At 46.0% G+C, this 72,089-nt stretch overlaps 2 pseudogenes; one reads left to right on the top strand and one right to left on the bottom strand.

Annotated features, from left to right (window-relative positions):
* Nucleotides 1-12,430: 12,430 nt before the first annotated feature.
* On the bottom strand, nucleotides 12,431-16,096 carry LOC119309961 (annotated as a pseudogene).
* Nucleotides 16,097-34,566: 18,470 nt separating this feature from the next.
* Nucleotides 34,567-47,499, top strand: LOC119350696 (annotated as a pseudogene).
* The last annotated feature ends 24,590 nt before the right edge of the window (nucleotides 47,500-72,089 follow it).

Raw genomic sequence — 72,089 nt, 5'->3', positions numbered from 1 at the left:
AGGCAGGAGTCGGTCTACTTGTCACGCACATGATGCCTATATACATGATCATGCCTATATAATATCATAATTATTCGCTTTTCTATCAATTGCTCGATAGTGATTTGTCCACCCACCGTAATACTTATGCTATCTTGAGAGAAGCCACTAGTGAAACCTATGGCCCCGGGTCTATCTTTTATCATATTAACTTTCAATCTACTTTTATTTGCATCTTTACTTTTTGCATCTATATTATAAAATACCAAAAATATATTTATCTTATCATATTATCTCTATCAGATATCACTTTCGCAAGTGGCCGTGAAGGGATTGACAACCTTTTTATCGCGTTGGTTGCGAGTTCTTTGTTTTTTTGTGTAGGTTCGTGGGACTTGTGAGTGCCTCCTACTGGATTGATACCTTGGTTCTAAAAAACTGAGGGAAATACTTACGCTACTGTGTTGCATCACCCTTTCCTCTTCAAGGAAAACCAACGCAAGCTCAAGACATAGCAATGACCTTTGGTGGCGAGCTTGGAAGCAATCTTCGCGGCACGACGCTCTAATTCCTCCTCGGATGTGGAAGGAGGATGGTTAACTTGATTATCTTGAGCGCCGTCTTGAGCTTGTTCTAGATCTTGAGCTTGCTCTTGATCTTGAACTTGCTCGAGAGGGAGAACTTTACCTTGGGCATCATTTGGTGGTTCACCACCATCTTGAGGTTGATCTTGCCCTTGGTCCTGTTCAAGAGGTTGAGGGCCTTCACTTTGTTCTTCGGAAGCGTGTGGGTCTTGGGTTGGTGATGGCTCCACTTGAGTGGAGCATTGTCCTTCTCCTTCAGCCACAAGGGGTTCCTCAATGGGTAGGATATGACCCACACCCATTCTTCTTATGGCTTGGGGAGGAATTTCATCACCTACATCACAAGTACCACTTTGCTCCACTTGGGAGCCGTTATTTTCATCAAACTCCACGTTACACGTCTCCTCAATGAGTCCGGTGGACTTGTTGAGGACACGGTAAGCATGAGAGTTTGTAGCATAACCAACAAATATGCCCTCATAAGCTCTAGCCTCAAATTTAGACAAATGAACACCTTTCTTGAGAATGAAACACTTACACCCGAACACCCGAAAGTACTTGAGGTTGGGCTTGTTACCGGTAAGTATTTTATAAGGAGTCTTGTTCAAGCCTTTGCGGAGATATAGCCGATTGGATGCATGGCATGCTGTGTTGATGGCTTCAGCCCAAAAGTTGTATGCAGACTTGAATTCCGCTATCATGGTCCTTGCTGCATCCATCAACGTCCGGTTCTTCCTCTCTGCGACACCATTTTGTTGAGGAGTATATGGAGCAGCATATTGATGCTTGATCCCCTCATCACTAAGAAACTCATCCAAGGTGTAGTTCTTGAACTCGGTGCCGTTGTCACTTCTTATTGTCAAGATCTTTGCATCATGTTGACGTTGAGCTTCATTTGCAAAGTCGATGAAGGTTTGTTGAGTCTCACTCTTCCTCTTGAAGAAAAATACCCAAGTGTATCTTGAATAATCATCCACAATCACCAAGCAATACTTTCTACCTCCAAGACTATCAAAGGATGGAGGCCCAAAGAGATCCATGTGAAGGAGCTCCAAGGGTCTCTTCGAATATATGATAGTCGTGGGAGGGTGAGCCTTTTCATGAAGCTTTCCTTCGATACAAGCACTGCAAGCACGATCTTTGGCAAAACTAACATTTGTTAGTCCACGAACATGGTCCCCGTTTAGAAGACTTTGCAAAGATCTCATATTGACGTGGGCTAGACGGCGATGTCAAAGCCATCCCACATCAACTTTAGCCATTAGGCATGTCGCGGTCTTAGTGGGTCGCTCCAAAAAGTTACTCACATAGAGACCATTCTCGACATGCCCAACAATGGCTACTTTAAGAGTCTTGATCCCCAGAGGGCCACAGTATCAATATCAAAGAAAGTGGAAAAACCCATGAGTGCAAGTTGACGAACGGAAAGTAGATTGTATGCAAGGGACTCGACAAGCATGACTTCCTCGATCGTTAGATCATGAGAAATGACAACCTTGCCAAGACCAATTACCTTAGAAGACGAGGCATCACCCCACTCGATGTTGGTGGGCATAGATGAGATCTTGTGCACGTCCACCACCAAGTCCTTGCTTCCGGTCATATGATTTGTTGCTCCACTATAGAGCAACCATGATCCCCCACCACAAGCAAACACCTACAAGAGATCAATGCTTGGTTTTAGGTACCCATTTAGTAATGGGTCCTTTGATGTTAGTAACTAGGGTCTTAGGAACCCAAATAAACCATTCAATGTACTCATAAGGAGAACCAACAAATTTAGCATAAACATGCCCATCACTACCACGGCACAACACATAAGAAGGGTTAAAGTCGTCAGCTTTGTTGGAAGAGGTGGCTTTGCCCTTTTTGACATCACCACTCTTCACATTGTTCTTCTTATCCTTAGGAGCACCCTCTCCCTCCTTCACAAAAGTTTGCTTAAGAGGGGGAGGTCGTTTGGGCTTGTCATTCTTCTTCTTATCCTTGGACTTGGGTGTGAACCCAACTCCCTCCTTGGCCACAACTTCCTTTTGATTGCTCAAAAGGTCGTTGAGGTTCTTCTCACCTTGTATGCATGTCACAAGGCCTCTCTCGAGTTGCTCCTTCAACTTGGCATTTTCCTCCACAAGATGCACATGCTCACAACACGGGTTAGTAGCATTTGCATTATCAATTAAGACCATGTGAGCAAAGGTGGCTTTCTCCTTGGTTAGCTTCACTTGGAGTTGAACATGAGACTCCTTGAGGCTAGCATTACCACCCTTCAAAGCCTTGTGAGCCTTGTCAAGTAGATAAAACTCCTCTTTGAGTCTAGCAAGGTCAACCCCAAGCTTATCCTTCTCGGAGATTAACACACGAGAGACAACAAGAGCATGATCAAGATCTTTATTTAATTTAGCATGGTCATCATTGTGTGACTCCTCAAAAGCCAAACGATGACCACACTCTTCCTCAAGAGCGTTAGAGAGATCTGATATCTCATCGGCATAGTCACGACTATGACCTTCCATCTTAGAGATGGTTTCTTCATGAGCCTCGATCATGTCATTGGCTTCACCAAGTTGTTCCAAGAGAGCAACAAAGTGCTTCTTGAATTTGCCCTTGAGTTTTCTCATAAAGGACTCAAATTCATTCATCTCTTCATCAGACCCCTCATTTTCATCAATGCAATCCGTCAAGGAGGGATTAGTAATGATGGTGGTTTTGATGTTGGGGGTTACCTTGTTAGTGGCTTTAGCCATGAGGCACTTGGCGGTGATGTTCTCGTTGGGGGAATCGAAGAGAGACACCCGGGGAGTTGTGGCAATGGCAACGGAGGCCATGGCCATTGCTTCTCCATCTTCATCATCATCGTCATCCTCATGGTATTCTTCTTGGAACACTAACCCTCGAGTAGGAGTCTTCTTGGTGAAGTTGTTCTTGTTTGGGAAGGACTTGGCTTTGTCTTTTTGAATGAGCTTGCCACCATTGTCTTCCCACTTCTCGTAAGGACAATCCAGAAAAAAGTGACTCACATTGCCACAATTGTAACAAGTTCTCACTCGTTGATTTCCCTTGAACCCACTAGAATTGGTCTTGTTGAAATTGGGCCTCGTGTTCTTCTTGCTCGAAAATTGCCTTGAAGAAAGGGCCATGTGCTCATGGTAATCATATTTTGTATCCTCGGGATTGCCCTCCTCATCTTCCTCTTCTTCCTCTTCTTCCACAATGCCCTTGGCCTTCAATGCAAGATTGGACTTCTTTGTTCTTTGAGAACGGAGCACCGCGTTGTCGGCGGTCTTGTCCAAGATGCTCATTGCTACGAAGTCATCCAACACTTCACTTGAGGTCATGGAGTGGAAGTCCGGTCTTTGACGGATGACGGACGACATGGCCTTGTTGTAGGGCATCATGGCCTTGAGGAACTTGAGCTTGATCCAATTATCATCCGTGTCCTTGCTCCCATGATCTCGGAGTGAGACCGCGAGTTTGGTTACTCTCCGAAAGAGCTCACGAGGTTCTTAATCTTCTTTGATTGCAAACTCATCAGCTTTGTCTTGCACCACTTCATAGTTGGAGCGTTGAATGCTTGCGCTTCCCCGATAGAGAGACACAACGCAATGCCATGCGTCTTCGGCCATGGCGTAGGGTCGAAGATGACGGAGATCTTCGGGGAGAATAGCATCTTGGATGATGAAGAGAGCATTCTCATTGAATTGATTATCCACGGCTTCTCTAGGGGTGAAGTTGCTTCAGTCATGTGGATAGAAACCTTCTTCAATGATTCTTCATAGGTTAGTATTCACATGATTTAAATGACGCTTTAAGCGATACACCCAAGAATCAAAATCCTCAATTTTCACAATCTTAGGAGGAGGACCGACATGATTTAAATGAGTAGACGGAATCGGTCCTCCGTAAGTTGGAGGTTCCACATGGGCATAGATGCCGGTGCCATTTCTACCACTAGTAGAAGGACCCTTTTCACTATTAGCTTCCCCCTTGTCGGAGTTAGCATCCGTCACCTTGTTGGTGGGATCACCCACTTTCATCGGCGAGGTAGATAGTTTAAATCCTTCTATGAATTTAGTAAACATGCTTTCAACCTCGGTCGTCATGGAGGTTTTCAATGTGTCCAAACCCACATTGAATTCCTCACGAGAGACCGCGTTTCCCCCATCGGCCGTAGACGAGGTAGGATTCACACCGGAGTGCTCCTCCACACCGTCTGTGGTGTCAACCATACTCTTCGGACGACAAAGTCCTTAATAAAGAGACGAGGTTCTGATACCAATTGAAAGGATAGATATAGTTGACTAGAGGGGGGGTGAATAGGCAACTAACACTTTTTATACTTTCCTTTACCAAATTAAACTTTGCATCAAAGTAGGTTGTCTAGATATGCAACTAGGTGAGCAACCTATATGATGCAACAACAACTAGCACATAAGCAAGCAAGGGATACAACACAAATAAGCTTGCACAAGTAAAGGCACCAGGTAACCAAGAGTGGAGCCGGTGGAGACGAGGATGTGTTACCGAAGTTCCTTCCTTTTGAGGGGAAGTACGTCTCCGTTAGAGCGGTGTGGAGGCACAATGCTCCCCAAGAAGCCACTAGGGCCACCGTAATCTCCTCATGCCCTCACACAGTGCGAGATGCCGTGATTCCACTATTGGTACCCTTGAAGGCGGCGACCGAACCTTTACAAACAAGGTTGGGGCAATCTCCACAACTTAATTGGAGGCTCCCAATGACACCACGAAGCTTTACCACAATGGACTATGGCTCCGTAGTGACCTCAACCGTCTAGGGTGCTCAAACACACAAGAGTAACAAGATCCGCTAGGGATTAGTGGGGGGAATCAAATTTCTCTTGGTGGAAGTGTAGATCTGGGCCTTCTCAACCACTCCCGAGCAAATCAATAAGTTTGATTGGCTAGGGAGAGAGATCGGGTGAAAATGGAGCTTGGAGCAACAATGGAGCTTTTTGGGGGAAGAGGTAGGTCAACTTTGGGGAAGAAGACCCCCTTATATAGTAGGAGGAACAAACCAACCGTTACCCCCCAAAGCTGCCCCGTAGAGAGTGGTACTACTGCTGGGGAGGGCGGTACTACCGCTGAGACCAGCGGTACTACCGCGCAAGAGGGGAGCGAAGAGCGAAGGGAGAACCTGGACCCAGAGCGGTACTACCGTGGTGGTAGGGGCGGTACTACCACTTAGGAGCGCTACTACCGCCTCTACAGCCGAAACTAGTACCGCAAAACTCGACACGAAAAATGAGCCCTCGAGTCGAGGCGGTAGGAGCACGGAGCCGCAGCGGTACTACGGCTGAGGGCCCCAAGCGGTACTACCGCTGAGGAGCGGTACTGCCGCTTGATGCACTTGAGCGGTACTACCGCTGTGGCCCGCGGTACTATCACTGGGACCAAGCGAAGCTCCAAAGAAGGGGAAGGAGCACACCATTGAAGCGGAATGGGTCAGAGGGTGTGACAAAGATGTGTATGTGTTGATTCCACCCTAGCCTTACCAAAACGGACCCCCTCTTGATAGTACGGTGACTCCTACGAAACTAGTCCACCAACATAGAAATGAAAGAGCTGCACCGTCTTGAATAACGCTCCGAGGGGAGGGAATCGTCTCGTGCCAAAGGATGAATTTCTGAAAACTCAACACACACAATTAGTCCGCAAAAGCATTGTCATCAATCACCAAAACTCCTTAGGGATAAATATGCCGTTACAAACGCCCCCACAACCATTGGATCCAAATTATATGGATGATAAAGGTTTTTTTAAAATCACTGTTTTTTTTTGCATTACATGGAAATATTCACTTTCGATCATGGCAAGTCTTGTAAAGTTACTATAGCAACCATAGTTGAAATTGCATGGCAATACAAACATTTGCCGCTCCCAAGGAACGCTCCCCATATATTGAAGTCATTTCCAAATTAACAGATTAAAAAGGAAAATATTGTGATAAAACCGGTTTAAAGGTACGAACTTGTATATTTTCAGAAAAGGGGGGAAATATTGCATTTTACAGATTTTATTTTAAATAGCTGAGCATTTATTTTTGAAAAAATATTTATAGCCATAAATTTAAATGTGTACATGCTCATAAATATACATGTTTTTTCTCAAAACAAAAATAGAATGTTTACCGCGTATTGAAAAAGATTTACCATATATATTTAAAATATTCAACATATTTCCTAAACTACTGATTGCGTATTATAAAAATGTTCGTTGTTTATTTTTTTTAAAAATTGCTTATTAAAAGAAATCATTTTGTAGTTAGAAACTGTGCGTTGCCTATTTATAAATGTATATTGCTTATTTAGAAATGTTCCCTAAATATATTAAAAGCAATCATCATATTTTCAAAAATGTTTGTCATGTATTTAAAACGTGTTCATCTCATATATGAAAAAGCAGTCATGGTGTATTTAAATCGATGTCATCACGTCGTGTATTTAAAAAAACTCCCACCAAATATTATGTATTCGAAAATTTCATTTACTTTCAGAAACCTTTATACATAAAAAAAAATTGTGCATACACCTGTAAACATCTATTCATATACAATTAATGGGAAAATGTTTAAATTATATGTAGCCACCATCCCTCTCAAATAAGGCTTTTGCCGCACTTTGTAAATAAAGCCCAAATGGTCAATCTGATACAAGGTGGAGAGTGAAAACGACAATTGAAAGAGTAACGAGAATGCCAGCAACTCAGCAGCGAGTGAGAAAATAGGAGTAACCACACCTAACAATAGGCCACCAAAACCACCGATGAGGAACGAAACCATGCCTCCTTTGCAAACCGCCAGGCTCCTTTACACCTCACAGATCAAGCTATTGCAGGAGAGTGCCGCCTACCCTCTTGTTACAGGAGACGCGGAGTGCCAATGATGCTAATAGATAGCTAGGATTCAGAGTGGTGACAACAGGGACAAATGGAAAAGATAGGAGACCAAAAGCGCCATCCCACACTAGAGTCGAAGAAGCTTCTAGCTAGGGTCAGAGCATGTCTGAATATGCCGAAAGGCCGAGTTTGAAAGGTTCCTGACCTCCGCGACGATGCCCCAAGAGGCTGACAACACAACAAACTTTTGCCATTGAGTCCAAAAATATGTACTAGGCCTTTCACCCGAAGCCCTAACACATAGAGGGGCCCCCACAAAGACACCCCCAAGAGGGAGGCAACATCCACAAGCATCACCGTCGCTAGCGCCGCGTGAAGCTTTCGCTCGAAACCTGACATGTGTCACCTTAGGTATGAGGGTCAAGGATCCAACCCGAGGGGAGCAACACTGCAGCCAACACAATCCCCCCTCTCCCCAGATTAAGACTAAGGAGCCAAGATCATCCGCTGCCCTCCCCTTGTTAACCACATAGCCAAGACAAGAGCAACCACCACAACAACTTTGCTGCTCGTAGAGCCAACCATACAACATCACCTTCCAGGGGCACCACTCTTGACATCCATACCCCGCACCCTCGCCTCGCAAACATATGACTTGGTCAGCACCTCCTTTCCCATCCCTTACACCTCAACAACCCTATCCTAGACACATTGGAGAGGTTCACATCCCCATGACAACACCCTAACACATGAGAGGCGATTCTGGAGGGGACCAAGTATCAGGGACACCGCAGCCCACCTAGCCACAACTCCCAACGCCCCGGGACCAACAAGCCACTGATGGTGAGGGTAAGGGGCGTTGCAGCCACCTCTCGTGGCTCCCAAACAGAGCCACCTAGCTGGGAAGGCACGTTGTCACACCCCAAGCTAGGCGGTGTCGTCGGGTCAAGGAGGGACACAACAGCCCCACTAGCCATGGATCCGATATGAGGAGGCTACCCTGTCACCTGAGGAAGGGCAGAGGCCGGTAGGGTGCTGGTGCGCGAGGAACACGAGATGTGCGGGTGGTGAGAGGATGCGATGAGAGGAGATCAACTACCCAAAGACTATCAGGTAGCATGCAAAGGACCAATATGTGGTATCCCTTGGGTAGCACTATTTTTTGGACAAATGAAAAATGTCTGGGGAAATGTCGTATCCGCACACGGACAATAGGCTGATATCCTTTGGAGAAGGTATCTCTTTCAAAGGTTAGCCATAAACTCCTCCGATGACAACAAGTGGAGCACATGTCGCCACATGAGAGTTTTGGTGGATTTATCCACTAGATCAGGAGGTTGCACACATTTTTTTTAATGAAAACAAGTTCCTAAATCTGATAATCTCTTGAACCAAGTGACAAAATTAAGTTTTCACAATTGCATTACTCACGTTGAGATCTTCAAGATAAGGTCACATGTTGATGGATTTGAACTTTGTTTAGACGTAACTCGTACTCCCATGATATGAAAATCTTATGCCTCCCGTGGAAACATACTTGTGCTTCCTGTCGCAATGTACGTTTGCTTCATCATGCAGCAAACCATCATGGGACACACACATCACATCTTGCATGTGACACACAACTCACCTTCTTGAACACATTGTGTATCACACCTTCATGCGTGTGATGTGTCGCACAACACGCCTACACTAGTGCGCTGCGTATTTTGCATGACACGCAACACACCTTCGCACGGGCAGCAGAAATTGGACTACATGAGAAAAATGAAAATGAAAAGGAAAAAACAGAAGGAGAAAAGATAACTAGAGAAAAGTAGAGGGGAAACATTTCCTGCTTTTCCGCGCCTTCCACGCATCGCTCATGAGTTAGGAGGGAATCCGTTAATTGGTTGCTCCTAAATTAGAAGTCACAAGTTACGGGTACCTTTTGCAATGGTTACCCAAAACTCATTTGGTAGCAACACAGATGAATTTTTACATGGCGGAGCTGCCCATGCTTCATCCACACGTCGACTAGTAATGTGCGCCCGCTCCAAAAAAGTGCCCCTTTTGGTAAAAGAGGGCGCACCTATTTTTTGCTTTGGGTATTTTGCAATAAAGGACGGCTATGAGATCCTCTTATGGGAGGACAAGTGGCTGGAAAATGCCACTCTTCGACAAGAGTATTCAGGGTCATTCGGCCTTATACTGCATTCTACGCGATGAAGATGCTCATGCGCATGTTCTCAACTCCTCCCTAGCAAATGTACCATTTAGGCAGGACTTGGTTGGCCTCCATCTACTGTCATGGCAACATCTTCTATGCTGGTTGGATGAGATTCACTTGACAAAAGGACATGAAGCATTTCACTAGAATCTAACTACAAGTGCATCCTTCACAGTCCATTCTATGTACCATGCATTTTTGCACTCAAATATTCAAGTGGACTATAATAATCAAATATGGAAATCAATGATCTCTACTACTAAAGGTGAGTTGGTCGTTGTACAGTTGCCTCCACCTCTGCCCATCCCCCATTTGTTTTTCTCTCATGTACATCACCCCTCCCACGTCCTACATTAACTCAATCAAATCAAATCGAAACCTCAGATAAATCAAAACTTTCCATGCGTTCCTCTACCCATGGGTAAATCAAATCTTGCAAAACCTCAACTGAACCAAACTTTTCTTGTGTTCCCTCACCCATACCCAAATGAAATTAAATCTTACCAGAATCTCAACTAAATCAAAAAAAATGATGTGTTTCCTTACCCCTACTCAAATCAAATTAAATCTTATCAAAATCTGGAATATGATGGGTGCAAGGTATATGTTAGATACAATTGATGTTGAACCACTATAATATGTATGACGTCGTTACAATGTACTGACAATTAGCTAGTACCACTAGAAGTTAAGATTTTCATGCGATATCATCATAGGATGTTGTTCTGACAAAGGACAACCACGCTTGCCACAACTGGCAAGGAAGTACGAAGTGTAGTTTTTGCACACTCGATGAGACAATCGAACAGCTCTCCTTTCAATGCCAGTTTGCGATTTCTATAAGGTTAGTCTTCCAAAATCCAATAGTGTCCAATTTGTATCAACCCACAAGTGTTGCCAATATATAAGTCACTGGCTCGATGAAATACCAAAAAAGTATTGTACACTTATAAGATGGAAAAATCTGCCTTACTATGATAGTTTTGGTTATTTTTTATGGCAAAACTTCTTCTCCCATGTTTATTATATACCATTATATGTATTGGCTTCGTACGTGGTCTATGCTTTAGTGTATGGAGTATCAACCGTTGTTTACAGTGGTGTGTATGCGGTTGAAACCGGTGGTAAACATAGGTGCAGGCGTACTTTTTGGATTGGTCCTTCACCATCCTCGATATTGGCATAGTTTCAGCCTCATATGACTTTATTGTAGCCACTATGTCCTTTCTATACTGTGTCAGACTGTCTATGTTGGCTGTGTGTAGAGGCCAGGTGTCAATCATTATGCTATGTGTCCGCTTGATGCCATATTTCAAGTTAATAAAAGTGCCATTTATCAAAAATATTAATTCAAAATCACTAGTTAGGGATACTCCTTGTAAAGGTTATTCCAAACTTTTTTGGTGGCCACAATTGATGTACCATGGATGAATTTCTCCATGGCGGCTCTGCAGTTCCTACAAGATCTATTGCACATATATATTACAGGAGTAGGATTTGGGGCCCAAAATTTTTGGGTAACTGTGCAGTCGAACACCTCACACATGCATGTTGATGTCCTTGGGTGTGTATGGATTGAATTTCCAAGCACAAGGGTGCCAATCATACCGATACTTACTATATATAAAAAAGGCATCTATGTAAATAGAATTAGTAGGCAACTAAAGATAATTCTGAATTACTAACAACCAATAGGGGTGGCCACTTCGAAGCATAATATCGATGCATGTCTTACTTTCAAATTTTAAACTTCACACTAGATATGTAACTTTTTTTTGAGAGACACTACATTTAAACTTGACATGTTTACATTTGCACTCAAGCAACATGTATAAATATCTCATCAATATATTTGTACCATATTGTCAACCAAACATAGGAATCATCAACGTGCAACCGGACCTGTGGACATTGCAAGCACCTTCTTAACATTATGTTCCGGTTGAAATGCAATGTTGTTCTTGTCCATATCAATAGACCGATCATCGAAGTAAGGATCATAACTCAAGTTCGGGTTGTCACTACCACCGCTAGTGTACGTGCCGTCATTTGTGTCCTCAACGGTGCTGCCCTCCTCAAGCTCGATGCACTCTTGCAGCTGCACCACCACATTGGTCATGGTGGGTCGATGTGTCGATGCATACTCAGTGCACTTTAGGGCAATTTCCACCACCTTCCAAACGCTGTTGACATCATAAATTCCACACATACTTGCATCAACCACACTTTCAATGTTGCCTTGCGCCATTCGTTGCCGTGCCCACTGGATGATGCTGATGGACACAACTTCCCGTAGTATGGCTGGCTTCCCTGTAACTACCTCCAAAAGAACGACACCAAAGCTGTATACATCACTCTTGGCCGTTGCCTGCATCGTCGCCTGGTACTCAGGATCGACATACCCGGGTGTGCCAACAAGTGTGGTAGTTGACACATGGTTATTGTCGCCTTCGAAGGCCTTGGACAAGCCAAAATCAGCAATCCTAGCCTCCATCTTTGCATTTAAGAGGATGTTGGTGGTCTTCACATCCCTGTGAACCAGAGGCGGGTTGCACCCCTTATGCAGATACTCTAGCCCTGCAAATTCCCGTACCAGCCAGTGCTCATGTTTCTAGAAACATAAAACATTCAATAACAACATACTCTACACTGAAGGGTGTACCTTGTGCAGATTCAAGTGCGATTCGGAGTCTTTGTCTCCAGGACAAACATCGTCCTTGAAGTTTGCTTCCTACAAATAGTTTGACCTTTTGTCAATTTGAAATGCTTAAAAGACACTTGAAAATGAAGTTATACCGCTATACAATTACATACCTTCAATATGGTCATGCAAGGTTCCTTCTGACATGTACTCATAGACAAGTGCCAAATACTCCCCATCCTTGCAGTAACCAATCATGGTGACAAGATTTTTTTGTGATGAATCCGTGTCAAAATGCGAGCCTGGAAAAATGTTCATAACTTATCAAATTTCACTCCGAAACTCCTTCACACAATATTCACAATGTAGTCATGAACCATGAATTGCAGTCAAACAATTTGTTTACCTCTGCGAGAAACTCCTTATCACCTTGATCAGAGGAGTGAGATCGCAGCTTCACCGCGACCTGAGTGCCGTCCTCCAGAAAACCGTCATAGACGTACCCAAACCCTCCCCGTCCGAGTACTCGCTCGAAGTTGTTTGTTATCATCTTGAGCTCCTCGTAAGTGAATTGGCGGCTCTCAAGTCGCAGCGAACCGTCCGCATACAAATCATCTCCCGACGCGTAGCTGGTCATCATCTCATTGCGTGGCCTCACAGAGTTGTTTATTGATCCTTCATAGGTGACAAATAGCACAACCAGAATTAGTAGTGCTGATTGACTAGGAAAAGGGCCAGACAGTTGTTGTGCTCTTGTCGATGCCTCACCTTGGCATTTTCGTCTTATAAAGCAAAAGAGTACTGCCACCACCATGACCACTATCAGAACTGCAGGGATGGCAATGTAAATTGCTAACTTGCTCTTCTCTTTAGTTGGCAGCTGACATGAATTCCCATTGGTGCAAATGTCTGGATTGTTGCCATATCTAACAGAAAATGAAACGAAGATGATTCATTTAATTTATGAACTATCATGATACATAGGATGGGAATTGAAATGGAAAACAAATACCTTAGATCGAGTGAGCCATCTTGGACCCTTACGAGGAGTCCAGAGGGGATTGATCCATTCAGCTGGTTGCGTGACAAATCTCTGTAGAAAAAAATATACTAGAACTATTCACATGACTCGAAGTAATTCATGGGAATGTTTATACTACAAAAATTGCCTGACTTACAAAACTGTCAGTGAAGTTAATTGCGAAAGAACATTTGGAATTGAGCCTACCAAGTTATTGTTTGATAGATTCCTGCAAGATATGAAACATGTTTTTATCATTGTTTTTGCATAAAACTTCAACGGATGTTAAAATATATTCATAATTCAACACATACAAGTATTGGAGGGCTTTGAGGTTGGCAAAAGATGATGATATATCACCATTCAGATCTCTGGAGGACAGGTCTCTGCATAGAGCAAACATCCAGTGGATTAGTTTCACTCCATAGTAAGAATGTCACCCTCTTGGCCACTTGACATTTCCAATTTTTTCACTGAATAAGATCCGTGCAGATATGAATTACTCACACTCTTATGATCCCTGGGGGCCTTGCAATGGCGTAGCTGCATGTCAAGCTGTCCCACACCATGACAGTCCCTGGACCGCACGGGTCGCCCATCCAGTTTTTACGCACCTGATACTTCACCTTGATCGCCATGATGGCAGACACTGCAGTCAGTAGCACTCAATTTTTCAATGGACTTTTGGAAATTAGATACTACTTTATGCATTAAGTGGCACTCAGCTTTAGTAAGATGTTTGCGCAGTTTTAGTTAGTAGCCTGTAGTTTGACAAACTTGAGAATTGAGATGGGGCTCGTTCAATGCTGATCTCAAGGTTTAGAAATGTGACTGCAGTTTAGAAAAACTCAAAGCTACTAAAGTGTGTGCTTGTCCAACTACGTATTTTATGTGTCTATAATGTACATACAGCACAGAGTGTGGTTTTGTGTAGCTGGAGCTACACGGTACCCCTTATCTTAGCCATCCATTTTGGCATCAAGATCCGTGCAGGCACATTTGTCATTTTTGTTTCTCTCAAACGAAACAACGTATAAACTTCACACTTTACAGGACAACAAAACATTCTAATTACTACGTGGGAAAAAACTTTCAGATTTTTTCATGCATTTAAAATGCTAAAAATTATTTTTTAATCAAAAAAATTCACATTTTGTATATTTATGTTGGTCCAAAAAATCTGAAAGTTTTTTCACATATTGAAGTTGTAAAGTTTGTTTGATCTGGAAAGTTTGAAGTCCATATGTTCTTTCATTTGAGAGAAACAAAAAAGAGAAATCTGCTTGTTGCAAGTTAGTTGAAGAGTACGGATCTCAAAGCAATGTTGAAGGGCTGAAGATAAGAGGTTCCATGTAGAACGAGCTACAAAGGAACTTTGTGTACAGCACACAACATACCGTCCTGGGAGTTTGTGCTGAGGTTGGTGGTGGGTATGACTGAGAACAACTCGAGAGCATTGATAATTGGCGGCAGCGTCGAGTTGGTGGTGGCGTTGAGGGAGACGATGTAGTAGCTCTTCCGGATGGCGAAGGTATTGTAGCTGGCCTGTCCGTACAGGTATGGTGGCCTCATGACATCTCGGTTCAACAACTTGCCATTGAGGTTGATGTAGAATTCGCGCACAGCGTTGCTTGGGAGGAGCTGCAACTCCGAGAAGTGCATGATGATGATGTACCCTGGGGATGGGTCGTTGGGTTGGGGCTGGGGCTCCCAGTCGAATTCTATGTTGTGTGAGGCGTTCCGCGGCCTAATGGCCGTCTGCATCACGGCCATCGGCGCCTCGAAGGGGCTGTCGGCTTCGTACTTGACCCTTCTCGTCGTTGATATCTCGGTCCACGATGAAGAGTTAACCCAAGGGAACCACATTCTATCGTGTGGATCATCAGGATACCTGATCGATATTTGTGGTTAGTAATGAACCAATTAAGGTTATTGTCATGTTAAAAACAGGGGTAAGCTTGTGATCTTTGATATACTGTCACACACAAAAAATTATGATCTTTAGCACACCTGATACCGGTGTTTTCGTCGCCGCCAAAGTTGAACCTGGTCAACAGCACGAGCCCTTGCGCCGCGGTCACCTGTGGGTACATTGTCTTTTTGAGCGGCCTGAGGTCCAGCCCGGAGATGAAGGGCGTCCCGGCACCGGTGTTGATCAGGCAGACCTGCACGTAGTCATCCGGCACCACGACAATGACCTCCACGAACTTCGCCGCGAATGGGCTGGAGATGTTCACAGTGTGCCAAAAGTTGACGCCGATGTGAAGGTCAAACATGGGCAGCCGATGGAGGCCATCGTAGTTGCCGTACATGAACCTGGCCCGGACGAGGTACTTGAGCCCGGGTACGATGGACCGGAGCGTGTAGCAGTTCCGCGTGCCAGCTGCGAAGCTGCGCAAGTTGTACCAGCTCTTGCCCATCAACGGAGTTACATACTCGGCCGAGATGTTGTGGCAGGTTCCGGCGTCGTCCGTGAAGCCGCCGTTGTCCGGGGCGATGGAGAGTTTGGTGGTGTTATCCGTGTAGCCCGTCTCCCCCTGCAGACCGCAGTCTATGCTTATGAATCCTGCAGTGCAGTGCACACCATGAGATGAATCGATCACCACGTAGTTAAAGATGACCCGATGGCACAATGATATGCTGTGGTGTATGAATTATCCATTGCCTTGTGATCTTTTGAGTTTTGAGGCAACATGAAACTTTGAGAATGCATGTATTATACCTTTACTGTCAGGCTGGGCACGAGCTTGCAGTACGCCTCCGGCTCCGAGGCTGAGGCAAAGAAGCAGCAGCCACGGCGTGGCCGCCATTGCTCGTGGCGTTAATTGCGCTAGTGCACACGCAAGAAGCAGCTAATGGAGCGTCGATCATAACATATGTTTGATATGGGCAGCTTCAACTCAATACCTTCTATTAAAAAAATTAGACAACTTGTGCAGGCTTAATCTAGATACTAAGCAAGAAAGTCAGATATGTCCGACTGTCACATCAACACCGACTTGATTAACCAAGTCGTCACACACACACAGACCGCCTTGCTTACTAAAACCCTTTTTCAGTTAACGTCCGGGGACACACCAGGAATCGGCGAGTCGCTCTACCGAGGAGGCCACGACTCGATCTGTTCAGAAGAAAAAATAATGTGGGTTGACATGGGTTTGCAGAGATTTTTACGCTCTTTGAGGCAAGACATGGGCTGGAGAGTTGACACTGCCTTCGAACCGGTCCACGGTGACTTTCTGTCGTGTGAGAGCGCACGAAGCCATGAACTGGTCGACTACAGCCAGTGGCCTCTCTTCTTTACTTTTCTCTTCTCTACTAGGTATGTGTCCGTGTGTTGCCATGGGAGTCGATTTTTTTTAGAGAAAGGCAGTTTCCCAACTTTATATAAACAAATCAACACGACAAGGTTTAGGATTCAGAAAAGATCAGGATCAAGTCAAAGAACCCTCATGTCCGGCAAAAGAAACAAAAAACCTAGTTGGTGTTCTCCTCGGGGATCCTCTGAGGAGACAGGGCGATGCAGAAGCACGGATCATGGCCACCATCATGATAACAACATCCACATTACCGGCCTTAGTGAGAGGGCTCCACTGCTGAAGAAACGCAACCATTTTAAACAAAATGTCAGCGGGCCGGGTAGGAAATAAATACTCAAACATAAATTTGTTGCGACTAGTCTACAGAGCCCACCCAAGAGCACAGAGAGCAATCCAAAATATTCTAGCAAACTGGAAGGAGAGGTTTCATAAGATATTAAGAAATTCATACATATTAGTCGAGTTCCACGACGATTGAACGCAGCTGCAGCCAAGTTTAGCTAGAACGCAATTGAATAGGATGTGCTCAGTGTTCTCGATCAGGCCACAAAAGGAGCAAAACGAATAAGCATGCAAATTACACTTAAGAATGTGTTCACTATCCAGGAGTTCACGCCTGATGGCCTGCCAGAGGAAGATTGTGATTTTAAGCGGGATCTGAGCTCGCCAGAAGCCCTTAAAACGAGGGGAGGGCCGCCCAAAGGGGAGCTTCAGGTACAGAGATTTCACAGAAAATATTTTAGTTAACGTATTTTTTTTTGCGGGTTAGTTAACGTCCAGGGACACACCAGGAAGTGGTGAGTCGCTCTACCCACGAGGCCACGACTCGATCCGTTCAGAAGAAAAAGGAATGTGGGTTGACATGGCTTTGCAGAGATAGGGTGTACGACGTGAGTCTGGCCAGTGATCTGGTAATCTAATGTTTGACCCCCTTTCCCCTAGGGTTTCGCCTAGGGTCCATCTATCCTCCGGCGGCGCAACTGCCGGAGTCCACGTAAAATCTCTCCGGCCGCTGGGCTTCTCTGGCCGTCGGTGAGATCTACCACTTTCCGTCGTGTGTGTGTGTGTGTGCATGGCGGATCCGCTGTCTCAGATGCAAGGAGGGAGGGAGGGAGCGACGATGGGGGCAGTAGTGAGTGCGGCGGCGGCCCGGCCAAGTGGATCGGGGCTGGCGAGAGGAGGGGCTGAGGAAGACATTAGCGGGAAGGGGAGGCAAGATCGGAGCTCGCAAGATGTGAGGAACCAGGCAGAGGATTTTGAGGAGGAATATGGCGATTATTATGGCTCCGATCCAGACTTGGAAGATCAATTCGCGGGGATGAAGCTGCATGGCCGGGAGGAGGAAGAGCTTGACTTCTCAGAGGAAGTGGATGATCTCATTAAGGACGTGCGCTGGCTGGCTCTCTTTTGGGTACACACCACAAAACCATTTAGTCATGCCGCACTGATGACACAGATGCGCAATGCTTGGGCAGCGGCACAAGGGGTCACCTTCAACGTAAAGGGCCCTAATCTGTTCCTAGTTCAGTGCCACTGTTTAGGCGATTGGAGGAAGATCATGGACGGGGGGCCGTGGCTATTCAGGAGGGCTCCGGTGGTGCTGCAAGAATACGATGGTTTCTCAGCTGTCAAGAGCTACCGTCTAAACAAGATACCGGTCTGGGCTAGAGTGAAGGGGCTGCCAGATGGCCTAACAAGGAGGAGAGAGTTGGCTGAAAAACTTGCTGCCAAGGTGGGTGATCCACCTTTCAATGTGATTATGAATGAGGGAAGGATAAATCCAGCTTCTACCCTGCGAGTTAGGGTGTATGTGGATGTTAACATCCCCCTGGTCCGCTTTGTGCCAATCACATTAAAGGAGTACAAGAGGTATAGTGTCTACTATGAGAAGCTCCCAGACTTTTGTTTTGCATGCGGAAGAATGGGCCACTTAGCGGATGAATGCGGTGACGGGGTGCATGATCCAAGGTCCTTCGAGTGGGGGGACTGGCTGCTTTGGGAGCCGGAGATTTCAGTTGCTCAAGGCGTAGGGGGGCGTGGGAGAGGTGATGGAGGAGGAAGAGGTAGAGGGAGGGATGCTGGTCGAGAGTACAAAGGAGGCAGAGGAGGAAGGGGTTCGGGAGGTGGAAGAGGAGGTGAGCATGCAGAGGAGGTTTTCGGGACAGATGCTCAGCGTACGGAGATGGATGGAGTGGATGATGATCATAGGGGAAAGTCTAGCGAGGACGGAGTTGAGAAGGGAGCCCGCAAACGGCTTGTGGCAGCGGATGGTACTGTCAATGTTAGGGGCCAGCTGGTCCCAAATTTAGCAGGTAGAGTGGCTGGTACGGTTTTGCGAATTGAAGGGGCGACTACAGCAAGCACCAACGAACCGTCAACTACACCGGAGAAAGTTCGAGTAGTTAAAAGGAGGAAACAGGAGGAGGGGATGGATGTGGATGGTATTGGTTTTGCATCTAAGGCGGCCTCCGGTGAGGAGGACCGACGGGCCCAATGAGGACTATGTGCTGGAACTGTCGAGGAATTGGCGACCCTGTGACAGTGCGTGAGCTCCACGATCTCGTGGAGGCTTGTGCGCCGACGGTGCTTTGCATAGTGGAGACACAAATTGCGAAGTACATGGTGGAAGGTCTGGCGGGTAGTTTAGGTTTTTCTAGTAGCTTTGGAGTAGCGAGTAGTGGTCGAAGTGGAGGTCTATGCTTGAACTGGAAGAATAATATAAATCTTGAAATAAAAACTTTTTCTCAGTGTCACATTGATTCAGTGGTTACGGAGACAGGGAAGGACCCGTGGCGCCTCTCTTGTTTCTATGGTGCGGCAAACCGAAGTATGAGATACAAAACCTGGGATACGATGAAGTTCTTAAGATGAGAAAGTACTTTGCCATGGGTGTGCCTAGGCGACTTCAATGAGATCTTGAGGCCTGAGGAACAATTTGGCCCAAATGAGAGGGATAGTGCACAGATTGCAGGGTTGAGAGAGGCTGTAGATGTTTGTGAGTTGGCAGATCTTGGCTATAAAGGACTAGACTGGACTTTTGAGAAAATAATTGTTGGGGGAGATTATTGCATGGTTCGTCTCGATCGGGCCCTTGCGACCCCGAGCTGGTCTTCTATGTTTCCTTTTGCCTCTCTTGAGCACTTAACAACAGCAAAATCAGACCATTTCCCTATCCTGTTGCTTAATGAATTGGAGTCAAATAACTTAAGGCAGGCTTTGAGGAAGCCTTTTAGATATGAATGCATGTGGGAGCAGGAAGAATCTTTCTCTGCAAGCGTACAGGAAGCTTGGCGGGTGGATCAGCCAGCAACTAACGTACATGAGCTTGCGGATAAACTTACGAACGTGGCTGCATCTCTTAAGAATTGGGGACGGACTACTTTTGGTTCGGTCCGAGGTGAGCTTCGCGAACTTCGACGGAGACTAGCTAAGTTCAGGGCTGCACCTGATCGGGTTGGACCGGCGGCAGAAGAGAAAAAGGTCCAGGACCGGATTGTGGAGTTATGTTACAGGGAAGAGATCATGATGCGGCAACGGTCTAGGATCCGCTGGCTTTCAGAAGGAGATAGTAATACCCAGTATTTCCAGAAAAAGGCGAGCGCGAGAAGAGCAAAAAATACAATCTCTAGCCTGACTAGAGGGGATGGTTCGGACACATCGGATCCTCATGAGATGGCTGGCATGGCCACCAGCTTCTATGAGCAATTATACACCTCCGAGGGAACCATTGGCATTGAGGAGGTGCTCTCACATATACCATCTCGAGTGGACGGGGCCATGAATGCCCATCTGAATGCTGTTTTTACGAAAGAAGAAGTTAAAGAGGCTTTGTTTCAAATGTTTCCCACAAAAGCTCCGGGACCGGATGGATTCCCAGCACACTTTTTCCAGTGGCATTGGGAGCTATGTGGTGATGAGATTACAGGCATGATCATTCGGGTGCTTAATGGAGAGGACTCACCGGAGGATATAAACCGCACGTTCATCATTCTTATTCCCAAGATAGCAAGTCCAAAACTTCTAGGACAATTTCGACCTATAAATCTTTGCAACGTGGTTTACAAAATCGCATCAAAAGTCTTAGCCAACAGGTTGAAGGTTATTCTCCCCGAGGTAATCTTCGAAGAGCAGTCGGCCTTAGTTCCTGGTCGCCTTATCACGGATAATTTTATAGCAGCCTATGAATGTTTGCACTACATGAAGTCTAGAAGGATAAAGGGTAACCGTTTTTGTGCGCTAAAGCTCGACATGATGAAGGCTTATGATCATTTAGAGTGGTCGTATTTAAAGGCGGTAATGCTCAAGTTGGGAATCAGCCCACGTTTTGTGGATACTGTTATGAGGTGCGTCTCATCTGTTTCTTTTTCGGTTCTGTTTAATGGAGGTATAATGGATGAATTCAGGCCATCGAGGGGACTTCGCCAAGGAGACCCTATCTCTCCATATCTGTTTCTCATTGCTGCAGAAGGACTATCTTGCTTGTTAATGGCAGCAAATACAGGAGTGCATGGTCTGGCAGTTGCACCTACGGCTCCATTAGTCAATCATTTGTTGTTCGCCGACGATAGTCTTCTATTTTTTGAGGCAACAAGGGCAAGTGCAGAGAAGGTCCAGAGCCTGTTGAAGATGTATTGTGATGCTTCTGGACAGCGCATTAGTACTGATAAATCATCCATTTATTTTAGTAAAATGGTCTAGGAGGGCCAACGCAACGAGATTAAACTCCTGCTTGATGTTCACAATGAGGCATTGACTGAGAAATATCTTGGGCTTCCTACTGATGTTGGCAAGGCGAAGGAGGGTTGCTTCAGGTATTTGAAGGACAGAATTTGGAAGCACATCCAAGGATGGATGGAAAAGTGTATTTCAGCAGGAGGCAAGGAAGTACTCATAAATTCGGTTGCTCAATCCATACCAACATATTCCATGGCATGTTTTAAGCTACCTCGTGGATTATGTGAACATATCAATGGTCTATTACGAAAGTTTTGGTGGGGCAGCAAGCAAGGTCAGAGGAAGCCAGCATGGGTTTCATGGAGGACTATGTGTAAGCCCAAGTTCATGGGGGGGGGGGGTTAGGCTTCAGAGATATCGAACTTTTCAACCTCGCTCTATTATCCAAGCAGGTGTGGCGTCTGCTCCAGGAACCAGACACACTTAGTGCGCGGATCTTAAAAGCCCGGTATTACCCTTTGGTGGACATTCTTGATGCAACCCTAGGACCACACCCGTCACAGGTGTGGCGCTCAATACTTGAGGGTAGAGACATTCTTGCTCTTGGACTGATTAAGAGGATTGGTTCTGGGTTAGGTACACGCATCTAGGAGGATAACTGGCTACCTCGTGATTACAAGTTGAGGCCTATCTGCCCTATATCGACAAACCCACCACAATTTGTCTCAGAACTCATTGATCCCGTAACGAGGATGTGGAGGAGGGAGCTGATAGAACAACACTTTCTTGCACCAGATGTCGATGTGATTCTTAATATACCTTTGAGTTCGCGGGTGCAACCAGATTTCTGGGCATGGCACTATGACAGAAAGGGTTTTTTCTCGGTCCGGTCGGCATACAGGATGATCAACGTTATAAAATTTCAAAGGGAAGATTGGCTGGAACACAGAGGAGGCCACTCGAATCTGGCTCAGGAGAAGAAGTCGTGGTCCTTGCTATGGAAGGTCAAAGTCCCCTCAAAAGTTAGAATTTTTGTGTGGAGGCTATCACATACGTCCTTGCCGACTGGTAGCACGAGACATGGGAGGAAGATGGCGGACTCGCAGCCTGCTCTTTGTGTGGTGCGGAGAATGATACATGGAGACACTCGCTTTTGGACTGCCGGATGGCAAGGTGTGTGTGGGCGCTGGGTGATGAGGAGACCGTGGAGCATGTGCTATCTAATAACTCTGATGATCCCAGACTGTGGCTCTTTTGGCTATTTGATACAGTGGAACAGAAGGAGTTGGCAAAAGTTTTGGTCACCATGTGGGCCATCTGGTGGGCAAGGAGGAGAGCGATCCATGAGGAAGAATTTCAAAGTCCCTTGCCCACTATGTGTTTTATCAACAGATACCTAGAGGACCTTGACATTGTCTCTGTGAGCAAACCTGCAGTTGGAAGGCCACCACAGCAGCGATCCCACAGGTGGAAGGCGCCAGAGGGGGAGGCAGTTAAAATCAATGTGGATGGTGCAATCTCGCGGAACGGCAAAAGGGGTGCGGTCTGGGCGATAAGCAGGGACAAGGAAGGGAGGTATTTGGGTTCTTCGACAGTCACTTTTGATGGTTTGGTTGATGTAGCGAATCTGGAAGCGCTTGCGTGCAGCGAGGCATTAGCTCTGGCAAAGGACCTCAACCTCTCACATGTGATCATAGGTTCTGATTGTATGCAAGTGGTCTCGGACATCAGGGAGAATGTGTTATCATCTTATGTTGTAGTTGTTAGTGAAATTAGAGAGTCTATAAAAGATTTTGTGAGTGCTAGTTTTAGATATGAGTGCAGGGAGGCCAATGCTGAAGCTCATGCCATTGCAAAGGCTGCTTCAGCTCTCCCTTCTGGTCGCCGCTTGTGGCTAGGGATCCTACCGAACATCACTTGTATTCCTTCTGTGTTATCTACTGAATAAAATCCCTAGTTCACCTAAAAAAAGGCTTAGCAGAGATTTTTATTCTCCTAGAGGCAAGACATGGGCTGGAGAGTTGACACTGCCTTTGAACTGGTCGACAACGACTTTCTTTGCACGCGAAAGCCACGAACTGATCGTCAGCCAGCCCATGTCTTCCTCTGGCACGGCATTAAAAGCTAGTCAAGACTTCAAAAATGTACACGGTCAAAATATTTGAAAAGACAAGAGCGAGACCTCAGCCCCTCGCCTTTTGCGTTAGGTCTGGAGGGTCACAGTTCTAGCAGTCTGTCATTCAGCTCCTACCGGTCCTGCACATTGGGACATCCATCTCGATCGGGACCGGGACATCCACGCTGTTTTGGCTGGATCGTTGGGCTGGGGACCTCCCCTTCGCGGCGAGGTTTCCTGACCTCTTCTCCATCGCCGTTGAGTCTAGGATTTCCGTCGAGGCGGCCCTTATTGGCTTAGGGCGTCTCGCGTTCCGACGGCCTTTTGGGCCCCTGGAAGTTGCCGCTTGGCATGATCTCCTTGATACCGTGGCTCTTCATGAGCCTGACCTGTCTCAGCCCCATGACCGGCTGTCTTGGCGCTTCGAGCCTTCAGGCCGCTTCTCTACGAATTCGCTGTACCGAGCCATTGCCTCCTCTCCTAGCCCGGCCGTCTTTGAGTATATTTGGACCATTCGTTTGCCGCTCAAGATCAGAATTTTCATGTGGCAATGGATCTGTGGCCGGCTTCCCTCTGGCGTGGAGGTGATTAAACGCCATGGTCCGCGTGACGGTATCTGCCCCTTATGTGGGATGGAAGAAACCTCGAATCACATCTTCTTCTCGTGCATGTCCGCCCAGTTCCTCTGGGGTTGCCTCCGCGAGGTGGTCGGTGGGGTTTGGTGTAACACCAACTTCCCTGACCTCCTTGCCGAGATTCAGGACTCCCCCATAACGGGCTGCCACATTAGGTGGCTGCTCATTGGGACGCTTGTGTGGACGCTCTGGACTGTGCGTAATAAGCTTGTCATTCAGCAGGTTCCTCTCCGACGCGCTACTGATGCTGTGTTTAAATTGTGTGGTTACTTGCAGCTTTGGCGGCCGCTTAGCCGTCACCAGGACCGAGACGCCCTCACCATCATCATCTCCGACCGTCGCGCGATGGCTCTACGCTTGGCACCACCGCTCCCTCCCCCACCGCCCGAGCCAGATTAGCTCCTTCTTGCTACTGCGGTTGGCCCGCCACCTTTTTTTGTTTTTTAGGGCTTGTTGAATTGTACCCTCAGGAGAACCTATTTGTACTCTATGTTCGTGTGACTGTGTGTGGGGGGGTGAACTTATGTGTACCGTTTGGGTGTGGTGGTTTGTTTTATTTATAAAGCGGGGCAAAAGCTTTTTTCGGTAAAAAAGCGTGCCAAACCAGGTGACACCACGTAGCAATCGACAACAACAACACACCCCCCTTAGCAATCCCGGAACCGTGAGAGAGCACTACTGGAATTTGCTTGTACGCCGGCTGCAAGACTCTTTGCCGAGAGCCAAATCTCGGGCACTCGGCAACCTTACGTATCCCGAGAGCTGCACTCGGCAACAGTGGGTTCACGGCAACTAGCCCATGTTGCTGTGAGAGGCTCCCGGCGAAGAGGCTACACCCGGCAAACACTATGTACGCGGAGAGCTACACACGGCAAAGACTAGCAACATGGCATGCTCGTTCGCACCTGACGGCGCCGTCAGTTTCTTTAGACTTTACCGAGAGCCGAATATCGACGCTCGGTAAAGACTTTTGATGACTTCTATTTTTCTTTTTATTTGGGTGTGATTTTTGGCCTCTATTTTTGTGTCTGATATTTAATATCTTTTATTGACTAAAGTGTCAAAATACCATGACTTTTCATGACTTATGTTTTGGGTTAGATTTTACCCAATCTCAACTTCTAATTAATTAAGCACTACTCTCTCCGTTCCTCTATGTAAGGTGTATTATTTATGCCACGGTGACCAAGGCAAAAGGTGCATCTTAACATTACAAACAATGTTGCTAAATAGAGTTTCCTATTTTTTTTGTACAAAAAATCAATTTTCATTTTCTAAGTGTCAAAACTGGGTGTTTTTTGTGAAGCAACTACAAAAATGAGGGTGCAAAATGGCACCACCATAATTATCACAGTAAGTAGACCATATTTTATGCACAATTCACAAGTTTTATGGATTTTCTAGTTTTCTAGCTATTTTCGCACATTTAAATGATTTTATGTCAATTTTCCAAAAGTAATTCAAAATTAAACTTTAAGTGTGTGATATCTCAGTCATAAAAATTAGCAAAAAATATTTCTAGATACACAATTAGTCATTATATGTGAGAACCACTTAGAGTTTTCTGAGATTCACCCCCTTGTGATGAATAGCCATGTTGACCATTTTGACCCCGTGTTGGAAAAAATGAAAGAAAAAGAATACAAGTTAAAAAAATGCAATCCTCTCGCATGGAGGCCTTTTATGTGTACTAGTTGCGAGAAAAAAATACAAAACCTTCAATATAATAAATTTGAAAGAAATCATTCACAAAACGGGCTATCGTGTATGAACATTCATGGCTTTCAAGTCAAAGGACCAAGGTGATGGTCATCTTCATTGCATAGTTTATTAAAATGTCCTCAAATTGGACAGACAGGTGCATATTGACATTAGAAACAATGTGCCAAATAGAGTTTCCTACTTTTTTGTACGAAAAACCAATTTTTATTTTCTAAGTGTCAAAAATGGGTGATTTTTGTGAAGCAAGTACAGAAATCAAGGTGCAAAATGGCACCACTCCAATTATCACAGTAAGTAGACCATATTTTGTGCACAATTCCCAAGTTTCATGAATTTTCTATTTTTCTAGCTACTTTCGCACATTTAAATGACTTTGTGTCAATATCCCTAAAGTACTTCAAAATTGAACTACAAGTGTGTGATAGCTCAGTCATAAAAATTAGCAAAAAATATTTTTAGATACACAAGTAATCATAATATGGGAGAACCACTTAGAGTTTTGTGAGATTCAACCCCTTGTGATGAATAGCCATGTCGACCATTTTGACCCGTGTTGGAAAAAATGAAAGAAAAAGAATACAAGTTTAAAAAATGCAATTCTTTCGCGTGGAGTCCTTTTGGTGTACTAGTTGTGAGGAAAAATACCAAACCTTCAATATAACTAATTTGAAAAAAAAATCCTTCACAAAACAGTCTATCGTATATGAACTTTCATGACTTTCAAGTAAGATGACCAAGGTGATGGCCATATCCACTGCATAATTTTTTATAATATGCCCAAATTGAACATACATCTGCATATTTCCGTTACAAATGTTGTTGTCAAATAGAGTTTCAAACTTTTCTATAAAAGAAAATTGTTTTACATTTTTTAAGTGTCAAAAAAGGTATTTTTTGTGAAGCAAGTACAAAAAACAAGGTGCAAAATGGTACCGCTCAAACTTTCACAGTAAGTTGACAATAAATTTAAAAGAAAGAAAAAGGAAAAACCATATATTTACCGAGTGTAACACTCGGTAAAGTATACTTGCCTGTGATTGGTTGGAAGCACAGCACGAGGATCAACTACACGGATTGATGACATGGCAGCGATCCAACACCGCCCGCTCCTGTGTACGATCCTCACCGCCCATTTACCCCACCTGCCTGCACAACCACCCAACACCCGGATCCGGCTTGCCTGCTTCCTCCCCATGCTCCCATCCGTGCTCCCACTTCATCCTACGTCTGTCTTTTTTCTTTTTTCCTTTCTAATCTAATCATCTCCCCCCTGATTTTAAGAGGGTGAGACCGGACCTTATTTTGTTCCAATCAAATCAAGCCACATACGTGGGAGCACGGATGGGAGCATGAAAGGGATCAGGCAAGTCTCGTCCCCCAACACCCCACCTCCCACACACAAACGCTGTCCACACCCACCCACGCGCAATCTCCCTTATCCTCTCACACGCGAGGCCAGCGGCGGCCGTGGCGGAGCGCGGCTAGGCGGCGACGCGGGCGAGGCCAGCGGCGGGTGCGACGGAGCGCGGCTGGGCGGTGACGCAGGCAAGGCCAGCGGCGGGCGCCGGCACGGCGAGCAGGGCCGGGCGGCCGCGGGACCCTCTTCCTCCATTCTGCTGTGAGACCTCCCCTCCTCTGCGCCCACGCTCGACGGCCTTGTCTACATCGTGGACAAGCTGTGGCCATGGAAGGGTAACGGAGCCCTCCACCTCCCCGGGCCCTTGTGCGCTGGGGGCGCGGATCTCGACCTCCCCGGCAGCGCGGAGCCAACCACCTCCCGGCGGCGCGTGCGCTGCAAGCGTCCTCCGTTTTATTTGTTAGATTAGTTTGCTACTACTATGAACCCTGTCAAATAAGTAGTTTTTTTAGAAGTTGAAATAGAGTTTGTTTTTTCGTGAATCAGTGAGTGATGATGGATATATACTGTAAATAGACTAGTTCTATCATGTAAAATCCGTTCGTTCATCATCGATTCGTATACTGGTTGTTTGTGATGTTTTGCTGCAGGAATAAAAGCAGAAACGAAGAAAAAATTGCTGCTGGGCATACTTTTACTGAGTGCAACTCTGAGTAAAACATATTGAACTGGAGCGGATGGCTCGCTTTACCGAGTGACACGCTTGGCAAACGAGGCACCTTTGCCGACAGTTGCTCACAACAAAGTCAGACTCCGCCTACACAGCTGGGCCCGCCTGTCAGGATAGCACCACGTGTTGACTTTTTACTGGACAACTTTGCCGAGATCCGCTCTCGGCAAAGCCCGCCTTGGCCTTTACGGTTGGGCCCACCTGTCAGGCTGCCGTTTCCGTCGGACGTCCGTGAGGCACTTTATTTTGCCGAGTTGCTCCATTTGGTTGCCGAGTGCCCGACATTTGGCTCTCGGCCAACTCCTGTTTGCCTGAGAGCGGTATGCCGGGTCGCCTTTGCCGAGTGTAGCTCTCGGCAAAGCCTTTGCCGGCGGGATTTGGCCCTTTGATGAGTGTTTGTGGCACTCGGCGTATGTGTTGATCCTAGTAGTGGAGGTTCTTCAACAGCAATGCCACGCACTGCTTGGGCCGCTAGTGATGATCAGATCATGGGTTTTCAACCGCAAAGATAACTCTGAGCAATGCCTTCAAGGAAGGGAAACGTTTCCCCACGGTGCACCGTCTGAAACTTGGGCCGGACGTGTCGCATGCGGTTGTGGATCACACGCCCCCCTCGCGTAGGGCTGTCGTCGCCTGCTCGCGTCCCCCCGAGCCGGCCCTGCCGTCGTCCGCTCGTGTCCGCCCGAGCCGGCACTACCGTCGCCCGCTCGCATCCCCCCACGTCGGCAATGTTGTGGCCTCATGCCATTTTGTGATGCCCGGCGACTACACAGTGAGCTCGTGCACCGCCGTGCGGCCCCTTGCCATGGACGCGCCCGACGCCATGACATGCGACCTTCTCCATGGCCACACGTGACGAGAGCCTGGCACCAGAATGCCTCCGACCATCAGCGATGCGACAAGCGACGAGGTACAAAGGGGGAGGGTAACATCGCCGGCATTGGGCCGAGCCACGGGAGATGCCATGGCTGCCTTCTGTCATGGACGGACCCACGCCTACGCAGGTGTTACAACCGTCACATAAACCAACTTCAATAGTTGTTGAAAAAAGCTTCAACCATAGATAGAAAAGGCTTCAATTGGACTGTCCAACAAGGAAAAGCTGCAATCATTTGACACAAAAGCTTCAATCGTAGATAGAGAAAGCTTCAACCACGACACCGTGCAAGCGGAAAAGAATTGCAAACCATTTTGACAAAAAAGCTTCAACCACGATACGAGTGTTGCAACCATTTACAAAAAAGCTTCAAGTGTATATAGAAAAGGCTTCAACCATCAATAGGGGAAGCTTCAACCAGCCAAATCAAAGTGAAAAAACTGCAACCCTTGTGAAAAAAGCTTCCACCCTAGGTGAAAAATGTTTCAATTGGCACGATGGAAAGCTTCAATCTGCGAGAAAAGCTTCAACCTTACTCGCCAATGGCGGTGAGTGGCGATGCGAGAGCTGCGTCGGCAAAATGACAGTGCACGATGATGGCGGCTGCTTAGGTTCTGCAATGACAGAGGGTGCCGATGTGCTACAAGATGGCGCCGTTTTCTGCTATGAGGGGCGACGGCTTCCTGCTGGACCGGGGGCGAGTACGGATGCTGCAATGGCAACGAGGCATCGACCAACGGCGACGGGGACAGAGAGACACATCTAGCAGCATGGGACTACGGGGAGAGGAGGTCCAGGTGCGGGGGGTAGTCGTCGGCGATAGGAGCGGCCAGGATGTGCTCGCGGTGAAGAAGAAGAAGAAATAAACGCAAGGGGTGGGGAATGGACCTAACGGCTCGAGTGAGGGAGTCCGGGATTAAGGGGTCCTCGGAGAGCCGGACTATATACTTTGGTCGGACTGTTGGACTATGAAGATACAAGATTGAAGTCTTCGTCCCGTGGCCGGATGGGACTCTCCTTTGCGTGGAAGGCAAGCTTGGCAATTCGGATATGTAGATTCCCTTCTCTATAACCAACTCAGTGTAACCCTAGCCCCCTCCTATGTCTATATAAACCGGAGGGTTTAGTCCGTAGGACAACAACAATCATAATCATAGGCTAGCTTCTAGGGTTTAGCCTCTACGATCTCGTGGTAGATCAACTCTTGTAATACTCATATCATCAAGATCAATCAAGTAGGAAGTAGGGTATTACCTCCATCGAGAGGGCCCGAACTTGGGTAAACATCATGTCCCCCGCCTCCTGTTACCATTAGCCTTAGAGTTCCACTGTGCCATCATGATAAGGCTTGATGTCTCCTTCAATCATCTTCAACGTCATAGTCCAGGGGGAGGTTTTCCTTCCCGGATAGATCTTCATATTCGGCGGCTTCGTACTGCGGGCCAACTCGCTTGGCCGTTTGGAGCAGATCGATAGCTACACCCCTGGCCATTAGGTCAGGTTTGGAAGCTTGAACTACACTGTCGACATCCGCGGAGACTTGATCTTCGACGGATTCGAGCCCATGTCAGGTGCGCCGAACATTCACGACGAGCATGACTTAGATCTGCCATCGGACAGTATTCGGGGGATCGCGCCTGCGGCTGCCCCGGGAATCAATCCGGAGCAGATTGTGCCATCCGAGGATGGGTGGATGGACCCTGCCACGGAGGCCGCACACTCATCGGCGTTGGAGCCGAACACTGATCCCACCTCCTATGAGGCAGGTATCATCGGACCCTCGGACTCGTCTCCGGCTATAGGATCCGAACCGCGTACGTCCGTGCCTATCGAATCTGATTGGGTACCGGTCATGGAGTTCACCTCCGCGGATATCTTTCAGCACTCGCCCTTGGGTGATGTGCTAAATTCATTAAGGTCTATCTCCTTGTCAGGAGACTCTTGGCCGAACTATGTCCGGCTCGAGTGGGAAGCGGACGACGAAGAAATTCGTTCCCCACCCATCACCCACTTAATAGCCACTGTGGATGACTTAACCGACGTGCTTGACTTCAATTCCGAAGACATCGACGGTATGTACGACGATGCAGGAGAAGAACAGGAACCACCGCCTATAGGGCGCTGGACAGCCACCTCATCATATGATATATATATATATATATGTGTGTGTGTGTGTGTGTGTGTGTGTGTGTGTGTGTGTGTGTGTGTGTGTGTGTGTGGTGGACACCCCCAAAGAAGGCAATGGCGATGAGGCAACAGAAGATAATCCCCTGGAGAAGCAATCTAGGCACCGGCGTCATAGGCGCCGCTCCAAGCCCTGCCATAGCAAAAATAGTGATACCGGCACAAGAGATGATAAAAATCCGGATAGCGCCGAAGACGAAAACAATCCTGCCGAGCCAGGCTTCGAGCAGGCCGAGCAAGAATATGGGCAAGCTAGCCCCAAGGAACAGGCAACAGATGGAGAATCAGAGGATGATAATTACATGCCTCTCTCCGAAGACGAAGTGAGCCTTTGCGACGAAGCATTCATCGTGCCTGAGGATCCCGTCGAGCAGGAGCGCTTCAAGCGCCGGCTTATAGCCACTACAAAAAGCCTGAAGAAAAAGCAGCAACAGCTTCAAGCTGATCAAGATCTGCTAACTGATAGATGGACCGAGGTCCTGGCTGTCGAGGAATACGGACTCGAGCGTCCTACCAAAAGTTACCCAAAGCGCAGGTTGCTACCTCAACTCGAGGAGGAGGCGTTAAACCCCACACTACGAGTGCACGATGTGGCTGACCGGCCACCTCGTGGCCGAGACAAAGCAGCATACCAGCCCGAAGTCCAGACCGCACCCCGTCGCCAATCAAACATTAATACTAAGGACTGGGGCTACACGAAGGACCTGCGAGACGTATTGGAAAACAAAGCAGGACAGTCAAGATCGATGTACGGATCACGGGGGCGCGCCATAACGCGTGACAATCACTGTCACGTCGGATACACTAAACAAAAGTCCGTCAGGCCGAATACAATAGACCAGATTCATTCGAACTGCATCGGGATGTAGCCCGGCATAGAGGCGCTGCACACCCCCTATGCTTCACTGATGAAGTAATGGATCATGAATTCCCAGAAGGATTTAAACCCGTGAACATTGAATCATATGATGGCACAACAGACCCCGCGGTATGGATTGAAGATATTCTCCTACACATTCACATGGACCGCGGCGATGAATTACATGCCATCAAATACCTACCACTTAAGCTCAAAGGACCGGCTCAGCATTGGCTGAATAGCCTGCCAGCAAGCTCCATTGGCAGTTGGGAGGACCTGGAAGACACATTCCTTGACAACTTCCAGGGCACTTACGTGTGACCACCGGATGCTGATGACTTAAGTCACATAACCCAACAGCCCGGAGAGTCAGCCAGGAAATTTTGGACTCGGTTATTAACTAAAAAGAACCAAATTGTCGACTGCCCGGATGCCGAAGCCTTAGCATCTTTCAAGCATAACATCTGTGACGAATGGCTCACCCGACACCTCGGCCAAGAGAAGCCAAAGTCCATGGCACGAAAGATAACTTACTTAAGAGGCGGTGGGTAGGTAGTTCGCGTTGTTGTTTTTGTGATCATGATGAAACAATACAACACTTATTCATAGAGTGCCCACTCACCAAGCTGCTTTGGAGAACAATCCATATAGCCTTTAACATTACTCCTCCAGTTGACATTGAATCGTTGTTTGGAACGTGGTTAGCTGGGGTTGATAAGATTATTGCGGCTCATATTTGGATTAGAATATGTGCGCTCATGTGGGCTATATGGAATTGCAGGAATGACATGATTTTTAACAGACAACATATTTTAACTTTCTTGCAGGTTGCTACCTCTTGAGCTTGCGTTGGTTTTCCCTTGAAGAGGAAATGGTGATGCAGCAAAGTAGCATAAGTATTTCCCTCAGTTTGGAGAACCAAGGTATCAATCCAGTAGTAGACAACACACAAGTCACCGAATACCTACACGGACAATCAACAACTTGCACCCAACGCGATAAAGGGGTTGTCAATCCCTTCACGGTCACTTGCAAAAGTGAGATCTGATAGAGATAGATAAACGGTAAATTCAATATTTTTGGTATTTTGGTTTGTAGATCGGAAAGTAAAAGAATGCAAAATAGTAGATCGGAAACTAGCAAGATGTAAACGAGATTTAATAATATGGAAAAGAGATCCGGGGGCCATAGGTTTCACTAGTGGCTTCTCTTAAGATAGAAAATAATACGGTGGGTGAACAAATTGCTGCCGAGCAATTGATAGAAGAGCGCATAGTTATCACGATATCTAAGGCAATGATCATGAACATAGGCATCAAGTCCGTCTCAAGTAGACCGAAATGATTCTGCATCTACTACTATTACTCCACACATCAACCGCTATCCAGCATGCATCTAGAGTATTAAGTTCATAAAGAACATAATAATGCATTAAGTAAGATGACATAATGTAGAGGAATTAACTCAAGCAATATGGTGAAAACCCCATATTTTTATCCTCGATGGCAACAATACAATACATGCTTTGCTGCCCCTACTCTCTCTGGGAAAGGACACCGCAAGATTTAACCCAAAGCGAAGCACTTATCCCGTAGCAAGAAAGATCAATCTAGTAGGCCATACTAAAACAAAAAGTCGAAGAGACTTGCAATGATATCAAATCATGGATATAAGAATTCAGAGAAGAACCAAATAATATTCATAGATAATCTGACCATAAATCCACAATTCATCAAATCTCGGCAAACACACAGCAAAAGAGTATTACATCGAATAGATCTCCAAGAACATCGAGGAGAACATGGTATTGAGAATCAAAGAGAGAGAAGAAGTCATCTAGCTACTTGCTATGGACCCGTAGATCTGTGGTAAACTACTCATGCTTCATCGGAGAGGTAATGGTGTTGTTGTAGAAGCCCTCCGTGATCTACTCCCCCTCTGGCAGGACGTCGGAAAAGGCCCCTAGATGGGATCTCATGGGTACAGAAGGTTGCGACGATGGAAAAGTGGTTTTGATAGCTCTCCTGGGCGTTTTCAGGGTATAAGAGCATATAGGCGAAGGAACTAGGTCAGGGGAGCTATGAAGGGCCCACGAGGTAGGGGGCACGCCCTCTTGCCTCGTGGCCGCCTCGTTGCGTCTCCGACTTCATCTCCAAGTCTTCTGGTTTCCTTTCGGTCGAGGAAAGATCATCGTGACAGTTTCATTCCGTTTGGACTCCATTTGGTATTCCTTTTCTGTGAAACTCTAAAATAGGCAAAAAAACAGAAACTGACACTGGGCCCTCGCACTACTAGGGAAAATCTTATAGGCAGACGCTTACTAGTAGCGTGCGTTTATACGCCTCACTACTGCTACTTACTAGTAGCGCGGGTTTATAAACCCCGCTACTACTAAGTTGATAGTAGTAACGCGGGTTTATAACCCTCGCTACTACTAAGTGATTTCCACCGTGCCCCTCGAGACCAGCTGTAGTAGTAGCGCGGGTTATAAACCCACACTACTACTAAGTTGATAGTAGTAGCGCGGGTTATATACCCCACGCTACTACAAAGTGATCTCCTTGCCGCTGCCACCTCCGCCTCTCACTCCTCTTCCGCCTTTGTCTCCGTGTTTCTCCTCCACTCTTCACGATTATCCCAACCAACCCACTCCTTCTCCACTCTGACCGACTCCCATCTGCGGGAAGCGGAAAGAGGGCCGTCTTCGAAGATGGCGGAAGCGACTCTTGGGTCGCGTCGTCTCCAATCTTCCACTCTGACCGACTCCAGACTGATCTCTGCTGGAGCCTGCATGACACCGTCGCCGATGGGGTTCGCCACCCAGCTGCTCCCCCTCCTCCTCCTGCTCCTGGTCGCCGGCGCGGCGGGCACATACCAGATCTTCACCACCTCAGGTAATCATCAATCGTGCGAGGGCCTCATCCCGATCTCAGCCCCTCACGGCCACCCTTGGAATCGGAACCCCCCTCTTCTTTTCCGCATCTCCCTTGCGCACTTCCTGGCTGGATCCAGCTCCCCGCAGTACAAAACTGAGTACTCCACTGTGTCGCCATGTTCACCCGATGTGATGCAAAATTGTAACTCGTTGCTATCTCTAGCTCGTGTTAGTTTGTTGGTTACTGAAATTAGATGGAAGACTGCACTGAATTGTTGGTGATTTTCAGGTGTGTCTTTCGGGAAGAACTCATGTGAGCCGAGGTACCGCATGCAGTTCCACCCCATCGATTCGCCCTACCACCCGGTGAGTAGTTAACTCCTGATGAGCCCTCATTCCATTCTCCAGCTGCAGGAATACATGTGTATTTTTTTAGTTCAGAATTGCCGGGTTCAGCAAAGAAGAATTTAATCCACCATAAGATAGTACTACCAAGAAATAATAACCAGCCCATGACATGTTAAATGTATGTAACTAGCTAAGATCTCAAAAGAGTGGGGAAGAGCAAGAGGAACTATCTATTCTTTATTTCTCAAACAGGGGAATATGCTACTGTAGAAGTGATGCTAATTCACCATGTTTCTGTCATGTGTGTCCAAATGCCATTGTCATTAGAAATCCTGAATCTCAGTCTTTCTCTTACCTGAAGTCCTTGCTGCAGAGGTTGTTGTTTGACAAACCTACTTCCTCTAACTAATTGTAACTCCTAACGAAAGATACTTGATGTTCTTTGATACGTCTTCGTCGTATCTATAATTTTTTATTGTTCTATGCCAATATTATTCAACTTTCATATACTTTTGGCAACTTTTATACTATTTTTGGGACTAAGATATTGATCCAGTGCCCAGTGCTAGTTCCTGTTTGTTGCATGTTTTATGTTTCGCAGAAAACCCATATCAAATGGAGTCCAAAAGGGATAAAAATGGATGGAGAATATTTTTGGAATATTTATGATTTTTGGGAAGAAGAATCAACGCGAGACGATGCTCGAGGGGGCCACGAGGCAGGGGGCGTGCCCAAGGGGGGTGGGCGCGCCCCTGACCCTCGTGGACACCCCGTAAGGTGGTTGCTGCTCTTCTTTCGCCGCAAGAAAGCTAATATCCGGTATCAAATCGTGTTGAAGGTTTCAATCCAATCAGAGTTACGGATCTCCGGGAATATAAGAAATGGTGAAAGGGCAGAATCTGGGAGCGCAGAAACAGAGAGAGACAGAGAGACAGATCCAATCTCGGAGGGGCTCTCGCCCGTCAAACGCCATGGAGACCATGGACCAGAGGGGAAACCCTTCTCGCATCTAGGGAGAAGGTCAAGAAAGAAGAAGAAGAAGAGGGGGGGGGGCTCTCTCCCCCTCTCTCCCGGTGGCGCCAGAACGCCGCCGGGGACATCATCATCACCGCGATCTACACCAACACCTCCGTCACCTTCCCCCATCTATATTTGAAGGTCCACTCTCCCACAACCCACTATACCCTCTACTTGAACATGGTGCTTTCTGCTTTATATTATTATCCAATGATGTGTTGCCATCCTATGATGTCTTAGTAGATTTTCGTTGTCCTATCGGTAATTGGTGAATAGCTATGATTGGTTTAATTTTCTTGTGGTTATGTTGATGTCCTTTGGTGCCCATCATATGAGCGCGCGCGTGGATCACACCATAGGGTTAGTTGTATGTTGATAGGACTATGTACTGGAGGGCAAGAGTGACAGAAGCTTCAACCTAGCATAGAAATTTTTGCATACGGGTTTGAAGGGGGACCAATATATCTTAATGCTATGGTTGGGTTTTACCTTAATGAATGTTAGTATTTGCGGATGCTTGCTAATAGTTCCAATCATAACTGCATAGAATTCCAAGTCAGGAATGGCATGCTAGCAGTGGCCTCTCCCACATAAAACTTGCTATCGGTCTAGTAAAGTAGCCAATTGCTTAGGGACAATTTCACAACTCCTACCACCACTTTTCCACACTCGCTATACTAACTTTGTTGCGTCTTTATCTAAACAGCCCCTAGTTTTTATTTATGTGCTCTTTATATTCTTGCAAACCTATCCAACAACACCTACAAAGTCCTTCTAGTTTAATACTTGTTTTAGGTAAAGCGAACGTTAAGCGTGCGTAGAGTTGTATCGGTGGTCGATAGAACTTGAGGGAATATTTGTTCTACCTTTAGCTCCTCGTTGGGTTCGACACTCTTACTTATCGAAAGAGGCTACGATTGATCCCCTATACTTGTGGGTTATCATTCTTCTGCAGGAGAATGGCCAGGAGTCTGAACCACTGACTGACCACGAGGGGAGACAGTACACCTGCTACCTACCAGTAGAAGAAACCAAGACCATGAGTCAATTGTCCCAAGGAATGCAACCAATTTTATTATAGAAAGCGAACGGAAAGTTAAGCCAAAGGAACCAGATGAACTGCTGGAGGTTCTCAAAGACCAGTGCTTTTACAGGGTGAGCATACAACTCTTTCTTTGTGCATGATGAGCATCTAGAGTATATGTTTGGTCTTGTACATGTGTGCCAGGCTAATCGAATGCCTGAAAAATGATCTGATTGTTACTATTGTTGTTGACACAACATGAAGGTTGGTGGTCTTATGAATTCTTCTATTATGGGAAAATCCAACAGGTTCATGTAGAGAATGAGAAGGTAAGCCGTTTTCTTTGCGAGGGTCACAGTAAATAGATTGTGCTTATTGTCGGTGTCAAAACCGGCGGATCTCGGGTAGGGGGTCCCGATCTATGCGTCTAAGGCCAATGGTAACAGGAGGCAAGGGACACGATGTTTACCCAGGTTCGGGCCCTCTCGATGGAGGTAAAACCCTACTTCCTGCTTGATTGATATTGATGATATGGGTGTTACAAGAGTTGATCTACCATGAGATCGTAGAGGCTAAACCCTAGAAGCTAGCCTATGATGATTATGAATGTTGTGATCGTCCTCATACGGACCAAACTCTCCGGTTTATATAGACACCGGAGAGGGCTAGGGTTTACATGGAGTCGGTTACAAGGAAGGAAATATAATATCCGAATCGCCAAGCTTGCCTTCCATGCCAAGGAGAGTCCCATCCGGACACGGGACAAAGTCTTGAGTCTTGTATCTTCATAGTCCAACAGTCCGGCCAAAGTATATAGTCCGACTGTCCGGATACCCCCTAATCTAGGACTCCCTCAGTAGCCCCTGAACCAGGCTTCAATGACGATGAGTCCGGCACGCAGTTTGTCTTCGGCATTGAAAGGCAGGTTCCATCTCCGAATATTCCAAAATAATTATCAAACACTTAGACCGTGTCCGGATCTACAAGATGATCTTCGCATACCACCGTAGAGAGAATAATATTTCTCTAATGTAATCTGCTGACAACTTTAGACAACGTGACACGACACTACGGTCAGTTTATTATTCGAACCGTTTTCCCACAACCAGCCACAACCCATATTGCGAGGCGGTTTCCTTGGCACGTCTTGTCAAAGCAGAGAAAATGTCCCCTTATCACGGGATTGCCATTAATACGGGTATGGGTAACCCAACCGCGCCATCTATCGTGGCGCTTGGGAAATAAGCGACCCTCAACAGGCAAGTAAGGAGGCGCACCGCTTTCGTCACCTATATAAAGGGATAAGGGCACCCCATTTTACCCATGCCTTCTCCCTCTTTCGCTAATCCATTCTTGCTTCCTCGAGCTCCAGCGCCTGGTCCACGCCTTCTCCACACAGCCAAACATGTCCGAAGCAGGAGGCAAGTTGGTGGCCTCCATCGTGAAGGAGGAGCATATTGCGAAGCTTCGGGTGGCCAGATACTTGGCCGCAGACATCGCGCACCGGCTACCGGACGCAGGGCCGATAATTCCAACTCCGGAGCCCGAAGAGGGTCGTGTTTCTTGCCCACTTCGTCCGTGGACTGGGATTTCCACTTCATCCCTTCGACCGCGGGCTCATGTTCTACTACGGGCTAGATTTCCATGATCTAGCCCCAAATTTCGTCCTCAACATCTCAGCATTTATCGTCGTGTGCGAGGACTTCCTTTGCATCAAGCCTCACTTCGGCTTGTGGCTATGAACCTTCTACGTGAAGCCGAAGATCGTGAGCGGCCAGCAAGCGGAGTGCGGAGGCGCCATGGTGGGCAAGATGCCTAACGTCACCTGGCTTGACGGCTCCTTCGCGGAGACCGTGAAAGGGTGGCAATCGGGGTGGTTCTACATCACTGAGCCGCGCGGCGCCAACTGGGCGGCGGCCCCCGAATTCCGATCCGGAATTCCCATGCGGCTCACCTCCTGGGAGAAGAAGGGCCTGACCTAGGGGGAGCCTGCGGAGCTGACCGGGCTTCAAAATTGTATCAAAAGTATGATTGACAAGAACATCAAGCTTGTCAACGTAGTCCAGGTCATGCTCGTCCTCCGAATTCTTCCATGCCAAAGACGGGCTTTTAATCTGTGGGAGTTCGTCCCGGCCGAACACCGGAAACTCCAAGAGCTCTACGGCATGACGCTTAAGGACACATGGAAGGTGCTGCTTAAGGGTACCGAAACACCTCCTTCCACGTCCAAGGACCGCGGACTCCATGCCGAGTGGTCCCCCCGTCCGGTGAGTTTTCTAACCATCACCAGGGGTAGCTTTCCCAACATACTCATGGGAAGATGCTAAGTTATTGTGTGTACTTAATCAGGAGTACGTGAAGATAGCGAAGCAGATCGACTGTCCGGCTCCGCTGCCAGAAGGTCCGGCAACCGCTCTCCTGACGGAGATGCTAGTCCTGGAGCCATACAAGGCGCCAGAAAAGAAGGCCGAGAACAAGGCCCCAGGGACCAGGAAGGGTCTCCGGCGCAAGGCTGTACAGGACGCCTTGTCCGAAGACGACGAGGCACATTCCTTCCATGAAGGGGAGGAGGAGAAGGAGAAAGAGAGGGATGCCCCATCCGGGGAGGCCGAAGGGTCTAAGAGGGCGGCCCAGGGGACTAGGAAGGGTCCCCAGCGCAAGGCCGTCATAGGCTCGTCATCCGAGGACGATGAGGCAGATTCTTCCCGCGGAGGCGGGGAGGATCACGAAGAAATGCCACCTCCACGCACTGGGGAGGAGAAGAAAAGGAAGGCCGCCTCGGACGGGGAGGCTAGGACTCCCAAGAAGGGAAAGGCGTCCCTTCCGGATTACTCCACTACGGCCGCCTACAGCGAGGAGTGGCTGCCTAGGGGGAAGACCCCAGTAAGATCGTAAGTATCCGTACCGCCGTTCTATTTTAGTGTGACTTTGCTTTATAGTATGTTATAACGCCGACCATGCATATGCAGTCCGGCCAGGGCCCATCCTGAGGTATCTTCTTCGGATGGGTCTTTGAGCGATTCGGCGATGAATTCGCTCCCAACGGCCACTTCCCCTCGGCCTGCGGATGACACGGAGGTGTTGTCCCAAAGGCTCCCTGAGCCAGGGGAGGCGATTCCGGAGATGCTTCAAGGCGAAACCCCGGATGCCGGGCTCACGGGGCGCAAGATCCCCGCAGACCGTGCCGACAAGAGCCGCGGCAAGTCAGGCTCCCAGCCGGACACAGTACCGGAGCCTCCAAAGGCTCCGGATTCAGGCAGGAAGCCCCTCGCTAAGGAGGGCGGGCCGTCCGTGCCGATGACTTCTGCTACGCCAAAGGCGTCGGATAGTCTGCTAGAAGCGCTTCGCGACACTTACATGGACGAAGAGCACCGCACTCTTATGAGTGCGGTGATTCAGAAGGTTCTGTCCGCCAAGAGCGGATTAACCGAAGCCTGCACCAGCCTCCTAACAGGCTTTGAGGTAAGTAAAAAGTGTGTGAAGTTATCACCCGATAGGTAGTAGCCCCTGATACTCTGTTTGGTGTTCGGAACGAAAATCCAAACAGAGGGTCAATTATAATCCGCAGGAGTTTAACAGTAGGTGTTCATGTGAATAAACAGGCGGTGCTGGATGCCGCTGCTTCCCGCACAACGGAAGTCTCCGGACTCAAGAGGGACTTGGAGCAGGCCCAGGGGGAGCTCGGCCTTATGAAGAGGCAGCTCGAAGAAAACAAAGGTGAGTAATACCCCATTCACATATCACAAAGGAGAGAAAAAAAATTGGTGACCCTAAGAAAGTGTTATGATTTGGTAATAGGGGCCACGACCGAAGTGGCGTCCCTGAAGAAGGCGCTATACGAGGCCGAAGACAAGGCGGCCATGGAGCGTATTGAGCGTGAAAAGTAGTCTGCTAGGGTGAGCGAGGTACAGCAAGAGCTCCAGGAGCTCAGCAAGAAGTTCGAGTCCTTGGAGCGTGACTATAAGACGAAGGAGTCTGAGCTTGCGAAGGCCCTTGTGAGCATGAAAGACGCCAAGACCGAAGCCGAAAAGGCCCAGCAGGAAATCCAGGCGGCCAAGAAGATAGCGGCGGGTAAGACATTCTTAATGCAAATCAAGCATGTGGAGGAGGCATTTCTTTTACTTACCCAATGCGGAGCTCTCCAGGGGCTTTCCCAGATCTGCCATGCAGTGTATCTGATGCTGCGGAGTTCTACCGCGCCAAGGAGGGGAGCTCCATGGAGAAGTTGTTCTGGTCCCAATATGCTGGAGCCGAACAGTCGATGCCTCTGAGTGACCAATTGAAGCAGTTGGTTGAACTCCACAGGGCGGCTGAAGTGGCTATGAAAGATTTCATAGTCCGGCTGTGGCCTGGTGAGCCCTTGCCCGCCAGCTACTTCGGCCTGATAAAGCGGATGGTGAATGCCCGTCCGCGGCTGGAAGTAATCAAGCGGTCCATTTGCATTGAGGGTGCTCGGCGAGCCTTTGCTCGCGCGAAGGTTCATTGGGGCAAGCTGGACACGGAGAAGCTGGTGAAGGATGGACCGCCTGAGGGCAAGGCACATCGGTATCCGGAAAAATATTATGATGGCGTTATGGAAGGCGCTCGTCTCGTGGCTGATGAATGTACCAAGGATGCAATTTTAGAGTGAATTCACTTCTGTCATGTTTGTAATATAAAGACGAAGTTACTTGCGCTATGTAGCACTTTTTGATTTAAAATATTACCTTCTGTGTGGCTGTTTATAAAATTATGAAACTAGGCCAGTCGTCGGCTTCCTCCCCCACGTAACTAGTACTGGGGTGTTCGTGGAAAACCCAGACACTCTTTATCCAAATATTTGGTCCCTAAAGGAGGTGTCTGGCGCAGCGAACAAGGCAATCAGACTATGTGGCTTTATAACTTTCACGTAGCCATAGAAGTCTACAATTTTAAATTTCGGCGAAGCCCCTAGAATTCGGAAGGGCGAGTTGGGGCGCTATATATGCCTAAATCAGACGAGGCCGGTTCCTCGCCTAAAGTGGAAAAAATCATTAAGGATTTTAAGACCTCTCGAACAGCGACCAGCTCTCGCCACATCATGCCGGTCAGTTCTCGGCTTTCTCTACTGAGGTTCTCGTCCGGAAGAACCGGGACATAATCACAGTAGTTCTCACTGCGCTACCTTAGCCAATATAACAGAACGTAAGGTACCAAAACAAGGGAGCCGGGCTAACCCAACTATTGACCCAAGACATGATTCGGAGCTGATGCATATAGTGCTATAAGTTCGGGGTGCCGCACTGTTGAAAGTGTTTGGACTTGTCTAGCCATATTATGGGGCGCCATAAGAAGCCCCTGGCAATCTGAACGTACCAAAGTGTACGGATGCAATAGTAAATAAACATTTACAGAAAAAAATGTGCAAATAGGAATAGTAAGCTGACACTGTATATAATCTCACATTGATGTATAATGCATCTAAGCATATGTTTACAACGAATGCATGAAGCAGAGATAAATAGGACTATTTGACATGTCCTATCCAAGGGCAGGCCGCATATAGGTATATAAAACAGGTATTAACGATCGTGAATGGATTCCACCTCGGTATTCCCTTTCTGTGTGACGCCTTTTGCCTCCTTGGATTTCTCTCCTGTGAAAGTCCGATAATCCGGCTCTCCTGGAGAGGCTGCCCGAAAGCGGGTTCCTGAAAGATAAAGGGGGTTATTAAAGTATGTTGCGGCTGACCCGTACTGTTGACTATGCTACTATTGCGCCTCCGCCTATGCCCATGGTATTTTGAGTGCGTAATTGTGTACGCGCGGCATGAATGTTGCCTTAATGGGACTGGAGCGGAGGCGGACTGCTAGTCGCACTCTTGGCGTGCCTGGCGATCCTGTTGCGGGGTACTTCGGACTCGCTTGACGGTGTTCGGAGTTGTTGTCGCCGGCTTGGTGGTCAGCCGGGGGAAGCTACTTTCTACTTCTGCCGCGAGGGCTGCAGTATGTTCTTCTATACAGAGAGAGCGATCCATGTTTCCGTTGACTGTTATGACCCCGCGAGGTCCTGGCATCTTGAGCTTAAGGTATGCATAGTGTGGCACTGCACTGAATCGAGTGAATGCGGCTCATCCGAGCAGTGCATGATAACCACTGCGGAAAGGGATGATGTCGAAGATTAACTCCTTGCTTCGGAAGTTATCCGGAGATCCAAAGACCACCTCCAGTGTTATGGAGCTCGTGCAGCGGGCCTCTACTCCTGGAATTACACCTTTAAAGGTAGTTTTGGTGGGCTTGATCCTTGAAGGGTTGATGCCCATTTTGCACACTGTGTCCTGATAAAGCAAGTTCAGGCTGCTGCCTCCGTCCATAAGGACTCGTGTGAGGTGAAATCCGTCAATGATTGGGTCTAGAACCAATGCGGCCGACCCGCCGTGACGGATGCTGGTAGGGTGATCCCTACGATCAAAGGTAATCGGATAGGCTGACCATGGGTTGAATTTTGGGGCGACTGGCTCCATCGCATAGACGTCCCGTAGTGCTCGCTTCCGTTCCCTTTTGGGGATGTGGGTAGCGTAGATCATGTTGACCATTTTCACCTGGGGGGGGGATTTCTTCTGCCCCCCGTGTTCGGACGCCCGGGCTCATCGTCATCGTCGCTGTGCAGCCCCTTGTCCTTGTGATCGGCATTTATCTTGTTGGCCTCTTGAAAACCCAGAAGTCTCTATTAGTGTGATTTGCTGGCTTATCCGGGGTGCCGTGAATTTGGCATGAGCGGTCAAGTATGCGGTCCAGACTGGACGGTCCCTGATTACTTCTTTTGAACGGCTTTTTCCGCCGACCGGATTTTGAGCCACTGAATCCAGCATTGACCGCCGTGTTTTCAGTGTGATCGCCATTGTTCCGATGCTTATGTCTATTACGCCGTGGCTTGCCATTATTGTCGCGGACGTCCGAAGTGCCTGAGTTTATTGGCGTGGTGCTGCTGCGAGCCAACCAGCTATCCTCGCTTGCGCAAAAGCGTGTCATGAGTGTCGTGAGGGCTGCCATGGATTTTGGTTTTTCCTGGCCGAGGTGCCGGGCAAGCCACTCGTCGCGGATATTATGCTTAAAGGCTGCCAGGGCTTCGGCATCCGGACAGTTGACGATTTGGTTCTTTTTAGTTAGGAACCGAGTCCAGAATTTTCTGGCTGACTCTCCGGGCTGTTGTGTAATGTGGCTCAAGTCATCAGCATCCGACGGTCGAACGTATTTGCCCTGAAAGTTGTCGAGGAAAGCATCCTCCAGGTTTTCCCAACTACCAATGGAATTTACCGGCAAGCTATTTAGCCAGTGCCTGGCTGGTCCTTTGAGCTTAAGGGGGAGATACTTGATGGCGTGTAGATCGTCTCCGTGGGCCATGTGAATGTGGAGAACGAAATCTTCGATCCATACTGCGGGGTCTATTGTGCCATCGTATGATTCAATGTTCACGGGTTTAAACCCTTCTGGGAATTCATGATACATTACTTCATCAGTGAAGCAGAGGGGGTGTGCGGCGCCTCTGTGCCGGGCTATGTCGCGACGCAGTCCGACTAAGTCTGGTCGTTTGTGTTCGGCTCGGCCGGATTTACTGTTAGTGTATCCGATATGACGGTCATCATCATGTGCTGTGGCGCGCCCCCGTGATCCGTAGATTGATCTTGGTTGTCCTGCGTTGTTTTCCAATCTGTCTCGCATGTCCTGCGTATTTCCCCGGGCCGTAGTAAACTGGCGTGGGGGTGCGGGCTGATATTCTGGCTCATATGTCGTTTTATCCCGGCCACGAGGTGGCCGGTCAGCCATGTGGCGCTCGAGTCCATATTCCTCAACTGCCTGGACTTCTGTCCATCTGTCTGTGAGTAGGTCTTGATCAGCTTGGAGCTGGTGCTGTTTCTTCTTAAGGCTCCTCGCAGTGGCCATAAGCCGGGGTTTGAAGCGCTCCTGCTCCACGGGGTCCTCAGGCACGCCGAACTCGTCGCCGCCGAGGCTAATCTCGTCTTCAGAAGGGGGCATGTAGTTTTCCTCCTCCGGATACCCGTCCGTCGCCTGTTCGTCTGGGCTGACCTGCCCGTCGTCCTGCTCGGCCTGCTCGAAGGCAGGATGATCGGGGTTGTATTCATCTTCTACACCGTCCGGATTGTTTTCGTCTCCAGTGCCGGTGTTGCTGTGGCGGGGTTGGAGCGGCGCTGGCGACGCCCATGCTTTGCTTTCTTCTTTGAGGGGTTATCCTCCATTGCCTCATCGCCATTGGTTTCTTTCGGAGTGTCCACCATATATATGTCATAGGAAGAGGTGGCTATCCACCGCCCCGTGGGTGGTGGTTCCTGTTCTTCTCCTACATCATCGTCCAAACCGTCGATGTCTTCAGAATCGAAGTCAAGCACGTCGGTCAAATCATCGATCGTGGCTGTGAAGTGGGTGGTGGATGGGCAACGAATTCCGTCGTCGCCGGCTTCCCTCTCGAGCTGGGCATAGTTCGGCCAAGAGTCTCCTGACAATGAGAGACACTTTAACGAGTATAGCACATCGCCAAAGGGTGAGTGCTGGAAGATATCCGCAGCCGTGAACTCCATTACCGGAGCCCAGCCAGGTTCGGCGGGCTCGGAGGCACGCGGACTAGAACCTGCAGTGGGATACGAGTCCGGGGGTCCGGTGTCATAGGCTTCCTTGGGGGTGAAGTCCGTGTTCGGCTCTACCGCCGTTGGGTGTGCGGCCTCCAGAGCAGGGTCCATCCACCCGTCCCCGGGAGGCGCAATCTGCCCTGGATTTAGGTCTGGGACTCCTACAGGGGTGATATCCCGAGCACTGTCCGACAGCCGGTCTAAGCCATGCACATTGTGACTGTACAGCGCTCCTGGCGTAGGCCCTAATCCGTTGAAGATCAAGTCTCCGCGGATATCGGTCGTGTAGTTTAGGTTTCTGAACCTGACCTGATGGCCAGGGGCGTAGCTGTCGATCTGCTCCAGATGGCCAAGCAAATTGGCCCGCAGTGCAAAGCCGCCGAACATGAAGATCTGTCTGAGGGAGAAAGTCTCACCCTGGACCGCGTTGTTGATGATTGAAGGAGCCATCGAGCCTTGCAGCGATGACACAGAGGAACTCTCAATGAAAGCACCATTGTCGGTGTCAAAACCGGCGGATCTCGGGTAGGGGGTCCCGATCTGTGCGTCTAAGGCCAATGGTAACAGGAGGCAAGGGACACAATGTTTACCCAGGTTTGGGCCCTCTCGATGGAGGTAAAACCGTACTTCCTACTTGATTGATATTGATGATATGGATGTTACAAGAGTTGATCTACCACGAGATCGTAGAAGCTAAACCCTAGAAGTTAGCCTATGATGATTATGAATGTTATGATCATCCTCATACGGACCGAACTCTTCGATTTATATAGACACCAAAGAGGGCTAGGGTTTACATGGAGTCGGTTACAAGGAAGGAAATATAATATCCGAATTGCCAAGCTTGCCTTCCACGCCAAGGACAGTCCCATCCGGACACGGGACGAAGTCTTGAGTCTTGTATCTTCATAGTCCAATAGTCCGGCCAAAGTATATAGTCCACCTGTCCGGATACCCCCTAATCCAGGACTCCCTCACTTATGTTGATCTTTCTACCCTCCACAAAAACTAATTCTGAATTGTTTCGGTACACATATTGCTAGCTTTAAGAGGAGAGACCAGAACTGAACTAATTTACATTGTGAAAGAAGCGAACAATTTTTTTGCTCAAATAGTGTAATACAACTCCAATTACATATCTTCATGCTTTCCCAGTGTCATGTATGCACTTCGTAGTTGGTACATCTTTACTGTGGCTTCAGTTACATATCTGCATGCTTTGCACGCCATAGTTGCTAGCACTTTTGAGTTGCCTTATTGAGTGTATATCTTTTGTTGAAGGTTACCCAAGAGTATGTTCTAGGTCAATATGACCCAGATGCAACTGATGCTTACCATGACAATCAAACCTCCAACTCTGCTAATGAGGATCACGTGAAAGATACTTCTAAGATGTATGATTCTAATTTTGGAAAGAAGGATACAAACAATAAATTACATCTGGAAGCAGAACTCTGGTTGTGGTACTGACATGTCTTGATATTTCTTGGAAGATTAACATATTCAAGTCAAGATGGTTAGGTTTTGGAAAAAGTTGACGGTCGGCCAAGTTCCAGAGTGGAGAGGGTATGATTCACGTTTTTTTCACCTTGTACTGACCTGTATCATTGAGTTCTCCAAATATTCTGTCAACTGCTTCTGATGAAACTTATCTCGATTTCTTACCATGTTTACTGAACAAGAAGATAAAGAAACATTTCAATAATTGAACATTGCAATTGAGTGCCCATCTAATTGGTGTAAAAAAATTGAACACTTGGCCTTGGCTACCAATTTTTTAACGTTGCATTGGTGATTCAATGTTTACAGTTACTATATAAACTACAAGCTGATGAAGAAGAAAGTAAAACAATATGGGCAGCAGCTCCAATAGGGAGAGAAAGACCGTCGCCATGTTCTCAAGGATTTCTCAAATATGCTTGATGATCAGTTAATGCTAAGAGATGGATCTCTGCCAATTCATTACTTCATTCTCCCTGATCTGAGTTTAACCTGCAGACTTTAGTTTTTGTATGGTGTGGACAGTGCAATGACAGGGGTTGCAGCCTTGTGGGGTCTAATACATGTTTCTTACTGCAGCTTTAAGCATCATTGTCATCTAACTCTTTCTAGTTAATTTTTGTTATTTGGCTTTGAACCTATAAAAATGGGTGGTCTGTACACTTGTCATCTCCTACATGTGTTTCCTGAACATGTCTAAAGCTTTTATAAGAAATGCAGTTCTGAGCTCAGGCAATCGTAGGATGACTAGACACATACTACATATGATTTGAGATGTATATGTATGCTAATTGATGTTTCGAGGAGTGCTCATATACTTCCTCGACAACATGGGAAGCTTTCACATTTGGTCTAGTTGTCTCTATGGGTTAGCGACTTAGCATACATGTTGTAATCAACTTCCACATTTGCTTCTATGACAAGTAAGGTCTGTTTTCATTCATAGGTAGAAGATAGCAACAGAGTGGGAATGTTTGTGCAGAGATCTTACCTCGAGGATATCATAGATGCGCACAATATGACACTAAATTGGCCAAAAATAGGGAGCTACAAGATGAACTTTTAAAGGTTGGTTCCATATTCTGTATATGCCTTGTACAATCTTATATTCTCCCATGATTGAAGTCTGCAATGCTTATGGGACAATCTCTGTTTGTAGGTTAAGACCTCACTGTCTGCTTCAACGAAGAGATTTGAAGAGTTGCAAAAGTTAATTTTGGGGCAAATTTCCATTGCCGCAAGATAATGAGATATTGAAGCGGCAGACTGAATCCATGACACCGGAGTGCAATTGCGGTAGATTATCTCTATTTTTCCTTTTCATTTTACTTATTATTTGAGTGAGAATAGGTAGAATGAGGAACTGTGTGATAGTAGATACAACAACTATGTTTGCAGTTGTTAATGCCATACATACTTGCATGTTCTTTGAAGTGGTCAATCGTGAGTACCAATGCATAATGATGGGGTTTTGGCTCATTTATTGGCTTTGGTGTCCAGTTAACCATGAAATAGGAGCCCATGTCAATTATGTATGCTCTTACTGGATGTGTTCTAATGCTGGTTTATTATAAATCTTGTATTTGTAATGATGTGTACTGGCTTGTTTTTTTTAATTCCTAATAAGTTAGTAGTAGCGTGGGGAGGAAACTGAGCGCTACTAGTATATAGGATAGTAGTAGCGTTGGTTGTTTACCCACGCTACTACTATTCCATTAGTAGTAGCGCGTGTACGTAATAGCAGTAGCGTGGGTGGCACACGCTACTACTAACAAAGTTAGTAGTAGCACGGGTTTAAGCCACGCTACTACTAACTATTAGTTGTAGCGCGATACTAGTAGCGCGGGTATCCGCGCTGCTAGTAGCCATTTTACCCACACTGCTAGTAGCCTTTTTCCTAGTAGTGTCGGTTAATAGGTTAGTCTCGAAAATAATGAAAAATAGCATATAAATGCCTATTAAACATCCAAAACAGATAATATAATAGCATGGAACAATAAAAAATTATAGATTCGTTAGAGACGTATCAAGCATCCCCAAGCTTAATTCATGGTTGTCCTCAAGTAGGTAAATGATAAAAACAGAATTTCTGATGTGGAATGCTACCTAGCATATTTACCAATGTAATTTCATTATTGTGGCATCAATGTTCAGATCCAAAAGATTCAAAACAAAAGTTTAATGTTGAAATGAAAATAATAATACTTCAATCATACTAACAAAGCAATCATGTCTTCTCAAAATAACATGGCCAAAGAAAGCTATCCGTACAAAATCATATAGTCTGGCTATGCTCTATCTTTATCATACAAATATTAAAATCATGCACAGCCCCGATGACAAACTAAGCAATTGTTTCATATTTTTAATGTTCTCAAACTTTTTCAATCTTCACGCAATACATGAGCGTGAGCCATGGAAATAGCACTGTGGGTGGAATAGAATATGGTGGTTGTGGAGAAGACAAAAAGGGAGAAGATAGTCTCACATCAACTAGGCGTATCAATGGGCTGTGGAGATGCCCATCAATAGATATCAATGTGAGTGACTAGGGATTTCCATGCAACGGATGCACTAGAGCTATAAGTGTATGAAATCTCAAAAAGAAACTAAGTGGGTGTGCATCCAACTCGCTTGCTCACGAAGACCTAGGGCATTTTGATGAAGCCCATCATTGGAATATACAGACCAAGTTCTATAATGAAAATTCCCACTAGTAAATGAAAGTGACAAAATAGGAGACTCTCTATCATGAAGATCATGGTGCTACTTTGCAGCACACATGTGGAAAAAAGCATAGTAACATTGCCCCTTCTCTCTTTTTCTCTCATTTTTTGTTTGGGCCTTCTCTCTTTTTATGGCCTTTTGTTCTTTTTTTTTAGTCTGGAGTCTCATCCCGACTTGTGAGGGAATCATAGTGTCCATCACCCTTTCCTCACATAAGACAGTGCTCTAATAATGAAGATCATCACACTTTTATTTACTTACAACTCAAGAATTACAAATCAATACTTAGAACAAAATATGACTCTATGTGAATGGCTCCGGCAGTGTACCAGGATGTGCAATGAATCAAGAGTGACATGTATGGAAGAATTATGAAAGGTGGCTTTGCCACAAATATGATGTCAACTACATGATCATGCAAAGCAATATGACAATGATGGAGCGTGTAATAATAAACAGAACAATGGAGAGTTGCATGGAAATATATCTCGGAATGTCTATGAAAATGCCATAATAGACAGGTATGGTGGCTGTTTTGAGGAAGGTATATGGTGGGTGTACGGTATCGGCGAAAATTGCGCGACAAAGAGAGGCTAGCAATGCTGGAAGGGTGAGAGTGCGTATAATCCATCGACTCAACATTAGTCATAAAGAACTCACATACTTATTGCAAAAATCTATTAGTTATCGAAACGAATACAATGCGCATGCTCCTAGGGCGATAGATCGGTAGGAAAAGACCATCACTTGTCCCTGACCGCCACTCATAAGGAAGACAATCAATAGATAAATCATCCTCCAACTTCATCACATAACAGTTCACCATACGTGCATGCTACGGGAATCACAAACTTTAACACAAGTATCTCTGAAATTCACAACTACTCTACTAGCATGACTCTAATACCACCATCTTCATATCTCAAAACAACCATAAAGAATCAAACTTTTCATAGTATTCAATGCACTTTATATGAAAGTTTTTATTATATCCATCTTAGATGCACATCATATTAGGACTAATTTTATAACCCAAGCAAATTATCATCCTGTTCTAAAAGACTCTCAAAATAATATAAGTGAAGCATGAGAGGTCAACAATTTCTATAAAATAAAGCCACCACCATGCTCTAAAAAGATATAAGTGAAGCACTAGAGCAATATTGCCTAGCTCAAAAGATATAAGTGAAGCACATAGAGTATTCTAATAAATCACGACTCATGTGTGTCTCTCCAAAAATGTGTATACAACAAGGATGATTGTGGTAAACTAAAAAGCAAAGACTCAAATCATACAAGACGCTCCAAGCAAAACACATATCATGTGGTGAATAAAAATATAGCCTCAAGTAAAGTTACCGATAGACAAAGACGAAAGAGGGGATGCCTTCCGGGCCATCCCCAAGATTAGGCTTTTGGTTGTCCTTGAATTTTGCCTTGGGCTGCCTTGGGCATTCCCAAGCTTAGGCTCTTTACACTCCTTATTCCATAGTCCATCAAATCCTTACCCGAAACGTGAAAACTTCACAACACAAAACTCGACAGAAAATCTCTCATGAGTTCCGTTAGTATAGCAAAATAAATCACCACTTTAAGTTACTATTGCAAACTCATTCTTTATTTATATTGGTGTAATATCTACTGTATTCCAACTTATCCATGGTTCATACCCCCCCCCCGATACTACTCATAGATTCATCAAAATAAGCAAACAACACGTGAAAAACAAAATCTGTCAAAAACAAAATCTGTAGTAATCTATAACTCTTGAATCCTTATGTAACTCTAAAAATCCTACCAAATTTGGGAAACCTGAGAAATTTTTGTACCAATACAGAGAAAAAAGAATCATATCAAAAGCACGTTTCTACGAATTTTCAAAACTAATTTACTAAGCGCAAAAGTATCTGACTTTCAGCAGGATCAACACAACTATCACTGTAAGCTATCCTAAAGGTTTAACTTGGCACAAACACTAACTAAAACATAAAACCACATCTAACCAGAGGCTAGATGAATTATTTATTACTAATGATAAAGCTAAAATATGTAGAGTTGATAATGATAGTGCAACTTATTTCTGGCACTGCCGTTTGGGCCATATTGGTGTAAAGCGCATGAACAAACTCCACACTGATGGACTTCTGGAATCACTTGATTATGAATCACTAGGTACTTGCGAACCATGCCTTATGGGCAAGATGACTAAAACGCCGTTCTCCGGAACAATGGAGAGAGCAACAGATTTATTGGAAATCATACACACTAATGTATGTGGTCCGATGAATATTGAGGCTCGCGGCGGGTATCGTTATTTTCTCACCTTCATAGATGATTTGAGCATATATGGGTATGTCTACTTAATGAAACATAAGTTTGAAACATTTGAAAAGTTCAAAGAATTTCAGAGTGAAGTGGAAAATCATCGTAAAAAGAAAATAAAGTTTCTACAATCTGATCGCGGAGGAGAATATTTGAGTTACGAGTTTGGTCTACATTTGAAACAATGCGGAATAGTTTCGCAACTCACGCCACCCGGAACACCACAACGTAATGGTGTGTCCGAACGTCGTAATCGTACTTTACTAGATATGTTGCGATCTATGATGTCTCTTACTAATTTACCTCTATCATTTTGGGGTTATGCTTTAGAGACAGCTGCATTCACGTTAAATAGGGCACCATCAAAATCCGTTGAGACGATGCCTTATGAATTATGGTTTGGAAAGAAATCAAAGTTGTCATTTCTTAAAGTTTGGGGCTGCGATGCTTATGTGAAAAAGCTTCAACCTGATAAGCTCTAACCCAAATCGAAGAAATGTGTCTTCATAGGATACCCAAAGGAAACTATTGGGTACACCTTCTATCACAGATCTGAAGACAAGACACTCATCGCTAAGAATGGATCCTTTCTAGAGAAGGAGTTTCTCTCGAAAGAAGTGAGTGGGAGGAAAGTAGAACTTGATGAGGTAACTGTACCTGCTCCCTTATTGGAAAGTAGTTCATCACAGAAACCGGTTCATGTGACGCCTACACCAATTATTGAGGAAGCTAATGATATTGATCATGAAACTTCAGATCAAGTTACTACAGAACCTCGTAGGTCAACCAGAGTAAGATCCGCACTAGAGTGGTACGGTAATCCTATTCTGGAGGTCATGTTACTTGACCATGGTGAACCTATGAACTATGAGGAAGCGATGATGAGCCCAGATTCCTCAAAATGGCTAGAGGCCATGAAATCTGAGATGGGTTCCATGTATGAGAACAAAGTGTGGACTTTGGTTGACTTGCCCGATGATCGGCAAGCCATCGAGAATAAATGGATCTTCAAGAAGAAGACTGACGCTGATGGTAATGTTACTGTCTACAAAGCTCGACTTGTTGAGAAAGGTTTTCGACAAGTTCAAGGGGTTGACTACGATGAGACTTTCTCACCTGTAGCGATGCTTAAGTCTATCTGAATCATGTTAGCAATTGCCGCATTTTATGATTATGAAATTTGGCAAATGGATGTCAAAACTACATTCCTGAATGGATTTCTGGAAGAAGAGTTGTATATGATGGAGCCAGAAGGTTTTGTCTAGCCGAAAGGTGCTAACAAAGTGTGCAAGCTCTAGCTATCCATTTATGGACTGGTGCAAGCCTCTTGGAGTTGGAATAAACTTTTTGATAGTGTGATCAAAACATATGGTTTCATATAGACTTTTGGAGAAGCCTGTATTTACAAGAAAGTGAGTGGGAGCTCTATAGCATTTCTAATATTATATGTGGACGACATATTGTTGATTGGAAATGATATGGAATTTCTGGATAACATAAAAGGATACTTGAATAAAAGTTTTTCAATGAAAGACCTAGGTGAAGCTGCTTATATATTGGGCATCAAGATCTATAGAGATAAATCAAGATGCTTAATTGGACTTTCACAAAGCACATACCTTGATAAAGTTTTGAACAAATTCAAAATGGATCAAGCAAAGAAAGGGTTCTTGCCTGTATTACAAGGTGTGAAGTTGTGTCAGACTAAATGCCCGACCACTGCAGAAGATAGAGAGAAAATGAAAGATGTTCCCTATGCTTCAGCCATAGGCTCTATCATGTATGCAATGCTGTGTACCAGACCTGATGTGTGCCTTGCTATTAGTTTAGCAGGGAGGTACCAAAGTAATCTAGGAGTGGATCACTGGACAACGGTCAAGAACATCCTGAAATACCTGAAAAGGACTAAGGATATGTTTCTCGTTTAAGGAGGTGACAAAGAGCTAGTTGTAAATGGTTACGTCGATGCAAGCTTTTACACTGATCCGGACGATTCTAAATCGCAAACCGGATACGTGTTTATATTGAACGGTGGAGCTCTCAGTTGGTGCAGTTCTAAACAAAGCGTCATTGTGGGATCTACGTGTGAAGCAGAGTACATTGCTGCTTCGGAAGTAGCAAATGAAGGAGTCTGGATGAAGGAGTTCATATCCGATCTAGGTGTCATACCTAGTGCATCAGGTCCAATGAAAATATTTTGTGACAATACTGGTGTAATTGCCTTGGCAAAGGAATCCAAATTTCACAAGAGAACCAAGCACATCAAGAGACACTTCAATTCCATCTGGGACCAAGTCCAGGTGGGAGACATAGAGATTTGCAAGATACATATGGATCTGAATGTTGCAGACCCGTTGACTAAGCCTCTTCCACGAGCAAAACATGATCAGCACCAAGACTCCATGGGTGTTAGAATCATTACTGTGTAATCTAGATTATTGACTCTAGTGCAAGTGGGAGACTGAAGGAAATATGCCCTAGAGGCAATAATAAATGTTATTATTTATTTCCTCATATCATGATAAATGTTTATTATTCATGCTAGAATTGTATTAACCGGAAACATAATACATGTGTGAATACATAGACAAACATAGTGTCACTAGTATGCCTCTACTTGACTAGCTCATTGATCAAAGATGGTTGAGTTTCCTAACCATAGATATGAGTTATCATTTGATCAATTGGATCACATCATTAGAAGAATGATGTGATTGACTTGACCCATTCCGTTAGCTTAGCACTTGATCGTTTAGTATGTTGCTATTGCTTTCTTCATGACTTATACATGTTCCTATGACTATGAGATTATGTAACTCCCGCTTACCAAAGGAACACTTTGTGTGCTACCAAACATCACAACATAACTGGGTGATTATAAAGGTGCTCTACAGGTGTCTCCGAAGGTATTTGTTGAATTGACGTATTTCGAGATTAGGATTTGTCACTCCGATTGTCGGAGAGGTATCTCTGGGCCCTCTCGGTAATGCACATCACTATAAGCCTTGCAAGCAATGTGACTAATGAGTTAGTTGCGGGATGATGCATTACATAACGATTAAAGAGACTTGCCGGTAACGAGATTGAACTAGGTATTGAGATACCGACGATCGAATCTCGGGCAAGTAACATACCGATGATAAAGGGAACAACATATGTAGTTATGCGGTTTGGCCGATAAAGATCTTCATAGAATATGTGGGAACCAATATAAGCATCCAGGTTCCGCTATTAGTTATTGACCGGAGATGTGTCTCGGTCATGTCTACATAGTTCTCGAACATGTAGGGTCCATACCCTTAAAGTTTGGTGACGATCGGTATTATGAGTTTTTGTGTTTTAATGTATCGAAAGTAGTTCGGAGCCCCGGATATGATCACAGACATGAAAAGGAGTCTCAAAATGGTTGAGACGTAAAGATCGATATGTTGGATGACTATGTTCGGACACCGGAAGCGTTTCGGGAGGTTTCAGACATTTACCGGAGTACCGGGGGGTTGCCGGAACCCCCCGAGGAGTATATTGGGCCTAATGGGCCTTGGTGGGAGAAGAGGAGGGGCGGCCAGGGCAGCCGCGCGCCACCTCCCCCTCTAGTCTGAATTGGACAAGGAGGGGGGCTGCGCCCCCCTTCTTTCCTTCTCCTCCTCTCTCCCTTCCTTCCCTTCTCCTACTCCAACAAGGAAAGGAGGAGTCCTAGTCCCGGTGAGAGTAAGACTCCCCCCTTGGCGCACCCTCCTTGGTCGGCCGCCTCTCCCCCTTGCTCCTTTATATACCGGGGCAGGGGGCACCTCTAGACACAAGTTGATCTGTTGATCTCTCCCAGTCGTGTGCGCTGCCCCCCGCCACCATCTTCCACATCGGTAATATCGTAGCGGTGCTTAGGGGAAGCCCTCGGTCGGTAGCATCATCGACACCGTCATCGCGCCGTCATGCTGACAAAACTCTCCCGCAAAGCTCTGCTGGATCGAAGTTCGTGGGACTTCATCGAGCTGAACGTGTGCTGAACTCGGAGGTGCCATACGTTCAGTACTTGGATCGGTCGGATCGTGAAGACGTACAGCTACATCAACCGCATTGTGCTAACGCTTCCGCTTTCGGTCTACGAGGGTGCGTGGATAACACTCTCCCCTCTCGGTGCTATGCATCACCATGATCTTGCGTGTGCGTAGGAATTTTTTTGAAATTACTACGTTCCCCAACACTTTTGTCGTGCTCGATATGCCTTCCTGATTTGGCGCTCATAGTCTGAGTCAACAGGCTTGGGAGCTGGTGCTTTAGCCATATGAATAAAGTGGTCAATCTTATCCCCAGGCAATTTCTCCCTTGGCGGCGGTGGCGGTTTCGGTCCAAAATGGGCGTCCACTTGGGCCTTCACTATGCCTTCGTCTTGCTCCTCAGTCATGTCGTAAGGCCTCTGCGGAAGAGGTCCAAGGCTTGGACCATACTTAAATTGCTGGCCTCCGCATGTACCTCCTGTACTACCTCGACTTGTAGTGCTACGCACCATAGCTGCGGCAACTCTCTTTCGCGATTGTTGAGGCAGTGGAGACGGCTGACGCGGTGTCGGACTTGGAGGAGGAGTGGCACGCATTGGTGGACTTGGAGGAGGAGGAGTGGCCTCACGCGTTGGATGAGTTGAAGCAGGAGGAGTGGCCTGAAGCTGTGCCGGACTTGGAGGAGCGGAAGTCGTCTGCTCCTCATCACCTCCTTGAGTGTCAAGCTCTAGCTGACGCATTGTAGGTGGCCTTCGAAAGATGATGCAATCCTTTCTCCATAGGATGATATGATGTATGGCCTCTCCCAGTGTGTGCTCCTCGTCACCTCGAGGAATGACAAGCTGTAGTCCCGAATATTGGTCCACCACCTCATCAACCACGACACGAGCATAGCCAGCTGGAATCGGGCTACAATGGAAGGTTGCTTTAGGGGGATTTGTATAAACAACGATGTCCACCAACTTCACGGATATGTTCTTTATTTTCAAGTGTAGCTCACAGTTAGTGTTCTCCATGATGTCATCCACAGGGTATCTATCCAGCAGTGCATCGCCTGGGGCGTAACCCATGCTGCTTCTCAACATGGATGGGATGGTGCTATCCAATGCTGGATCATCCGCTAGCTGCTGCCGCTGCTGAGACCCCCTTTCCTGGCTAAGTGAGTCGATCTGCTGCTACTGCCGTTGGAATTTGAGTGCCAAGTCCACGTGCGTTGATTCTAGGCCTTGAAGGCGATCTGCTTCCTGCTTCCTCTTCTTCTCCTCCAGCTTCCTCTTCTTCTCCTCCTCCATCTTCCTTCTCGGATGGATTCTATAGTCGGCATTCCAGTCTGAAAAGCCCTCATACCACGGAACAACGCCCTTGCCATTGCTACGGGTTAGCTTAAAGGGGTTAAACTAGACAAAGGACACGAGGATTTTTATACTAGTTCGGCCCCTTCGATGAAGGTAAAGGCCTACGTCTAGTTGTGATGGGATTATTGGGGTCTCGCTAACCAGGGAGCTAAACAAGCTATGCCTGGCTATTGAGTTGTTGTTTCTTGTCCCTGAACCGCCGCCGGGTCGTCCCCTTATATACACGGGTTGACGCCAGGCCGGTTTACAGAGTCCCGAGGCCGACTCATACAAGTATGCGGCTCGGTCTCTCCTTTCCTTATCTTACAGTACAAGTTACATATCTATGGCGGTTTACTACTATGGGCCCTAATCCGCCTCTGGGCTCCGGGCCTCTAAGCTTCATAGTAAAGCGCCATCTTCTGAGTCTTCATGGTCTTCAATATAGTTGAGGGTGAACCGGCCCCTCCTGGGCGGTTTACACTCAGTAGTTGTATCCCCAACACCGGGTGTTCAGGATTTCCCAGGGCACACGTAAGCTCGCCGTTCTCTCTGTTGGGCTTGAACACCCCCTTTCTAGCATCTTCTATTGCTTCAAGTAACTTATCTTCGGCTCCTTTAAGACATTCCTTCTTCGAAACCTCGCTTGTCTTCGGGTCCAACGCCCCCCATGCACATAGAACCAAGTTCTGCACCTGGGGGACCAGCTCAATGTAACTGGAGTGACCTGTGCAGTCTGCATCTCTTGCTCAGACTTATCCCACTTAGGCATTGCCACCGCATAGCCACCTGGCCCCAGCCTATGGAACTACTCCTTTTTTGCGGCATTGGCCATGTTTTTTCTGGACCGTTCCTTAGATAATTCTGATTCCTTGAATTTCATGAAAGCGGGCCAGTGTTCTCTTTGCTTCTCCAGTGTTCCCTTGAATTCTGGAGTCTTCTTTCCTCTTCGACGTACTTGTTCCATATAGTTTTCTTGTGGTTGTTGAACGCTATCGTCATCTTTCTAAGAGTAGCGTCCTTGACATTCTCCACATCTGTAGCTGTGAAATGATCTAGTAGGGTGACATGTTCCATGAGTTTTTCCCAAAGCAGAGTTTTTGCTCTGTCCTCGACAAAAGTAAGATCTGGATGTTTCTTTGCTGGCTCTTTCCATTCTTGAAGGGAGATCAGGAGTTGGTCCTTCACAAGAACTCCGCACTGATGAGCGAACATGTTTGCAATGTTCTTAGGCGCTAGTGGTTCGCCATTAGTTTTGATGGAATCGATGTTGTACTTTACACCCTCCTTTAACTTTTTGCCCGGGCCTCGCACTCTGCATGTAGAAGATTTGCTCGATCCGGAGGACTGAAAGAAGAAAGATTGATTCATTATTATATATTCAAATAATTTAAACATGTGATGATCACCAGATGCCTGCTTATATAAATATACCTTGCCGGTCTCTGTTATTCCAATATCAACATTTTCTTCGCCATCAGAATCATAGTCGTCCATGACTTCATCAATTCGGCCGTCGCGATCGAATATCATATCATCACCCTCCCCGGTATTGTTCAGATATTGGGAGCCGTCGTCTTCTTCATTTCGATCATCTGGCCCGTGAGGGGAGCGTATGGTCTCGAATAGGGCCTCTTCTCTCTCTTTGCAGGTATTTTCCGCCATAGCTTTTATTTAACTAATCTAGAAGAAATATAAAACAATTTAGTATTCAAATTACAATGCATGCATGCAATCAATAAGGAAAAACTGAATCATAGTACATAATATGCATCGTCTCGAATAATATATAATCTCGAATGCATCATATCGAATAATATATAATCTCGAATAAATCGTCTCGAATATTATATATCGAATACATCACTAGCTAGATAGCTAATAAAGATCGAATACTACAGAATAATCTAGGCCACTCGCGGTTCCTGAGGCACGGGAGGTGGACACCCAAAGAGAAGGAACCATCATAGGATCATAGCTCCGGTCATCTCCCGAAACAACCTGTCAGGTATTGGAGAACCTGACGTCCATAGCATCCATGTAGCGATGGACGTGCTCGTCCTCCTCCGTGACACGGTGACGCACCACCTTCGGTGGGGCCGGCTCCCTCCGAACCGAAAGTGGCCCACGGTAACGCCACCGGAGGAGCTCAGGGTCAACGATGGGACCCGGGGGTGGGTTCCTCACCAAGCGGCGATCCCCTGAAGGTAGCACCTCCCAGTGCCAGCTTGATGGAGCCCAGTCCCGGACATGGGTCCTCTGAAGTAGGACGTCGTCGCGAACGGATCGACGGCGAGGATGCAGACCGGGCATCGTCGAGAACAAATACTATACGCCGCAAAAGTAACATTTTTTAAATGATTGGATTGTGATTTCTTATATGCAAATTCTAAATTTCTATAACTAAAATTATAAGAAACTAAAAAAACATCGATCATCGTCTAACAATTTGAAATTGATCTAATTCATGTAGCTAAAACTAACATTTCTAAAATTTCTAACATTTCTATATAACTAACATTTCTAACATTTCTATATACTATTTGACATTAATCTAATATAATTAATTAATTCATCTAAAACCTTTGTATAAAAATAGAAAAAACTAAAAACAAAAAAAACTAAAAACATAATCTAGTGTGTGCGTGTGTGGTGTGTGCGTGTGTGTGTGTGTGTGCACCTACGGCGCGGCGGCATCGATTGGAGGGAGGAGAGGGGCCGAGGAGATGGGCTCACAGCGCGGGCGAGGTCGAGGTGACAGCGACGGCATGGTCCACGCGACGGCGACGGTGACAGCGAGGCGAGGGGACGGCGATGGGCCGGTGCGGCAACGTGGACGGGCCGGCGACGGGCGGCGACGAGGATGGCGACGGGCGGCGACGGGGATGGAGACGATGGGGGCTGGCAGCGACGGGGCGGACGAGAAGAAGTAGAGGAAGAATGAAACTGACGAAATTCGTAAGTGCTGCTTATATAGGAGGCACCTATAGTACCGGTTGGAGCCAGCAACCGCTACTAAAGGCTTGTTTTGGCCAGGCGAATGATACGTCTCCAACGTATCTATAATTTTTTATTGTTCCATGCTATTATATTACCTGTTTTGAATGTTTATGGGCTTTATTTTACAAATTTATATCATTTTTGGGACTAACCTACTAACCGGAGGCCCAGCCCGTATTGATGTTTTTTTTGCCTATTTCAGTATTTCGAAGAAAAGGAATATCAACTGGAGTCCAAACGGAATGAAACCTTCGGAAGCGTGATTTTTGAAACAAACGTGATCCAGAGGACTCGGAGTGCAAGCCAAGAAGCAGCCGAGGCGGCCACGAGGGTGGAGGGCGCGCCCACCCCTACAGGGCGCGCCCCTTGTCTTGTGGGCCCCTCGGGCTTCCACCGACGTACTTCTTCCTCTTATATATACCCATATACCCTGAAAACATCCAGGGAGCCACCGAAACACAATTTCCACTGTCGTAACCTTCTGTATCAGCGAGATCCCATCTTGGAGCCTTCGCCGGTGCTCTGCCGGAGGGGGAATCGACCACGGAGGGCTTCTTCATCAACACCATAGCCCCTCCGATGAGTTGTGAGTAGTTTACCACAGACCTTCGGGTCCATAGTTATTAGCTAGATGGCTTCTTCTCTCTTTTTGGATCTCAATACCATGTTCTCCCCCTCTCTTGTGGAGATTTATTTGATGTAACTCTTTTTTGCAGTGTGTTTGTCCAGATCCGATGAATTGTGGGTTTATGATCAAGTTTATCTATTAGAAATATTTGAATCTCCTATGAATTCTTTTATGCATGATTGAGTTATCTTTGCAAGTCTCTTCGAATTATCAGTTTGGTTTGGCCTACTAGATTGATCTTTCTTGCAATGGGAGAAGTGCTTAGCTTTGGGTTCAATCTTGCGGTGTCCTTTCCCGGTGACAGCACGGGCAGCAATTCACGTATTGTATTGTTGCCATCGAGGATAAAAAGATGGGGTTTATATCATATCGCATGAGTTTATCCCTCTACATCATGTCATCTTTCTTAATGCGTTACTCTACTCTTATGAACTTAATACTCTAGATGCATGCTGGATAGCGGTCGATGTGTGGAGTAATAGTAGTAGATGCAGGCAGGAGTCGGTCTACTTGTCATGGACGTGATGCCTATATACATGATCATGCCTAGATAATCTCATAATTATTCGTTTTTCTATCAATTGCTTGAGTAATTTGTTCACCCATTGTAATACTTATGCTATCTTCAGAGAAGCCACTAGTGAAACCTATGGTACCCGGGTCTATCTTTTATCATATAAGCTTTAAATCTACTTTTATTTGCATCTATATTTTTCCAATCTATATTATAAAATACCAAAAATATATTTATCTTATCATACTATCTCTATCAGATCGCACTTTCGCAAGTGGCCGTGAAGGGATTTACAACCCCTTTATTGCGTTGGTTGCGAGTTCTTTGTTTGTTTGTGTAGGTGTGTGGGACTTTTGAGGAGCCTCCTACTGGATTGATACCTTGGTTCTCAAAAACTGAGGGAAATACTTACGCTACTATAGCTGCATCACCCTTTCCTCTTCAAGAAAAACCAATGCAAGCTCAAGATGTAGCAAGAAGGATTTCTGGCGCCGTTGCCGGGGAGGTCTTCGCTCAAGTCAAGACATACCAAGTACCCATCACAAACTCATCTCCCTCGTATTTACATTATTTGTCAGTTGCCTCTCGTTTTCCTCCCCCCCACTTCACCCTTGCCGTTTTATGTGCCCTCTCTGTCCCAATCTTCTCATCTCTCTTTCTCTTGTCTTTTGTTTGCTCGTCGTTATGTCTAGTTCCTTATCTGCTCCTATGTCTCCCGAGTTTGAAGTTCTTCACTTCAAGCAAAGGCAAGGATAAAACTTAAAAGATGCTTGGTATAGGATGATGGAATCTTATCGCAACTGCACCCTAGAGGTGAATTTTAGAATTTTACTTCGCAATTTTTATGTTGGGATAAATATGTCGCATAGACAACTCTTGGATTGCATTGCCAAGGGAAATTTTATTGAAATTGATCCTAGTATTGCGCATGAAATAATAGAGGCAATAGTGGGAACACAACCTCAAAAAGGGGGATCACATCCTACCCAAGAAGAAACACAAGTGTTTGGAAAGATTTGCGAAGCAACAAAAATATTACACAAGTCTCTTGAGCCTCTTAAAAGTGTTTGCAGAAATCTTCACCGCATGAATATGTTGATTACTCTTTGCAATAAGAAGTTGGATTCTTTAGATCTAAAAATTTCTGAGTATGAAGGGAAACCTAAAGAACCTCCCGGATTCTAGCATGACTCCGCTAAAAAACTGAAAATTAAAGATGGCACTACTTAGATCTATCTTCGCTTTTATGCCTAGCTAGGGGCCTTAAATTATAGCACTAGTTGGGAGGCAACCCAATTTTCTTTGTGTTCTTTGTTTTTGTTCCTGTTTAGTAATAAATTTTGCATCTACCTTTTGTTTATATGTGCTTTCATACTTTAATTAGTGTTTGTGCCAAGTAGAACCTATAGGATAACCTACGATGATAGTTAATTTGATTCTGTTGAAAAACAGAAACTTTGCGCTCACGAGAAAAAATTCAATAAATCACATAAACGTTATTTTGTTGGAAATATGCCCTAGAGGCAATAATAAATTACTTATTATATTTCCTTGTTCATGATAATCATTTATTATCCATGCTATAATTGTATTGAAAGGAAACTCAGATACATGTGTGGATACATAGACAACACCATGTCCCTAGTAAGCTTCTAGTTGACTAGCTCGTTGATCAATAGATGGTTACGGTTTCATGACCATGGACATTGGATGTCGTTGATAACAGGATCACATCATTAGGAGAATGATGTGATGGACAAGACCCAATCCTAAGCCTAGCACAAAGATCGTAGTTCATATGCTAAAGCTTTTCTAATGTCAAGTATCATTTCCTTGGACCATGAGATTGTGCAACTCCCGGATACCGTAGGAATGCTTTGGGTGTACCAAACGTCACAACGTAACTGGGTGGCTATAAAGGTACACTACAGGTATCTCCGAAAGTGTTTGTTGGGTTGGCACGAATCGAGACTGGGATTTGTCACTCCGTGTAAACAGAGAGGTATCTCTGGGCCCTCTCGGTAGGACATCATCATAATATGTGCAATGTGACCAAGGGGTTGATCACGGGATGATGTGTTACGGAACGAGTAAAGAGACTTGCCGGTAACGAGATTGAACAAGGTATCGGCATACAGACGATCGAATCTCGGGCAAGTACAATACCGCTAGACAAAGGGAATTGTATACGGGATCGATTGAGTCCTTGACATCGTGGTTCATCCGATGAGATCATCGTGGAACATGTGGGAGCCAACATGGGTATCCAGATCCCGCTGTTGGTTATTGACCGGAGAACGTCTAGGTCATGTCTGCATGGTTCCCGAACCCGTAGGGTCTACACACTTAAGGTTCGATGACGCTAGGGTTATAAAGGAAGTTTGTATGTGGTTACCGAATGTTGTTCGGAGTCCCGGATGAGATCCCGGACGTCACGAGGAGTTTCGGAATGGTCCGGAGGTAAAGATTTATATATGGAAAGTTGTTGTTCGGGTTCCGGGAAAAGTTCAGGTTTTTCCGGTACTGTACGGGGAAGCTTCCAGAAGGTTCTGGAGGATTCCGGAGAGGTCCGGAGGTACGGAAATTGTTCCACCACGTTCAATACATCAGCATGGGCTGTAGGGGGGCGCCCTAGCCTTAATGGGCCAGGGGCACCAGCCCCCCCAAGGCCCATGCGCATGGGAGAGGGGAAACCCTAAGGGGGAGGGCCTCCACTTGACTTGGGAGGCACTCCTCCCCCCTTGGCCGCCGCCCCCAACCCTAGATGAGATCTAGGGGGGCCGGCCCCCTCTCCCCCCACCTATAAATAGTGGAGGGGTGAGAGGGCAGCCGCACCCCAAGTTCTGGCGCAGCCCTTCCCCTCTCCCAAGTACTCCTCCTCTCCTGCGGTGCTTGGCGAAGCCCTGTAGGATGGCCACGCTCCTCCACCACCACCACGCCGTCGTGCTGCTGCTGGACGGAGTCTTCCCCAACCTCTCCCTCTCTCCTTGCTGGATCAAGGCGTGGGAGACGTCACCGGGCTGTACATGTGTTGAACGCAGAGGTGTCGTCCGTTCGGCACTAGGATCTCCGGTGATTTGGATCACGACGAGTACGACTCCTTCAACCCCGTTCTCTTGAACACTTCCGTTTAGCGATCTACAAGGGTATGTAGATGCACTCTCCTTCCCCTCGTTGCTGGTTTCTCCATAGATAGCTCTTGGTGACACGTAGGAAAATTTTGAATTTCTGCTACGTTCCCCAACAGTGGCATCCTGAGCTAGGTCTATGCGTAGATTCTATGCACGAGTAGAACACAAAGTAGTTGTGGGAGTTGATTTTGTTAAATATGCTTACCATTACTAGTCCAATCTTGATTCGGCGGCATTGTGGGATGAAGCGGCCCGGACCGACCTTACACATACACTTACGTGAGACAGGTTCCACCGACTGACATGCAGTTGTTGCATAAGGTGGCTAGCGGGTGCCAGTCTCTCCCACTTTAGTCGGATCAGATTCGATAAAAAGGGTCCTTATGAAGGATAAATAGCAATTGACATATCACGTTGTAGTTTTTGCGTAGGTAAGAAACGTTCTTGCTAGAAACCCATAGCAGCCACGTAAAACATGCAAACAACAATTAGAGGACGTCTAACTTGTTTTTGCAGGGTATGCTATGTGATGTGATATGGCCAATAAGAATGTGATGAATGATATGTGATGTATGAGATGGATCATGTTCTTGTAATAGGAATCACGACTTGCATATCAATGAGTATGATAACCGACAGGAGCCATAGGAGTTGTCTTAATTTATTGTATGACATGCGTGTCATTGAACAACGCCATGTAATTACTTTACTTTATTGCTAACCGGTAGCCATAGTAGTAGAAGTAATAAGTTGGCGAGACAACTTCATGGAGACACGATGATGGAGATCGTGGTGTCATGCCGGTGACGACGATGATCATGGAGCCCCGAAGATGGAGATCAAAAGGAGCAAAATGATATTGGCCATATCATGTCACTATTTGATTGCATGTGATGTTTATCATGTTTATACATCTTATTTGCTTAGAACGATGGTAGTAAATAAGATGATCCCTCATTAAAATTTCAAGAAAGTGTTCCCCCTAACTGTGCACCGTAGTGAAAGTTCGTCGTTTCGAAGCACCACGTGATGATCGGGTGTGATAGATTCTTACGTTCACATACAACGGGTGTAAGCCAGATTTACACACGCGAAACACTTAGGTTAACTTGACGAGCCTAGCATGTACAGACATGGCCTCGGAACACAAGAGACCGAAAGGTCGACCATGAGTCGTATAGTAGATACGATCAACATGAAGATGTTCACCGATGATGACTAGTCCGTCTCACATGATGATCGGACACGGCCTAGTTGACTCGGATCATGTAATCACTTAGATGACTAGAGGGATGTCTATCTGAGTGGGAGTTCATAAGATGAACTTAATTATCCTGGACCTAGTCAAAAGATCTTTGCAAATTATGTCATAAGCTCGCGCTTTAGTTCCACTATTTAGATATGTTCCTAGAGAAAATATAGTTGAAAGTTGACAGTAGAGATTATGCGGACAGTAGAAAGCTTATGTCCTTCATGCACCACTCAGTGTGATGAACCCCAAACGTCGTTTGTGGATGTTGCGAACATCGGACATACACGTTTTGATAACTACGTGATAGTTCAGTTAAACGGTTTAGAGTTGAGGCACCAAAGACGTTTTCGAAATGTCGCGAAACATATGAGATGTTTCGAGTGCTGAAATTGGGATTTCAGGCTCATGCCCATGTCAAGAGGTATAAGACCTCCCACGATTTTCTTAGCCTGCAAACTAAGGGAGAAAAGCTCAATCGTTGAGCTTGTGCTCAGATTGTCTGAGTGCAACAATCACTTGAATCGAGTGGGAGTTGATCTTCCAGATGAGATAGTGATGTTTCTCCAAAGTCATTGCCACCAAGCTGCTAGAGCTTAGTGATGAACTATAACATATCAGGGATAGATATGATGATCCTTGAGGTATTCGCAATGTTTGACACCGCGAAAGTAGAAATCAAGAAGGAGCATCAATTGTTGATGGTTGGTGAAACCACTAGTTTCAAGAAGGGCAAGGGCAAGAAGGGATACTTCATGAAATGGCAAATCAGCTGCTGCTCTAGTGAAGAAGCCCAAGGTTGAACCTAAACCCAAGACTAAGTGCTCCTGTAATAAGGGGAACAGCCGCTGGAGCAGGATTACCCTAGATACTTGGTAGATAAGAAGGCTGGCAGGGTCCATAGAGGTATATTGGATATACATTAAGTTAATGTGTACTTTACTAGTACTCCTAGTAGCACCAAGGTATTAGATACCGGTTCGGTTGCTAAGTGTTAGTAACTCGAAATAAAAGGCTACGGAATAAACAGAGACTAGCTAAAGGTGAGCTGACGATATGTGTTGGAAGTGTTTCCAAGTTTGATGTGATCAAACATCGCACGCTCCCTCTACCATCAAGATTAGTATTAAAACTGAATAATTGTCATTTGGTGTTTGCGTTGAGCATTGACATGATTGGATTATGTCTATAGCAATAAGGTTATTCATTTAAGGAGAATAATGGTTACTCTATTTATTTGAATAATACCTTCAATGGTCTTGCACCTAAAGGAATGGTTTATTTGATCTCGATCGTAGTGATACACATTTTCATGCCAAAATATATAAGATAGTAATGATAGTACCACTTACTTGTGGCACTGCCATGTAAGTCATATTGGTATAAAACGCATGAAGAAGCTCCATGTTGATGGATCTTTGGACTCACTCGTTTTTGAAAAGTTTGATACATGCGAACCATGTCTATTGGTGTATACGCATGAAGAAACTCCATGCAGATGGATCATTTGGACTCACTTGATTTTGAATCACTTGACATATGCAAATCATACCACATGGGCAAGATGAATGAAAAGCCTCGTTTTTCAGTAAGATGGAACAAGATAGCAACTTGTTGGAAGTAACACATTTTGATGTGTGCAGTCCATTGAGTGCTGAGGCATGTAGTGAATATCGTTATGTTCTTACTTCACAGATGATTCGAGTAGATGTTGAGTATATTTACTTGATGAAACACAAGTCTGAATTATTGAATGGTTCTAGTAATTTCAGAGTGAAGTTGAAGATCATTGTGACAAGAGGATAAAATGTCTATGATATGATCACAGAGATGAGTATCTGAGTTACGAGCTTTGGCACACAATTAAGACATTGTGGAAATTGTTTCACAATTAATACCGCCTGGAACACCATAGTGTGATGGTGTGTCCGAACATCATAGTTGCACCCTATTGGATATGGTGCGTACCATGATGTCTCTTATCGAATTACCACTATCGTTCATGGGTTAGGCATTAGAGACAACCACACTCAGTTTAATAGGGCACCACGTAATTCCGTTGAGACGACACCATTTGAACTGTGGTTTGGAGAAACCTAAGTTGTCGTTTCTTAAAAGTTTGGGGCTGCGACGCTTATGTGAAAAAGTTTCATCGTGATAAGCTCGAACCCAAAACGGATAAATACATCTTCATAGGATACCCAAAATGGTTGGGTATACCTCCTATCTCAGATCCGGAAGCAAAAGTAATTGTTTATAGAAACGGGTCCTTTCTCGAGGAAAAGTTTCTCTCGAAAGAATTGAGTGGGAGGATGGTGGAGACTTGATGAGGTTATTGAACCGTCACTTCAACTAGTGTGTAGCATGGCACAGGAAGTTGTTCCCGTGGCCCCTACACCAATTGAAGTAGAAGCTTATGATAGTGATCATGAAGTTTCGGATCAAGTCACTACCGTACCTCCTAGGGTGACAAGGATGCGTACTAAATCAAAGTGGTACGCAATCCTTTCTTAGAGGTCATGTTGCTAAACAACGATGAACCTACAAGCTATGGAGAAGCGATGGTGGGCCCAGATTCCGACGAATGGCTCGAGGCCATAAAATCCGAGAAAGGATCCATGACTTTGGAAGAACTACTTGATGGTCGTAAGGCTATTGGGTACAGATGGATTTTAGAAGAAGACAGACAATGATGGTAAGTATCACCATTAAGAAAGCTCGACTTGTCGTTAAGATGTTTTCCGACAAGTTCAAGGAGTTGACTATGATGAGACTTTCTCACTCGTAGCGATGCTAAGAATCTGTTGGGATTATATTAGCAATTACTGCATGATTTATGAAATCTTGCAGATAGGATGTCAAAACATTGTTTCCTCGACGTTATACTTGAGGAAAGGTTGTATGTGATACAACCAGAAGGTTTTGTCAATCCTGAAAGACGCTAATAAGTATGCAAAGCTCCAGCAATCCTTCTTAGGACTGGAGTAAGCATCTCGGAGTTGGAATGTACGCTTTGATGAGATGATCAAAGATTTTGGGTTTATACAAAAGTTTATGAGAAACTTGTATTTCCAAAGAAGTGAGTGGGAGCATTATAGAATTTCTGATGAGTATATGTTGTTGACATATTGTTGATCAGAAATGATGTAGAATTTCTGGAAAGCATATAAGGTTATTTGAAAGATGTTTTTCAATAGAAAACCTGGATTAATATACTTGAACAATAAGCATCAAGATCTATAAGATAGATCAAAATGCTTAATAATACTTTCAATTGAGCACATACATTGACATGATCTTGAAGGTGTTCAAGATGGATCAGTCAAAGAAGGAGTTCTTGCCTGAGTTGTAAGGTATGAAGTTAAAAGTTAAAGCTCGACCATGGCAGAAGAGAGACAAAGGACGAAGGCCGTCCCCTATGCTTCAGACGTAGGCTCTATAGTATGCTATGTTGTGTGTCGCACCGGAAGTGTGCCTTGCCATGAATCAGTCAAGGGGTACAAGAATGATCCAGGAACGGATCATTGGACAGCGGTCAAAATTATCCTTAGAGGGATAAGGAAATGTTTCTCGATTATGGAGGTGATAAAGAGTTCGGCGTAAAGGGTTACATCGATGCAAGCTTTAACACCTATCCGAATGACTCTGAGTAGCAAACCGGATACGTATAGTGGAGCAACCATTTGGAATAGCTTCAAGTGGAACATGGAAGCAGCATTTACAATATGACATAGAGAATTGCAAAGTACATACGGATCTGAATACTGTAGACCCATTGACTAAAACTTCTCTCACAAGGAAAACATGATCAAACCCCAGAACTCATTGAGTCTTAATCACATGGCGATGTGAATAGTTTAATGACACTAGTAAACTCTTTGGATGTTAGTCACATGGCGATGTGACCTATCAGTGTTAATCACATAGCGATGTGAACTAGATTATTGACTCTAGTGCAAGTGGGAGACTGTTGGAAATATGCCCTAGAGGCAATAATAAATTAGTTATTATATTTCCTTGTTCATGATAATCGTTTATTATCCATGCTATAATTGTATTGAAAGGAAACTCAGATACATGTGTGGATACATAGACAACACCATGTCCCTAGTAAGCTTCTAGTTGACTAGCTCGTTGATCAATAGATGGTTACGGTTTCCTGACCATGGACATTGGATGTCATTGATAACGGGATCACATCATTAGGAGAATGATGTGATGGACAAGACCCAATCCTAATCCTAGCACAAAGATCGTAGTTCATATGCTAAAGCTTTTCTAATGTCAAGTATCATTTCCTTGGACCATGAGATTGTGCAACTCCCGGATACCGTAGGAATGCTTTGGGTGTACCAAACGTCACAATGTAACTGGGTGGCTATAAATATGCACTATAGGTATCTCCGAAAGTGTCTGTTGGGTTGGCACGAATCGAGACTGGGATTTGTCACTCCGTGTAAACAGAGAGGTATCTCTGGGCCCACTCGGTAGGACATCATCATAATGTGCACAATGTGACCAAGGGTTTGATCACGGGATGATGTGTTACAGAACGAGTAAAGAGACTTGCCGGTAACGAGATTGAACAAGGTATCGGCATACCGACGATCGAATCTCGGGCAAGTACAATATCGCTAGACAAAGGGAATTGTATACGGGATTGATTGAGTCCTTGACATCGTGGTTCATCCGATGAGATCATCATGGAACATGTGGGAGCCAACATGGGTATCCAGATCCCGCTGTTGGTTATTGGCCGGAGAACGTCTAGGTCATGTCTGCATGGTTCCCGAACCCGTAGGGTCTACACACTTAAGGTTCGATGACGCTAGGGTTATAAAGGAAGTTTGTATGTGGTTACAGAATGTTGTTCGGATTCCCGGATGAGATCCCGGATGTCACGAGGAGTTTCAAAATGGTCCGGAGGTAAAGATTTATATATGGAAAGTTGTTGTTCAGGTTCCGGGAAAAGTTCGGGTTTTTCTGGTATTGTACCGGGAAGCTTCCAGAAGGTTCTGGAGGATTCCGGAGGGGTCCGGAGGTCCGGAAATTGTTCCACCACGTTCAATACAGCAGCATGGGCTATAGGGGGGCGCCCTAGCCTTAATGGGCCAGGGGCACCAGCCCCCCCAAGGCCCATGCGCATGGGAGAGGGGAAACCCTAAGGGGGAGGGCCTCCACTTGACTTGGGAGGCACTCCTCCCCCCTTGGCCGCCGCCCCCAACCCTAGATGAGATCTAGGGGGCCGGCCCCCTCTCCCCCCACCTATAAATAGTGGAGGGGTGAGAGGGCAGCCGCACCCCAAGTTCTGGCGCAGCCCTCCCCCTCTCCCAAGTACTCCTCCTCTCCCGCGGTGCTTGGCGAAGCCCTACAGGATTGCCACGCTCCTCCACCACCACCATGCCGTCGTGCTGCTGCTGGATGGAGTCTTCCCCAACCTCTCCATCTCTCCTTGCTAGATCAAGGCGTGGGTGACGTCACCAGGCTGTACGTGTGTTGAACGCGGAGGTGCCGTCCGTTCGGCACTAGGATCTCCGGTGATTTGGATCACGACGAGTACGACTCCTTCAACCCCGTTCTCTTGAACGCTTCCGTATAGAGATCTACAAGGGTATGTAGATGCACTCTCCTTCCCCTCATTGCTGGTTTCTCCATAGATAGATATTGGTGACACATAGGAAAATTTTGAAATTCTGCTACGTTCCCCAACATATTTTGCATTGATTCTTTTTGCTGTAGATCAATAGACTAATTTTCCAGGACGTCATATTTTGGTAGGATTTTTAGAGTTCCAGAAGTTTTCGTTAGTTACAGATTACTACAGACTGTTCTGTTTTTGACAGATTCTGCCTTTCGTGTGTTGTTTCCTTATTTTGATGCATCTATGGCTAGTATTAAGTGGTATGAACCATAGAGAACTTGGAATACAGTAGGTTTAACACCAATATAAATAAAGAATGAGTTCATTATAGTACCTTATGTGGTGATTTTGTTTTCTTTCACTAACGGAGCTTATGAGATTTCCTGTTGAGTTTTGTGTTGTGAAGTTTTCAAGTTTTGGGT

Source organism: Triticum dicoccoides, chromosome 1B (genome assembly GCF_002162155.2).
Source record: "Triticum dicoccoides isolate Atlit2015 ecotype Zavitan chromosome 1B, WEW_v2.0, whole genome shotgun sequence".
Classification (NCBI taxonomy): Eukaryota; Viridiplantae; Streptophyta; class Magnoliopsida; order Poales; family Poaceae; genus Triticum; species Triticum dicoccoides.
This window is presented reverse-complemented; position numbering and strand designations above follow the sequence as displayed.